This window comes from Triticum aestivum, chromosome 5D (genome assembly GCF_018294505.1).
Source record: "Triticum aestivum cultivar Chinese Spring chromosome 5D, IWGSC CS RefSeq v2.1, whole genome shotgun sequence".
Lineage (NCBI taxonomy): Eukaryota > Viridiplantae > Streptophyta > Magnoliopsida > Poales > Poaceae > Triticum > Triticum aestivum.
The window spans coordinates 560,717,953-560,790,041 of record NC_057808.1 but is presented as its reverse complement, the minus strand read 5'-3'; the positions used below and the strand labels follow the sequence as shown (position 1 = coordinate 560,790,041).

General features: G+C 44.6%; 3 protein-coding genes and 2 pseudogenes across 5 annotated transcripts; 4 read left to right on the top strand and 1 right to left on the bottom strand.

Annotated features, from left to right (window-relative positions):
• Positions 1-1,104, top strand: part of LOC123126232 (uncharacterized) — a 3,537-nt pseudogene extending 2,433 nt beyond the window's left edge.
• A 932-nt stretch (positions 1,105-2,036) lies between these two features.
• On the top strand, positions 2,037-5,371 carry LOC123121235 (uncharacterized; annotated as a pseudogene).
• Positions 5,372-32,061: 26,690 nt separating this feature from the next.
• On the bottom strand, positions 32,062-33,972 carry LOC123121234 (uncharacterized protein C6orf132). The gene is made up of 2 exons (XM_044541138.1): positions 33,515-33,972; positions 32,062-32,864 (listed from the first exon to the last, which is right to left on the bottom strand). Exons 1-2 carry the CDS (start codon positions 33,970-33,972, stop codon positions 32,663-32,665), a joined length of 660 nt encoding a protein of 219 aa, XP_044397073.1. The 3' UTR covers positions 32,062-32,662.
• Positions 33,973-45,481: 11,509 nt separating this feature from the next.
• On the top strand, positions 45,482-48,618 carry LOC123123898 (uncharacterized). The gene is made up of 2 exons (XM_044544545.1): positions 45,482-46,687; positions 47,224-48,618. Exons 1-2 carry the CDS (start codon positions 45,521-45,523, stop codon positions 48,367-48,369), a joined length of 2,313 nt encoding a protein of 770 aa, XP_044400480.1. The 5' UTR covers positions 45,482-45,520; the 3' UTR covers positions 48,370-48,618.
• A 5,333-nt stretch (positions 48,619-53,951) lies between these two features.
• LOC123123897 (uncharacterized) lies at positions 53,952-58,282 on the top strand. Of its 3 annotated transcripts, none has more exons than XM_044544543.1 (10): positions 53,953-54,518; positions 54,896-54,991; positions 55,226-55,339; positions 55,469-56,209; positions 56,285-56,700; positions 56,809-56,908; positions 57,023-57,082; positions 57,180-57,263; positions 57,348-57,467; positions 57,788-58,282. In XM_044544543.1, the coding sequence occupies exons 1-10, from the start codon at positions 54,390-54,392 to the stop codon at positions 58,097-58,099; spliced, it is 2,172 nt and encodes a 723-aa protein (XP_044400478.1). In that variant the 5' UTR covers positions 53,953-54,389; the 3' UTR covers positions 58,100-58,282. The 3 variants fall into 3 exon arrangements, with proteins under 3 accessions (XP_044400479.1, XP_044400478.1, XP_044400477.1); XM_044544542.1 differs by having other exon boundaries at positions 53,954-54,518; positions 54,890-54,991; XM_044544544.1 differs by lacking the exon at positions 55,226-55,339 and having other exon boundaries at positions 53,952-54,518; positions 54,890-54,991.
• The last annotated feature ends 13,807 nt before the right edge of the window (positions 58,283-72,089 follow it).

The following is a 72,089-nucleotide window of genomic DNA, read 5'->3' as shown; positions in this document are numbered from 1 at the left end:
ACACAGAGATACAGCTGAGTAGGTATGTATGCACTGACACTGCTGTGGACAATGATGCTGATCTGGTCCGGAGGATATCACACTATATGGTTTATCTTTTGGTGAATCTCCCTGAAGTGCTGCCAATCTACGATAGCGGCGAAAGTGGCCGTGATTCAATATTACAGCTGTATGAAACCTTGGCGGGTAGGCATGTTGATGAAAGTGGCAGTGAGTCAATAGCACAGCTCAATGAAACCTTGGAGGGTAGGCATGTTGATGCCCCCCTGCATCGGACAATTTTGTTTCTTACAAAAAATGAAATTCCGGAGCCCCCGGCCGAGTGCACAGAAGCGCAGCTGTCAGAGCTCCGAGAGGCGTGGGTAGGCCTGCTCCTCCACGCCGCCAGCAAGTCGCGGCCGGAGGAGCATGCGGCGCAGCTAGCCAGAGGGGGGGAGCTCCTTACCTTCATCTGGCTGCTCATGGCCCACTACGGACTTGGGGATGTGATAGACTGCCCCATCGAGATGACGGCTGAGGCACCTGTTGGTCAGCGCCGCTACGCCTTCTGACTTCCTCCCCGACGTCACGACGGCTGATCGGTATGCACCTGTTTTGCAATATATTTCTGTTAGATTTGGTTGCATGGAACATGAATATTTGAATAATAATATGAGAACTAATAAAACTATTTAGATATGGAATATTTCTTTCTACAAGCACGCTTGCTTACATCTATGAAATTTTTTTGTATGTATTTATTCACTTGATGCTAGCTACACTCGATCGATATCAATCTATGCCCATTAGTTCTAGCTAGTAGCTGCCATCAACCCTCCCATGCAAGTATAGATCGAGTTTCTTGTCCTTGTCAAAAATAAAAATAAACTAGAACATCTTGTCTAATGTGAACTCTTTTGTTTCTTTGCCAGGTTCTGTTGAAGCACTTGTTCCAATTTAGACCATTCCATGACATACATTTTCACGGATTGATAGGAGTTCTGACTCGTTCTATATATTGTGCCTGCTTGATCAAATAATTGTGCTTCAATGTGGTTTTCTTATCATCTTTAGTTTTCTCTCTCTTCATTTTTTGAGCAAAACCTGTAGGGGTTTCTTCCTAGAGTGCCAACGGAACCCAGAGGATTGTTGTTCATTCTATTTGTTGTTACATACAAACAACTATCATTATCTTCACTAATCGTCGTCAACCTGTGCTAGTTATTTGGACTTTTTTACAGACAGCCACTAGGTGGTTTCATTCTATTTTCTCCACATATGTGATGCACCTGTTTCGAATTTGCCATTTCAACCGTGAAGAATACCAAATTAAAGATAAAGTTATTCCTACTAGGCACATATTCAAGCCCTTAAAGCATCTACAACTGGACCCTCGTACCTCTCGTAAACGCCCGGAGGGGCTGCCTCGTCGCTGTCTAGACCAGAAAAGACAGCCAACCGGGTTAATCCTTATCTGGCCTAAACGTCCGGACTGACCGACACTCCTCATATCCGGTCCATATCTGGAATGGATATGTGCGAGGCCCGGAGGCGTCTGGGCACGCCCGCTATGTAGAACTGATGGATACAGCCCACAGGGGGACGTGAAGAGACTGTTTGTCTGTCGGGCGCCTCCTCCTCTCTGTGCCACGTGGCGCCGCTCCGGCAATGCTGCCCGAGGGAGGAAGCAGACTATTTAAGCTGGACGCCTGCAGCAGAACCCTAACCCACCCCACTTCTTCCCCTTTCTCCTATCCACCGTCGTCACTTCCACTTTCGTCCGCTGCTTGCGATGCCGAGGCGCCGGATCGCCACCTACCCATGCTCACACCCGAGTGGAGGGTGCAGCTATTGGAGCAGATCTAGGCGAGCCGACCTGCTTGTTTAGCCACCGGCCTTCCTCTGGATTCGCCGGAGCCGTTTGAGGAGGAGGAGGACGATGACGAGTAGGAGCTGCAAGAGGAGGGGACCAGCCGCCAGAAGCGGAACCCGTGGAGGAGGAGGCAACGGAGCCGGAGGAGGAGGCGTTGTCGGCTGCTGGCTTCACCATGACGGACATGGAGGCGGAGTACAAGGCCGCCCAAGTGATGAAGATGACGGAGCATATCACCATCCTCGAGTTCATCCAGGACGAGGCTGACGTGGAGTCCAACATGTAGTTCACCCGGCAAGAACAGGGGGCGAGCTTATTTTGGAACGGACTTGGTAGCCGCTTATGTCCTAGGCCTCATCTCGTGACAAGAGGTTTCCGCTCATCATTCTTGTTTTCTTTGGACGCCCTTCCGCCTCATACATCTCGGTGGACAAGACACCATCACTGCGTTTTCCATCGAGAACAACAGTCTCTAGCAGAGGCATTTGTTGAACCTTGTTGTCCAAGTATCCCTCACCCTGTATGCCTTTTGGAAATCATTCGGTGGCGCCCCTAACATGCAGCTTCTTGCTCCTATATAGCCTCCTTTTGTTTGTTACCGGCATTATCAAGTATGGGGAGAGAACTTGGGCTTTGTGGTGTGGCAGCCTGAGAAACATCAGGAACTTAGATCCAGGTCTTGTTGGAAGGTCAACAGACATTGATACCTCTTTGGACCCTATATTCTCTGCCTTGCCTTCAGCAATCGCTATGCGTAGGTTTTTTGTGGACACTGGTTTCCCCACTAGACACGTTTGGGCTATAGAGAATCTATGCCCAGAGCTTTCAACCAAGTTATTCGAGATGATGCAGATTCAACTCGTCCTGATGTTTGATGATATCTATACTAAGGCACTGGTGCTTCGGACGTGGGGTTGCGCCATTCTTCGGTGCATCTCACATATTTCCTTTCTGGCCGCGTTTGTGCTCTTCTATTGTGTAATGAGGAAAACGGCGGAAGAGAGGTGGCACTACACTTGTTTTTTCTGAAACGCGGTCCCTTAGGGCCCGATTCATTAAAAAAGGTCGAAGAGAGGTGCCCAGTTAATTAACGGAAAACCGGGCGAAAACCGTCACAACATGCCCGCAAAAACAAGGCACACAGGGCGACCTGGCAACCCACACAAGAACGCACACACGCCGTCAAAGAGAAACCACGAACAAGCGTCGAGGCCTACGTCGGTCGATGCCAAACAGTCCACCGCACACGCCGACGACCAGTCAGCTCCGACTCTGTCGACGAGCATTGTAGGGGGAAAGCGCTGGGCCTGCGTCGAGCCGGCACCGGGGCCGACCACCCGTCTCGTGTCATCGTCGCCGCGGAAGCACTCCTCTGCAGCTCTCATTCCCCATATCTAAAACCGGTGCCGTCATCGATCCATTCACATAACGTATCGGAACCCACGACCGGTGCAGCAGACCTAAAGCGCACACCATATGCACACGTATTAGACGCCGCCATCATCATCGAACCGCTGACCCGTCTTCAGGAGAGAGATCTGCATCATCCTTGCCAGACCGTCCACCCGTCGACGCCACCACAACGCCCAACGACGCCACCGCCCCGCACTCGTCCGCCTAGACGCGCAAATCCTGGAACATCTGTCGTGCGTAGCACCTGCCGACCAGGCATGACACAGCGTAGCACCTGTCGGCCAGGCATGCCTTGACATCTACACCGAAAGCTCTGTGCAAGACGAAGCCGCTCCACCTCCTGCCTCTGTTTTCCAGCTCTGCTCCACAAACGATGCTCCCAAGAGAGAAAACGACACCGCAATACTGCCATCGTCCGATCTGGAAGACCAGATCCTAGGGTTTCCCGCGGAGCGGTCGAGATCTGACCATCCAGCCTCAGGCCGACCACCTGGGATGCAGAACTAGCTCTTTGTTTACCTTTACAGAATCATGTGTCTTCATCTGGCAAGGTGACACGCTTTGACTCCCTTTTCTCTTTTATTTATTCCCTTCCCAGGTATGTCTTACCGAAAAAGGCTTTCGCCCCGCTTTATATATAAAGCAACGATCAACAACACGCGGTACAAATGCACGCCCCTAAAACAAGCGTCCAGCCCAAGGAAAGTGCAAACGGGATCCAATGCTCTTCAAGGCGACGCCCCAAAGGAGGAAGCGACGATGCCGACGCCGTCGCCCGACCCGACTGGGCCTTAGGCTTTCACCCGAAGAGCTGGAACCGAGGATGTGCAGGGGGTGGACTCCACGGCGGCACCTCCAAGGGGGTGACACAACATCCGCGGACGCCGACGCCGTCGGCCGGTAGAAACCCGGCAAGCCTTCGCCCGGAGCACCGCCCAACACCACACCCTCAAGCACTGCACCTCCGCTGACCCGCACACCTCCCATGAAGCCATCGCGCCATGACCAAGCAGAAGCCACCCCCACACCACTGGTCTCACCGACCGGAGACACGAGCAGGGCAGACAGCACACATCGACGACGTCTTCAAGAAGAGTGCGGCACCCGAGGGCGTCGCCGTCGCCGGCCCCGGCCAGAAGCCCGAGGCAGAGCTTTCGCCCGGCGCTGCCACACTGTCTGCCGAGCCGAAGCCCGGCCGGACCACCAAACAGCCTCTGGCCGCAACGAAGCAACCGGATCCGGAGAACCTAGGGCCGGCCAGAGCCAGCCACGCACGCCCGGAGCTGCCGCCCCCCGCCATCCGCCGGATCCACAGCGCCAGGAGCTGCCGGAGCACCACCAAGACGCCGCCGGGCCGAGCACTACCAGCCCGCGGGGACCGTGGCGCCGCACATCGCCACGCCAGATCCGCGCTTGGCCGCGCCCACCCACCGCCGGAGCCGCGCCAGCCCGCGCCGGAGCAAGACCACCACCGCGCCGCGTCACCCCACAGACCGCCGGAGCCACACCCGCCCGCTCCGGAGCCGCGCCCGCGCGCCCGACCTAGCTTGCCGCGCCCTCGCGCCTCGCAGAGAGCTTGTGTTGACACTGCAATCACCTATGGTCTGTTTTCCGGCGGTTTCTTTGAAGTTTCCTCCGTATGTATTATCATGATGTCACCTTGGACTTGGCATGGCCAGAGAAAAAGACTCGGAATTGCAGCTTCCTTGGTTCCGTTGTTACATGGTGTATACGTACTGGGTGTCCAAGGAAAAGAAGGGTGTGGTGGTCAAACTCCATGAGTCAGTACGTACAACATGCTAGACTATTTGGGGCAGTCAAGGAAATTGGTGAAAGTTTTTCTCAGGACGAGTACGTGAGCAAAAGGTGTGGAGCAGTAAACTGCTGGGCACCAAGTTTGTGCAGGTGGATGAGCAGACCATGAGATGCGTCGTCCAAAGGATTTCTCAGTATCGCCATCCCCAAGAAGAAGGATCAAATAGCCCCCACCCCCAGGCCGGGCAATTGCAAAATCTTGGTCCATTCCTACGGAAGATTGTGGAGCAGCATGATTCCGGTTTTGATTATGAGCCCCGCTTCGGTAGACCCCCTTCACAAAACGTATAAAGGGTAATATAGACTTTTGTCAAATCGTATCTAGTTTTATATGTATGATGGGTAACCCGTCCGTACGTACGTCATCGAAGTACTCCTCCGGCCTGGGCCGGTCCACTAACACCCTTTTGTTCTCTTGTATTAAAGTTCAAAAAATACGCAAAAACCTACCTTCGAACTCGAGACCTCTAGCCATCGTATGAAAGTGGTAACCAACAGGCCACCTCTTGACTCCTGTGATCATTATGATATGACACTACTCTTAGTTAAAAACGGGCTGCCCATCAGACTATAGAGGTTCAATATTTTAATATGGCCCACACATGGTTTGTTGGTTTGGATCCTCGATCCTTAATTCATTGCTCTAGTTGATCGTTCCGCTAAACACGTCCGCTACATATGCACCCTCTCGTTGCTTTCTAATTTAGTGCTTCCTGATTGAACGTACGCTTCAACATATGGTAGATTTATAGTACTTGAAAAAAGAAAGATTTATAGTATTTGACCATTAGCCGGAAATTGCTTCCCATAAATCACGCCAAATTTCATTTATTATAAAAAAATCTAGTAAGTTGTGATTGGCTTCACACATACAAATATAAGAGAATAATTATTATTTGAGGGACGTGGAGTAGCTGCTCCTAAGCTCAAATGCACCCTGATGAACAGTAAATCAAAAACAAAGTAAAAATGTTATGAATTTTCTTTCTAAACTTTGACAAATGTTCTATATGATTGCCATAGTTCAGCACAAAATGACAATACTGGAAACCATGGAAAAAAATCAATGCTCCAAAAATGCTAGTTTTATAAACATTTTGAAGTACTAATTTTGTTTTTTTGCCACGACTTCCACGAATGTCATTTCGTGCTCAAATTTTGCAGGCATGCAAAACTTTGTCAAAGTTTACAACCAAAAAAATCAGATTTTTTTATTATTTTGTTTACTAATTTTTTTAAGTTTTACAGTTCACAAGGGTGCATTTGGTCTCGGGGTCAGAATAGGAATTTCGTTATTCGAGATGTATTTTTGTGCAGCTCAACAAGCTTAAGTGGCATGGAAGCATTATTCTTTATCAGTAGAAGCATCCTTTTTATGGTGTGATGAGAACATATTTATTCCATATTTATCGACCGTATTGATAGAAATATTTTTCGCCTCGATAGAAGCATTATTTTTATGCTCTATGGTAGCATTTCAATGAATTGTAAGTATATTCTGATGTAGCAAAAACAATATTTCTGTTTGATGGAAACATTTACTGTTTGCAAAATAAATTGTACTGAAGCAAAACAAGAATATACACATACACAAATTTAATTGGGGTTTTGACAAGTTTTGCATATTCTGGAGTTTTCCCGGTGAAAAAAGGCCGATGAATGGCGGGACGTGTCGCAACTTGCATCGGTGTCTGGCATGAATTCCTACCATTGGCATGTCCACCTACTTGAAAAAAGTTGAGGTCATTTCAAAGATGTCGAAAAATAGACCATGTTGAACAAAGGGCCTTCGCATAGGTCAGAAAGCTCCATCTGAGAGCACGTTGTTTCTCGACATCCTTAAAATGGCTTCATTTTTTCATGGCATTATATGACCAATTTAAGCCACTATACCAAGTTGTTTCATTTTTCGATAACTTTTGCATTTTTTGAAGTTTTTCCGGTGAAAAAATGTTGATAAATGGCTGGACGTGTCGCAACTTGCATCGGTGTCGAAAATTGTTCAAACCTAACATGATGCCTATAATGGGCATTTGCACCTGCTTGCAAAAGTAGAGATCATTTCAAGGATTTCCAAAAAATACACCATGTTGAATGAAGGATGTTCGGGTTGGCCAGAATTCTCCGTTTGAGAGCACATTGTTTCTCGACATCCTTGAAATGGCCCCAGTTTTTTTCATGCCCTTTTATGACCAATTCAAGGCAGCATGCCAAGTTGTTTGAGTTTTTTTAACAAGTTTTGCATTTTATGGATTTTTTCCAGTGAAAAAAGGCCGATAAATGGCAGGACGTGTCACAACTTGCATACGGTATCGAAAATCGTTCAAACCTGGCATGGATTCCTACCATGGGCATGCCCACCTGCTTGCAAAAGTTAAGGTAATTAATTTCAAGAATGTCCAAAAAATAGACCATGTTGAATGGAGGATGTTCGAGTGCTAGAAAGCTCTGTCTTAGAGCACGTTGTTTCTCGACATCCTTGAAATGGTTCTTTTTTTGTTCATGCCATTGTATGACCAATTCAAGGCACCATGCCAAGTTGTTTGTATTTTTAATAAATTTTGCATTTTCTGACTTTTTGGGTGAAAAAAGGCTAATAAATAGTCAGATGTGTCACAACTAGCATACAGTGTTGGAAATAGTTCAAACCTTGCCTGGATTCCTATCATGGGCATACCCACCTTGCTGCAAAAGTTGGGTTCATTTCAAGGATGTACAAAACAAGACCTTGTTTAACAGAGGGTGTTCGGGTAGGCAAGAAGGCTCCATGTGAGAGCACATTATTTCTTGACATCTTTGAAATGACCCCATTTTTCCATGGCCTTGTGTGAACACATCAAGGTACCATGCCAAGTTGTTTGGGATTTTGACAATTTTTTCATTTTCTGAAGTTTTCCCGGTGAAAATGGTCCGAGCATGAAAAATGGCCCGATGTGTCACAACGTACATATGGTGTCGGAAGTCATTCAAACTAGGCACATATGCCTAACCTGGGCAAGTTCACCAGCTTGCAAAAGTTGAGGTCAGTCTTGAGATTTCCAAAAATACGATGTTTAACGAACGGTGTTGATCAGGTAGGCGAGAAGGGTCTGTTTGGGAGCACCTCATTTCTCGACATCCCTTAAATGGCCTCATTTTTTTTCCATGGCCTTGTATGGCCAATTCAAAGCACCATGCCAAAGTGTTTAGGTATTAGACAATTTTTGCATTTTCTAGATTTTTCTCCTTATAAAAGCCGATAAATGACCGGACATGTCGCATCTTGCATATGATGTAGAACGTTGTTCAAACCGGGCATGGATTCCTACCATGGGCATGCCCACCTGCTTGCAAAAGTTAGGGTCATTTGAAGGATGTCCAAAAATAGATCATATGCAGTGGATGGTGTTCTATCAAATTGACGCACTTTAGATCGAAGCAAAGTTCTGAACAAATAATAATAAACAAATAGTTACATTGGACATAAAACTTTATTCAATGGAAGCAAATTTAACATGTACGGGGAGCTAACTTTAGAAGGAAAGAAACAAAATTCTATCCGGTATAAAATAAAAGAATATGTCGTAGCTTGATTTGTGGGTCTGATTAGTTTGAGAAACAGAATGACAAGGAAAGCAAGCCGGACCTACGTTCCATTCCAACCAACCGCGATTTTTGGGATCAATTAATTCTAGGAAGCAGATAAACGGGACAAATTAATTCCTTGATGCAGATTCGAAGGAAACTACCTGAAGAAAGACCCGACCATGACTGATGCAACGCTACCTGAACCATAGCGATGCCTTATATGTTTCGTGCTTCCTAACCTTAGGAGTGGCGGAGTAGCTGAGTGGTAAGAAGCCTAATTAGTTGGACGAGGTTAGGGGTTCGATTCCTTGTGCATGCTTTCTCTCATTTTCTTAGGATTTTTATATCGCGCTTTTAAATAGTAAGTGGCCTTGCTTTTACAACGGGTGTACTTTTGAAAAAGGACCATCCTACCCTTTATTATGAAAGGGTATAGGGTAATATTAGCCATCGATGTGTTTATGAGGGTCTACTGAAGTAGAAGTGTTTGATTATCCCTCCATTATCGGGCTCCATTTATTCACAGAGGTACTGTTGAGTAGGTATGTACCCACTGGCACTGGCACTGCTATGGACAGTGAGTCTTCCGTACGTGTATGTGTATGCCGGATGATATCCCAGGAGGTAAAAGCACCCCAGGTACCCTAACTTGCAGAGAATGTGATGTTTTAGTCCCAAACTTGCAAAATGCAACTCCACCATACCCCAACTCCACCATATCCCATCAAAAGGATCGATGTTGAAATTTTCAGTCCAACCACTGAACACTGATCGTTCACCCTCTAGCGTGGGTTAATTAGACAAGATGGCAGGGTGTTTTTTTGCAAAAGTGCCGGCAAAGACCGGGCCACCCACCTGGCTGCCACTTGTCGTGCTGTGATAGGCCCAGAACCAAATCGTCACATCTAGTGCAAGTTGGGGTATGGTGAAGTTGCATTTTGCAAGTTTGGGACTAAATCATCATAATCTTTGCAAGTTAGGGTACCTGGGGTGCTTTTACCTCATATCCCAGTATATGCTTCATCATTTGGTCACGCATCCTGAAATGCTGCCAATCAGCAGCGATAGCGGTTAGTAGCACACATCTATGAAGCCGTGGGTACGGATAATGACATGACGCGTCAGGCACTTTTAGCATGGTGTCTTTACATTAATATATGCGGGAGCCCCAAGCAGGGGAGTGCAGAGAGGGACATCTGTTGGAGCTCCAAGAGGCATGGGTAGGCCTGCTCCTCCATGCCGCCAGCAAGTCGCGGCCAGAGATGCACGCGGCGCTGCTAGCCAAAGGAGGGGAGTTCCTTACCTTCATCTGGCTGCTCATGGCACACTACGGAATTGGAGATGTGCGGGGCCGCCCCATCGAGATGATTTCTGACCAAAAAAAACGATCTAGGAAAAAATTGCCATGTTATAACAAATAAAGTTGCACCTCGCATTAATTAAAAATGCCATGAATAAACATTTGAGATGACATGCTTAAAATCCAAACTTTCAGGATTTTTTGGGGTCGAAAATGTTTGGGTTTGCAGACCTAGTGTTGCGAGAGCCAACACGGCCCGTGCTGACGTTCATACCTCGGCCTCCTCCCGCAGTTCTACGACTCTGGCCATCGTTGTATTTCATGGATATGTGCGGTCACGTCGTACAAAAATCATAAGCAATTTCGTAGGGACCCTGGTAAGAAAAGGTGTAGAAACACCCTCGTAGTGTAGAAGAAGAGAACTACCAACACGGGCCGACCATTAATCACTGCTTTAGACGATTTGGGAATTTGCAATAACAGTCTGCTGCCGCACTAGTAGTGGATCCTATTCCTCTTTTTTTTTGCCCAACCAATTTTGGGAAGGTTTCAGAACCTTCCGTGATCGGTTTTTTTTCTCTGTTTATTTTTCCATCTGTTTCCTTTGGCTTTTTTGTTTTATTATCTTTTCCCTTTCCATTTTCTTTGGCTTTTGTTTAGAAAAAGAAAAGAAAAAAATCAAATTTTTGCTGGCGTTTTCTATATTATTACAAAAAAATATTTATTGTAAAACCAAATGCTATTTATAAAAGTGAACAACTTTGAACATATAAAATAATCTAAACATGTTTGAAACTTTTAAACATTTTAGAGAAAATGAGAATATTTTTTTGAAAACATGAACACTTTTTTTGTTTTTTGATGTTTTCTAATCATAAAAGCTTTTAAATTGCGAATAATCTTCAAACACAAGGATTTTTAATATTTTGAACATTTCTTTCTATGTGTTGAACATTTTTAAAACGCATGATTTTTTAAATTATTGACATTCTTGAAAAAGGGAAAAGAATTGTGAAAAGTGTAAGTAGAAAAAATAAAAAATAGGAAAAAAGGTAAAAGCGACAGAAAAAGATGAAAAAAGCTGAAACAGAAGTTTGGTCTTAAAACAGGAATCCTGTAGTACTAATTGGCCGGCCCATTCTGCCACAACGAGCGGCAAATAGGAAAAATACCTCACTTACTGTGAGGCCTACACGTGCGGACGGTGTAGCCCAGGTGGTCTGTTATTTTTCCTTGCGTTTGCTCTTTTTTTTGACAAAAAAGATCACTAAACCAGGAAAGAAGCGTTTGTAGGAGTATATTTATATTGACCGCACCTGTTTCGGGAGCTATCCAGTGACTTGGCGATGAATCAGGCAGTTCGCTGGGGATGGATTCAGTCAGAGACCAGGGGCTTTTACCTTTCTCTGATTCAGCTTCAGTTTGGCAGCTTCTATTCTCCTCATCGTACCTAATCAGGAATTGAACAGAGTTCGTTTCGGTACTGATTCTTTGCCATCTCCATGTATGCAGTTGTTCCTCATGTGCCATAAGATCAAAAGGACTCTGGATTTGGTGATGTTGTTGCATGTGCTTAGAAGGTTCTGAAACCAATCTTCGCCTGCCTACCAGAAGACCTTCTCGTCAGGTAAGGTCCGCATTTTCCTTAATGCATTCCGAAGTGCTTCGCTTTTCGTACGCAAAATATCGGCATGATACTCATTATCTTCTCCATTACCACAAAGTTGTAATAAGTTTGAGACACTTATTTTGGGACGGAGCGAGTATGTCGCAAGTGCCGTGGGTTGCCAACGTCCTTTTCAAACACAGTTTCTTTCGGTGGCTACAGTATTGAACGCCACTCTCCAACCATGAATCTTTATCTTTTCAGGAACATTTGCTTTCCAAATATAATCCCAAATCCTTCTTTCGTTCGCATCTGCCAAAGAACTTGACGCAGCAGAGTTCTCTCCTGAACGTTCTGCGGCAGCGAGTTTGCACGCTAAAGCACATGCGAACAACTGCCGAAAGTTCAGGACTGCTTTGCGTTGCATGTGCTTAGAGTTCTCTCGTGAACGTTCTGCGGCACCGTGAGCCGAGAAAACCTCATTATGTTCATAATGGCACGCTAAGCAGCCTCCATTTCCTTACGAGGCAGCCTGATCTTTTGGATTTCCTCCACATCAGAGTGATGGAAATCCTGGTTGATTAGAGGAACATTCCATTCCTTAGAATCGGAGAGGATGAGATGATTAACCCGTCTAATTCTCGATCTCCGAATAAGGTTTGCTTGTTGGGCCCGAACACTAGCTCTAGCTCTGTGTTGCACATACAGAGGAAGGAGGAGACGGAGGACATGTGGTTTCGGCGATGAACGCCCGCGGCACACACGGCGTAATTTTTTCTGCAGCTGAAACTGCTGGCTCATACCACACTGCTGCATACACAGGCACTTATACGCGTACGCACAGACACGCCACGCTGCGCCCCCACTCACACACCCCGGTGATCCACACGCCCCGGCTCGCACCCACGTCGCGCACAGACGCGATCAACGCGGCCGGGCTGCAGTGCTTTGCCATGGTCAACTCCCCGCCTAGCACTTAGACTACCAGGTTTCAAAGTGAGCCCCCAAACCTGCCGGGCAAATAATGCTTGGCTAAAAAGATGCATATCCCTGAACCCAATGCCTCCCGCTCTTTTCGGTTTCGTAATGCAGTCCCATGGCATCCAATGAACTTTCTTGTGACCTTCTTCATCTCCCCACCAAAAATCACAGATCAGTTTCTCATACTTCTCGCAGAAACCTTGAAATAGTTAAAAAAATCCCATGACCAAGGTGGGGAGGGCTTGGACAAGGGATGTGATATGTACTTATTTCAGTCGTTGCATCTCTTCCCATACTTATCCATAATTGGCTCGAAGCTGTCGTCTTTCATTCTGCCTTCAGGAGTGGGAATACCCGGATATTTGCTCTCAGAGATGGCAGTCTCCACTTCCAAAAACCCCTTGATCTCATCCCTAGTTTAGATTGGGCAGATCCCACGGAAGAACAAGGAGCACTTGTTTGAGCTCAACAACTGCTCTGTCCCTCTCTGTAGTGCCTCCAAAGCATTCCTAACTGATATAGGTTGATCAGTGGTCGCCTTGAAGAAAAGAAGGCTATCATTAGCAAATAGGAGATTTGAGATTCCGTGGCTGTTATGGGCCACTTTAATAGGTGTCAGGATGCCATTTTCAATTCCTCTCTTCAACAACTCCACAAGGCCATCCGCCACAAATAGGAAGAGATAGGGACTGAGCCGGTCAGCTTGTCTCAATCCACGTAAGGGTACAAAGATCTCAAGAAGTGACCCATTGCACCTGACAGAATATCTAACCGAACTCACACACTTCATAACCCAACTGACCAACTCCTGACCGAAGCCTACCATATTCAGTGCACCTTCTAGGAATCGCCAAGCAACCCGGTCGTAGCTTTAGCTAGGTCAAGTTTGTAGGCATAATACATATCCCTTTCATTTCTGCCATGTTGAAACTTATGGAAGCACCCGAAGGCAATTGTTGCATTGTCCGTAATCATTCTTCCAGATACAAAAGCACTATGTTTCCCCCCATTCTTCTGGTCGCGCACGAGGTGGCTTACCCAGCCTCCTCCGACGACGCCAATACACGATGTAGTCGCCACTCCACGCTTCCTATCGGCAACTCACCAGCCACACCCTCCCCCAACTTCCAATCCACCGCCGTCGCACGATCCCGAAAGACGCCTCGCTGGCTGCTGCCTCCCCGATCCTCCTCTCCACGAGCCACCGCCTCGCCTGCAACACCGCCACCCCAGGGTGTCCGCGGACGTCACCACCATGCCTGTATCCTGGATTGACGCCGACAGGGCAGCAGCTCAATATCATGGTGCTGCCCCACGATTTTGGTTCTGGCCAGAATATAAAAATCGCATATGACACTTTAAGGTTCAATTTTAGTGCACCTTTAGATTTATGACTATTTTCATATCAGTTCTAGCATTTGCCATTGCTTCTAGGAAGCAACAGTACATTATTGCACTTCTGCTTCGGTACACCCCCGTTAAACACATAAATGGCTCAGATTATCTGATACCCATTCATTAGCAAGGGCATGATGGTCATATTTGTAAAAGTGGGCCTTCTGCCCACCCTGGGACACACACTACATACATGTATTCGTACGTCTGGCGCCAGTTTTTTAACTTGTCACCACCTGCTTAGGGGCACATTAGCAAATTAGTGCTAGCCACTACGACAGCCGACGAGGTTACGACAAATTGTAGGCATTTTTCTTTTCACCCGCGGGGCAGCCGTGATCTATTTTTTATTTTAGTTCGCGCCGGGTACTAATGGCGCTTTACAGGTGCGCCACTAGCATCACGCCATTAGAATTTTTTACTAATGGCGCATCAGGCAGTGCGCCATTAGTACATCACACGGTGCGTCATTACTAACTTTTTTTTTCAAATTTTTTTCAGAAATATTTTTTTCAATTTTTTTCGTTTTTTCTTAATCTCGGATCACTATGGCTTAATCTTGGGTCAATATGCTTAATATCAAGTCAAATCGCACTCCGTGGTCAAACTTCCCAAAAGGTAACCCATCTAGTACATCACACGGTGCGTCATTACTAACTTTTTTTTCAAAAAATTTCAGAAATATTTTTTTCAATTTTTTCATTTTTTCTTAATCTCGGATCACTATGGCTTAATCTTGGGTCAATATGCTTAATATCAAGTCAAATCGCACTCCGTGGTCAAACTTCCCAAAAGGTAACCCATCCTCACACTACTCCAGCCCAAGCACGCTTACTCCAGCACCAGCTCACTTAACAGGCACTTGTTGATATATCTAGCATATCAATCCTATTAAACCTTGTTAATGTCTAGGACTTTGTTCATGTTCATGAGTGTGATGAAATTTTGAAAAAATATTTCAAACTTCCCGGTCATATTACGTATCATATTTTGAAAAAAATTCCAAAAAAAAGTTTCTTTGAATCAATTTTTTTTTTCTGTTACTAGTGGCGCACGTAGCAAATGATGCTCCACTAGTAAGTTTGAATTTTTTTTCTATTTTCCCCCTCTAGATCTTAAAAGCTCCGTATCTTTCGTTCTGTTAGGTTTTTGGGGATTTTGAAGATGTTGAACGGGGTTCCCACGGCTCAACTCAACCGGAGTTCTCACGGTTCAGAGTTTATTTCCTGTGTGCCCTCGTAGCACCGTGGTAAAGAACAACACAAGTACGCAGCAATATGAAATTGGGGTCACGTACAACTTTCCTTTTCTTTTACTTGCTCTGCCGGACAACCAAGCAGGAAAGAAATAGCAGATAGATGTCTGACTCCCGTCATCGAGGCCAAGGAACATGAGACGTGTAGGAGCACTTACGGGGCACACACGCACTGCTCCATCTTTTCTTGGCTTGCTTTATCATGGGTACATGTGCACGTATCTCGTTATTAGCACAAGGAAGAGAGATACCCATGCCGTGCAGCGCCCCCTCTAACAAGGGTAAGACGCGGACCGTGCGATCTTGGCGGCCACCATGGCGATGGCCCCCGAGCGCGGCCGCGTGTACTGGTGATCCTGATGCTCTTCAGCGTTTAGAACGCATGGGAGGTACACCAAACATTAGTCGAAGAGGTTGATCTTCCAGTTTTGAGAAGAGATCATCTTGAAGTCGTGTGTGGAGAATAAGGCAAGCTAATTCATCCACACATGCATTTGATGAGGAAGCTTGTTGCGACCATGTAATAGCTATGGTGCCAGCCAACAAGACAACCTTACGGCATCTCCATTCGACGGCGAAATACCATGCTGTGCCTTGAAGAAAATTTATCAGTCTAGTCGCGACCACTGAGACCGTGGTGCCAGCCGACTAAACTGAAGGGTTTCACAGATTCACGCTGGCCGCACTGACGCGTTGCACTGCTCCCGTGAAGTTGAAGCATCGATGTAGATGAGCCATCAGAAAGCCATTGGTGTGTCACCTCGTAATTGTTGAGGCAACCCAAAATGTTGGGCCGATAGCAAAAAAAAAAAAAAACAGAATCTACACCGGAAGGCCATTGGTGCGGTTATAAATGAGAATGCCAGAATAGACGGCGGCTCCCGTCGTTGTTGTTGGAGATAAGGGTGCCTGTAGTGCCGCGGCGGTGTTGTAGGAGTACTGGTGCTGCTGCTACCAGTGCTAAGAACACATGTTGATGTAGACCAATAATATGCCGGAATATCATCAGCGACATAATAGACGCACTGGGGTTGCTGCCCCCCCCAGTGTTGGTGAAGTTTGTTGGTGTCGATGATTCGAGGTCGAGATGTCGTCGGCGATGTCACGGACACACGGGTTCGCTGCCCCCGGTGCTGATGGCATGTGTTGGTGTAGAAAGCTCTATGTAGGGATGTCGTTGACGACCCTGTGAACACATGAGTGTTTACCCCTAATGTCGATGGAGCAGGTTGGTGAAGCCAGGACGCCGTCGGCGACGTCGTGGATGAACTGATGCAATTGCCCCCAATGTTGATGGAGTATGTTGTCGACGACATTGTGGACACACGGGTTCACTGCCCTGATACGTCTCCGTCATATCTACTTTTCCAAACACTTTTGCCCTTGTTTTGAACTCTAACTTGCATGATTTGAATGGAACTAACCCGGACTGATGTTGTTTTCAGCAGAATTGCCATGGTGTTATTTATGTGCAGACACACAAGTTCTCGGAATGACCTGAAACTTCACGGAACTTATTTATTAAAAATACTGGCGAAAGAATCAAGGCTAGGGGGCCCACACCCTTGCCACGAGGGTGGAGGGCGCGCCCCCTACCTCGTGGGCCCCCTGGAGCTCCACCGACTTCAGCTCCAACTCCATATATTCATGTTCGGTAAGAAAAAAATCAGAGAGAAGAATTCATCGCGTTTTACGATACGGAGCCGCCGCCAAGCCCTAAACTCTCTCGGGAGGGCTGATCTGGAGTCCGTTCGGGGCTCCGGAGAGGGGAATCCGTCGCCGTCGTCATCATCAACCATCCTCCATCACCAATTTCATGATGCTCACCACCGTGCGTGAGTAATTCCATCATAGGCTTGCTGGGCGGTGATGGTTTGGATGTGATTTATCATGTAATCGAGTTAGTTTTGTTAGGGTTTGATCCCTGGTATCCACTATGTTCTGAGATTGATGTTGCTATGACTTTGCTATGCTTAATGCTTGTCACTAGGTCCCGGGTGCCATGATTTCAGATCTGAACCTATTATGTTTTCATGAATATATGTGAGTTCTTGATCCTATCTTGCAAGTCTATAGTCACCTAATATGTGTTATGATCCGGCAACCCCGAAGTGACAATAATCGGGACAACTCCCGGTGATGACCATAGTTTGAGGAGTTCATGTATTCACTATGTGTAATGCTTTGGTCCGGTACTCTATTAAAAGGAGGCCTTAATATCCCTTAGTTTCCATTAGGATCCCGCTGCCACGGGAGGGTAGGACAAAAGATGTCATGCAACTTCTTTTCCATAAGCACGTATGACTATATTCGGAATACATGCCTACATTACATTAATGAATAGGAGCTAGTTGTGTGTCACCCTATGTTATGATTGTTACATGATGAACCGCATCCGGCATAATTCTCCATCACCGATCCAATGCCTACGAGCTTTTCACATATTGTTCTTCGCTCATTTACTTTTCCGTTGCTACTGTTACAATTACTACAAAACCCCAAAATATTACTTTTGCTACCTTTACCGTTACTTCCATACTACTTTGCTACTAAATACTTTGCTGCAGATATTAAGTTATCCAGGTGTGGTTGAATTGACAACTCAACTACTAATACTTGAGAATATTCTTTGGCTCCCCTTGTGTCGAATCAATAAATTTGGGTTGAATACTCTACCCTCAAAAACTGTTGCGATCCCCTATACTTGAGGGTTATCAAGACTATTTTCTGGCGCCGTTGCCGGGGAGCATAGCTCTATTCTTTGAGTCACTTGGGATTTATATCTGCTGGTCACTACGAAGAACTTGAAAGATGAGAAAACAAAAATTTATCCCTCAACTACGAGGGGAGGTAAGGAACTGCCATCTAGCTCTGCACTTGATTCACCTTCTGTTTTGAGTAAGCTTCCGACACCTGAAGCTGCTTCTGCTATCAATTCTGATATGTCGCATCTTATTGATGATGCCACTTCTGCTATGCATGATACTTATGATGAAACTACTTCTATGCTTGATACTAATGTGCCACTTGGTGAATTTCTTGATGAACAACTTTCTAGGGCTAGAGAGAATAAAATTATTGAAACTGATAATATTGATGAAAGTGATGATGAAGGCTCTCCCAATAAATATGAATTGCCTATTGTGCCTGAGGGCTATGTTATGGATGAAGAAACTAAAAGAGACTTTCTTGCTTGCAATGATAGAAGTGATCTTAAGAAATTATTAGCTAAGCATAAACAAAAAACTCTGAATGCTAGAATGAAATATGATCCTGCCTATGCTACTTCACATATCTTTGTTACCGATAAGGATTATGAATTCTCTGTTGATCATGATATAATTACTATGGTTGAATCTGATCCTTTCTATGGCTATGAATCTGAAACTGTTGTGGCACATCTTACTAAATTAAATGATATAGCCACCGTGTTCACTAATGATGAGAGAACTAGCTACTTTTATATCCTTAAAATCTTTCCGTTCTCATTAAAGGGTGATGCTAAGATATGGTTTAATTCTCTTGATCCTGGTTATCTGCGTAGTCCCCAGGATATGATTTATTACTTCTCTGCTAAATATTTCCCCGCTCATAAGAAACAAGCCGCTTTAAGGGAAATATATAATTTTGTGCAAATTGAAGAAGAGAGTCTCCCACAAGCTTGGGGGAGGCTTCTCCAATTACTTAATGCTTTGCCTGATCATCCTCTAAAGAAAAATGAAATACTTGATATCTTTTATAATGGACTAACCGATGCTTCTAGAGACCACCTGGATAGTTGTGCTGGTTCTGTTTTCAGGGAAAGGACACCAGATGAAGCTGAAATTCTATTGAATAATATATTGACTAATGAAAATAATTGGACACTTCCTAAGCCAACTCCTGAGCCTATTCCTAAACCAACTCCGAAGAAGAGGGGTGTTCTATTTCTCAGCCCCGAAGATATGCAAGAGGCAAAGAAATCTATGAAAGAAGAGGGTATTAAAGTTGAAGATGTTAAGAATTTACCCCCTATTGAATAAATACATGGTCTTAATTTACCGCCTGTTGAAGAAACATATGATCTTAATTCATCACCTATTGAAGAAACACATGGTCTTGATAACCCGACACAGGTAGTAAAGGTAAATTCTCTCTATAGATATGATAAAGCTGAAATCCCTCCTAATAAGTTTGCTAGACAATGTTTGGATGAGTTCAATAACTTTATGGTTAAGAAAGAAGACTTCAATGCTTATTTTGGCAGACAATTGAAACAAAATTCTTATATGCTTGAACACTTGGGTGATTATATGTCTAGAGTTAAAGGTGAACTTATACTCATTAGTAAACATGCTTCTATGGTTACCACTCAAGTAGAACAAGTACTTAAAGCTCAGAATGATTTGCTCAACGAATTGAATAGTAAGAATAATGATTTTGCTGTTAGAGCGGCTGCTAGAACTGGTAAAATGACTCAGGAACCTTTGTATCCTGAAGGCCATCCTAAGATAATTGAGCAGGATTCTCAGAGGAATAATATTGATACACCTAGTCCTCCTAAAAAGAAGAAAAAGAAAAATGATAGGACTTTGCATGCTCCTAGTGAACCTGTTGTTGACACACCTGATAATCCAAACGATATTTCTATTTCTGATGCTGAAACACAATCTGGTAATGAACATGAAACTAGTGTTAATGTTAATGATGATGTTCATGTTGATGCTCAACCTAGCAATGACAATGATGTAGAAATTGAACCTTCTGTTGATCATGATAACCCACAATCAAAGAATCAATGTTATGATAAGAGAGACTTTGTTGCTAGGAAACATGGTAAAGAAAGAGAACCATGGGTTCAGAAACCCATGCCTTTTCCTCCCAAACCATCCAAGAAAAAGGATGATGAGGATTTTGAGCACTTTGCTGAAATGATTAGACCTATCTTTTTGCGTATGCGATTAACTGATATGCTCAAAATGAATCCTTATGCTAAGTACATGAAAGATATTGTTACTAATAAAAGAAAGATACCGGAAGATGAAATTTCCACCATGCTTGCTAATTATACTTTCAAGGGTGGAATACCAAAGAAGTTAGGAGATCCAGGAGTACCCACTATACCATGCTCTATTAAAAGAAATTATGTTAGAACTGCTTTATGTGATCTTGGAGCCGGTGTTAGTGTTATGCCTCTCTCTTTATATCGTAGACTTGATTTGAATAAGTTGACACTACCGAAATATCTTTGCAAATGGCTGATAAATCAACTGCTATACCTGTCGGTATTTGTGAGGATGTGCCTGTTGTAGTTGCAAACGTTACTATTTTAACGGACTTTGTTATTCTTGATATTCCCGAGGACGATAGTATGTCTATTATTCTTGTAAGACCTTTTTTGAATACTGCACGGGCTGTTATTGATTGCAACAAAGGCAATGTCACTTTTCATGTTAATGGTAATGAGCATACAATACACTTTCCGAGGAAACAACCTCAGGTCCACAATATCAATTCTATTGGAAAATTCCATCGATTATATTTGGAGGTTTTGAATTTCCTCTTCCTACTGCCAAAAAAAATGATATTCTTATTATTGGGGATGTGCATATCCCCGTTGAGGTAACATAGTGTTATTCGAAATTTCTCCGGTTCCATGTTATTCGGAATGAGTTTGTTAACAAGACTTGATCAACCTTGTTAGTGGATTACTTTTAATGAGCATGAGATGGATGAAGTTAGAAAGCACAACCTTCTGTACCCTTCTTTTACTTTCTGTTATTTAGTTCAAATAAAGCAAAGATAGTATTTTCTGTCTGTTTTCTGATTTATCCGTGCAATATAAAAATACCCCAAAAATAAAAGTTCTCCAAATGCCCTGAAATTGAAATATGATTTTTTCTGGAATATTTGAGAATATCTGACACTGAGAACACAGCAGGGGGAGCAAGCACCTGGCCACGAGGGTCTAGGGCGCGCATACCCCCCTGGGCGCACCCCCGCCTCGTGGGCCCATGATGGCTCCCCTCCACTTATTCCTGCACCCGCACACTTCTTCTTCCTCCCAAAAAAATCACCATCCAGCTCAAGCACGAGTTCTAGCTCATTTTGCTGCGATTTTCCATCTCCTTGCTCAAAGCACCTCTCACAAAACTGCTTTGGGGGATTGTTCCTTGGTATGTGACTCCTCCATTGGTCCAATTAGTTTTTGTTCTAGTGCTTTATTCAATGCAAATTTGTGCTGCCTAGGTGACCATGTTCTTGAGCTTGCATGTCAAATTTATATGGTTCCAAGTAGTTCTAAGGCATGATATAGGCTCTAGGCACTTGTAGGAATAGTTGCTATCAATTTTGTTGAGTTTGGTTCACTTTTATTTGAAGTTACTAAAAATTTCAGAAATTTTGCGGAGAAAGAAATATGTTTAGGAAAATGTACCAAGGTGGTTCTTCAAGGAAGCAAGGACCCAGGCTTGCAATGCGTGATGCTGATGATGAACCACCAAGGGACGCTCAAGTGCGGCCTTGTGAATGGCCTTCAGAAGACTTTATGGATCGAACGGGAATCAAGGAAGAATTTAACGCATATTTGCGTAACGCTGATCTTGTGAGCTTCGAGGTAGAAAAGTATCGTCAGTACCACTATCTCACTAGTTCCTTTGTGAGGAGGTTTGAATTTTCATCTTCACGCAATTCTCAAACTGTCCTGTTTGATCTTTATGAAAATTCTTATACCATGGACTTAAAAGATTTTACCACTGCTTGCAAACTTCCACAATAGGGTAGTACTAGTGAACCTCGCAAATCTGAATTTAGAGATTTTCTTGCTAGTATAACTGTGGGGGAATTTAGAGACATAGCACAAGCTACCATAGGGAGCATTCATTTTCCTGCTATACACTATTTTGCTCTCTTCATAGGTAGGTGCATAAATGGTAAGGATGAAGTATGTCACATGTGTGTCCCTGACCTCAGTATTCTTAGGAGTGTTGTGTTAGGAGATAAATCTTATAATTTGTGAGCCATTGTTGCACGTAGGTTGCATAATAATAGATTTAATAGAGATTTCTTTGCTGGAATTTATGCAACCCGTATTGCTAACTTTCTTGGTGTAGACATACGTGAGGATGATATTGAGTTGCCTCCTGCTTATTTAGATTATGAGGCTATGGTTCGTCATCATTTTGTTGAGAGGAACGATCAGTTTCTCCAGTACCGACTAATCTTTGAGAGACGACGCACCTATCACGTCGCTCTCCCTGCTTCTACTTTCTTTGACTTTCAGGCAAAAGGGAGATATTTTATAACCAGAGAGGAGGCAGAAGAGTATAAGAGGAGGGCTGAGATAGCTCGCCTCCAAGCTGCAGCCCATGATGCAATGACTGCTGCATCTCAGTACGACCCCAACTATAACTTTGCATATCCGCCAGGCCAGCCGTGGCAATAGACCAATTTAGGCCAAAAGCCTAAGCTTGGGGAAATACGTATTTCTCACCGACATTACATTTATGTTCACACACTCATTGCTAGATGTCGGTGTTCATACTTTTTCTTTGTATCATCCATGCTAGTTTATTTTTCTTTTTATGCTTTCTTCTTGTGCTTTTGAAAAACCTTAAGAAAAACAAAAAAAAAGTTAGTTGTAGCTATAAGATAGTTTACTTTCTTGCTGTAGTAGTAATAATTAAAAAGAAAACCTAAAAAGATTTCCCTTTCTTCTTTTATTTGTTGGGAGCTTTCCCGTGTAAATAGTTTTATTTCTTTTCTTTTCTTTGGGGGTCGATAGGAGAAGACCATGATTAAATTGTTGAAGTGGCTCTTATATGCATTATTGTTAATTTAACCAAGAGCCCATATTGCCTTGTCTTCTCCTGTTTATTGAATGCTCGCAGATTCCAGCTTAGTCCAATGCACGTGCACTCTTATTATTATTCACGTCGTTCGGTCGTGCAAGTGAAAGGCAATTATGACGATATATGATGGACTGATTGAGATGAGAGAAGCTGGCATGAACTCGACCTCTCTTGTTTTTGTAAATATGATTAGTTCATCATTCCTGATTCAGCCTATTATGAATAAACATGTTTGCAATGACAATTAGAGATTATAGTTACTTATGCCATGCTTAATTAGATAGAAGTTTATAATGGTTTACCTTGCATGCCAACATGCTATTAAAATGGTTGTGATGTGGTATGATGGGGTGCTATTAAAAATATGGGTACGTTTGGTGGAGGTGAAGCAAAAAGTGCTTCGAGACTTGCCCTACTGGCCGACCTGGACGCCCCGGTTGAACATGGTGTATTTGTTGATTTGAAAAAAACACAAGTTTTAAAAACGTTCGTTGATTTGAAAAAGTAAGCTAATGTGACAAAAAAGTTCATGAATTTGACAAAAATGTTCAGCAATTTGAAAAAAGTTCATGAAATTGGAAAAAGTTCATCGGTTTGAAAAAAACTTCACGAAATTGATTAAAGTTTACAAAATAAAAAATTCTTCATTTGAAAAAAATCATGGATTCAAAAAATAAGTTCATGATTTGTAAAATGTTCATGAATTTAAGAAAATGTTCACGAATTTAAGCAAATGAAAAAGAAAAGAGTGTATGTAGTTTTTCTTTGAATTATTATTAAAAAAAGAGTGTAGGTAGCTAGGCATTGAAACCATGCGTGGACCAGTCAGCGTACGTTTCGTCCGTTCCTTGAAACACGACTCATTTTTTGTTTTGCGTTTAATTTAATTTTTTTGAGGACCAACATGGCGACTCATGTGACAAGAACCTGTACGTCATGTAGATTCTGACCAATACTGTACCATTGTTTTCCTCGAAGTGACTGTAGACTCAGCATGCACCTTAAAATGCGAGTCTATACTGCAGGTCATGTTATAGGCACTCTGTTGCCATATTGGTTGTGCATCTCCCTGGCATGAATAGAGTCATTTTTCATCAAGATTCATTTACCGGACACAGTTGAGGCTATCACATGTTGGCTTATGGATCGTATCGAGAGGTTGTAGGCACGAGATCAAACAACAAGAACAAACACAGATGAGTTTTGGGCTGCTCCAACGCAACTTTTCTGAGTTTTGTTCGCATCATATAGGGCTCAAAGAGACGACCCCGCGACCAACACGGCCTACTAAACTTGCCCAACAAATCGCGACCTTGACCAGATGTCGGTCAACATTAAAATCCAACTTATCTTGAAGAGATTGATGCTAAAACGTCTCCTAACAAGTTCCAAACTTGCCCTATGTGATACAGACTTGTGATATAAATTTATGTTCCTATACATGGAACATAGAAGTACGCTCTATTTATAGACTCGGACATAAGACGTAAACGAACGTTCTCCTTTTAGACTTTATTAGCACATATGTCCGTCCGTTGCAACGGGAGATAAAATAGTATGTATTCAAAGTCAGTGACAATTATATGTGCAAGCAAAATCATGTGTGCGCATGAAAAATGAACATTTAGCTTCTCGGTTTCGCCGTGTGTGAAGGAATCAATCGGCTATTTTTCCATTAATTGATTGAGGGCATTTAAAAGTTTTATTACGTCATCGTACTTCAGAGAAGACCAATGAGTTATTCAATCTACTCTTCCTTTCAATCCCTTCATTCGAGGGGATTTTAAGGTATGAACTTTCTGAATATTTTAGAAATAATGAACAATTTTTAAATCCTGAATAGTTTCCTAAAAATTATGTACACTTTGGAAAAACGCGAACAAAATATGAAAGGGAACATCTTTTAAAATTCACAAACATTTTCTAAAAACACCACTATTTTATTAAACATGTATATTATTTGAATTTGTGAACATCTTTTTAAAACTGGTTCATATGTTGAAAATTCATAAGATTTTGAGAAAGTGTGTACTCTTTATACACGAACATTATTTTAAATTTTAAAATTTCACTAAAATAAGAATATTTCTCGAATTTAGAACATTTTTAAAAATGCCATTTTCTTTTCAGAAATCTCTAACAATTTTGAAAAACAATATTGTTTTTTGAAAAAATGGGAAACTTTTTGCAAGTTCCGAATATTTTTCAAAATAGCAACACAATTTTGGAATTCCGGAAATTTTCCAAAAATTGTTTTTTTAATTTTGAATTTTTTTACAAATTTTTTAATTTAAGAAATAAATTATAAAATAACTTGGAAGTGAAGAAAGAGATTTTTTAGGGGTATGAAAAAAGATATAGGGAAGGAGAGTAACAATAGAAGTAAAACACAGAAAAAGATAAAAACAGGTCAACCCATTATTGGTTGTCATGTGTGAAATTTCTACTATTTATCACCCTGTGCGGAAAATAGAATTTTCAGTCGGTATGGGCAGAAAAGTAAGTGGGCTTGCTTGGCTGGGCCACAATGCGCGGCCCATGTATGAAAATTCTTTTCTAGCAGACAAACGCGGGGGCAACTACTTAACGAGCGCTCCTTCGGGAGCCTCACAACGATCAGCCCCACTTGGCGCGCTCTCAGTCGTTCACCACGTGTCGCGCTCTGGGCACTTCCTCCGGATTTTGTTTTCCTTTTCGCACGCGTTTTCGGCTTTTTAAACGTTTCAGTTTTCCATCGGTCTTCCTTAGCTTTTGGATCAACAAAAATCGAAAAAATTGCACGAAAAAACACGTTTTTTCTGTTTCGCAAGAGTCACGGTTTTGCTTTCAAGAAAGGCACGGTTTTGGTTTCGCGAGAGTCACGGCCGTGCCTCTCGGAAACGAAAAAAAACATGTTTTTTTCCTTTCGCGAGAGACACGGTTTTTATTCCGCGAGAGGTACGGTTGTGCTTTTGCAAGAGTCACGGCCGTGCCTCTCGGAACGGAAAAAAACGCATATTTTATTTTTTTTCTTTCGTGAGAGACACGACTTTGCTTCCGCGAGAGGCACAGTTGTGCTTTCGCGAGAGTCACAGCCGTGCCATCCGTTGAGGGTGGAAATTTAAGAATAAATAAGTTTTAAGCAAACTTGTTTAGTCGTCTTTTTCAAACTATGTTTCATTCATATGATAGAATTTTAATATGACTTTAAATAAATTGGATCTTGGCGGAGGCTTCCCGGATAAATACTTACTTTCTTTTATCCATATTGCTCCATAGATAGCAAGTTTTAATTAGTATAAAAAAGTAAACCAATGACTATTCATGATTCCATCCATATTGTATCAATTCTCTATACCACCTTTACTACATGCACGCCTCTTCACCAAACTTGGTCTCACGTACTCCTCCTGATTTTTAGTAGATAGTATTTTACTAGTAGGTTTAGGAAATTACGAGCAAACTAAGAGGGATGGAGCGCATCCTGCATGCTTTACTACTTTTACGTAGAGAAGCAGTGTATTACGATCAAGACATGGGAAGTTATGACATGCGGCTGGCTTTGTGCAGGCGCACCCGTGGCCGGATCGTAGGATAAGGGATTATGCACTCACGCTCAGATGTTCTGCTATTCGCCCCCCCCCCCCCCCCCCCCCCCAAAAAAAACACAATACCATAGCTACTTAAAGCATCTCCAACGGTTGCATAAAAAATTCATGCCCAATAAAAGTTTTAGCGCGCCACTATAGCACTTTTAATGCGCCGGGACCAACATTGCTTTAGCGGATGCCTAAAAACGCACGTCCAAAAAGCAGACAGTGCAAATTGTTAAGCGCGCGCAATCCGGAGCTCAAAATATGCTGCGCGCGATAGTGTTTTTCAGCGCGCGCCCTAAATCTTTTAGCGCTACAGCATCTGCTAGAGTTGTTCGGTGCCCAAAAAAATAAATTTTTAATGCGCGAAGCTCTTTTTGAGTGCCCGTTGGAGATGCTCTTAACTGCCTTTACTCCAATACTCCCGCACATCTCCTGGAACTTCACCCTTCTAGGTGACTTGGTCAAAATATCTGTGAGCTGATCGTTCGTGTTGACATAGTGAACATCCACCTTTCCTTCTTCCACACAATCTCTGATGTATTGGTATTTTTGTTGGGAAACGTAGTAGAAAAAAAATCATGCCTACAATCATCCAAGATTAATATGAAGATGCATAACGGGTTGGGATCACGATCATTACCGTCACCAAGTTACAACAGAAGAAGAACGTGACGGTGTAGATCGTACTTGGAGCCCTCGAACCGTCGATGAAGCGGATGTTTGCCTCTCGTGTGTATAGCCTCTCTACGGATTTATATATGCATATGTATTTGTAGATTGCTTTTTAGTAGATGCACTATTCATCCTTAAAGTCCATGAATTTGTCTTTTCTGCACAGATCATATTTTAAGGTATTTTATTCTGAAATTTTACAAATATACACATAACATCTAGATAAAAGAAGTTACCATTCAATTTACTTCTTTGCACATGTCACAAATGACCATTTTTTTAGATAAAATTTTACAGGTATGCAAGGCACAACATAAACTATCTACTTGAATAGTATTTTTTAAGTTTGTAAGTGTACTAAGCTTAGCAGCTTTTCGACGGGAGGTGGTTTGAAGCATGGGAAACGGAAAACAGGGCAGCACCACCCAGATCGGTATCTTCTCCATCCACTAAGTCGTCAAGGTCGTCTTGGAGATTGTTTTCGGTCATGAATGCATGGCGGTCTTGATCGTCCACACACATGTTTTCAACCAGAAGGGCAAGAGTAGTTATGTCTTTTCTGAACACACTATAGACGCAAGCACTCGTACATACACGCATACACTCATCCCTATGAACATACACACGCACATTCTACCCCCTATGAACACCTTTGAAAGACTGAGCCGGTATATCATCTTAACATTTACGAAATCACCGTAGGCGCCTCGTCGTCGACGGGAATGTCTCCTCCCACTGAAAGCACATCGCCGGAAATTCTGAAATAAATCTAGAAAATGCTCATCGATATGCATGACCTAGTACATTGTATGTACGTGTTAGGACACATATTTTTTTTCAATGATTTGTTTATAAACATGGTAAGTGCCCCCATCCTACCCCGTGCGGAAGCGGATGTTTGGCTCTCGGGTGTTACACTAGTAGGAAAAAACTTATACACAGAGACTTATCAATTGTGCTGGTTAAAACACGGCGCTACTGCTATCTAACAGTAGCGCGGCCTAAAAAAGAACTTTACTGCTACAGAAATAGCAGTAGCGCGTCCTTCATAAAAAGCGCTACTACTATAACTGTTACACTGTTGCCGCCAGGCATGTTATAGTAGTAGCGCTCTTCTAAGGACCGTGCTACTGCTAACAAAATAGTAGTGGCGCGTTTTAAGGCGATAGTGCTGCAACTAAGAAAAGAAAAAGGAAAGAAAAAAAGAAAAGAAAAAAAGAAAAGGAAAATTAAAGAAAAAGAAAAAATGTAAGCAATAGCAGCAGCCCGTTTTCACGGAAGCGCCATAGCTACTTTAGCTATAGTGCGTTTTCAAGAACAAGCGCTATAGCTAACTTATCTATAGTAGTAGCGCGTTTCGTCAGAAAGCGCTATAGCTAAGTAGCTATAGCGCTTGTCGAAAAAAGCGCTGCTACTAAGTTTGACTTGCCCCTGCGCAGACGTTCCTCCTTCCCCCTACCTCTCCCTCCCCGCCCCTGCTCCACTCGCCGCCCCTGCTCCCTCGCCGTCCCTGCCTCCGTCGTCGTCACCGGAGCCGCCACCGGAGGCGTGCCATCGCCGCCACCGGAGCCGCACACCCTCGACGCCCCCAGAGTCACCCTCGTCCGCTCCTCGCCGCCCCTGCCTCCCTTGACGCCCCTGCCTCCCTCGTCGTTACCGGAGCCGCCGTAGACGCCACCAGAGCCACCCTTGACGCCCTCCGCGCCACCATCTCCCCCAAGCACCTCCCCGCAACCGTTCCCCCGAGCACCCTCTCTGTGAGCCCCCACCCCTCCTCTCTAGCTTACTTTACTTAGGTGAATTTAGTTATGAACCCTAGGAATTAGCTAGGGTAAGAAGGTTAACTAGGTAGGTTAAGTAACTAAGTGAACTAGCTAGGTTAATTCGGTTCATTAGGTTAACTAGTTAGGTAAACTAGGTTGGCTAGGTTAGAGCAAAATTTAGTTTAGAGCAAAAATATAGTTAGGGTAGTAGGGTTTAACTAGGGCAGTAGGGTTTAGAGCAAAAATTAGTTAGGGAAGTAGGGTTTAATTATGGTTTTTGTTTTCATAGATGTTTTTTGAAAAGAACGAAATGAAGAAAATGTTGCAGCAGTGTTGCTAGTAGTATATATAGTGGTACTAGTAGATGTTAATTAGGTTAGGGCAACAGTGGTACTAGTAGATGTTAATTAGCTGTTTTTTAGTTAGGGCAGTAGGGTTTTACTAGGTTAATTAGGTTAGTAGTGCTGGACGGAGGGAATGATTCCGAGTGGCCTATGTTTTGCCGGAATGTTGATTCATTTCCGTTCAGGCAAATTTCAGGCGCTCTATTTGTCCAGTTTGTAGCAAAGGTCATGCCGAAATCTTCCGTGAATTTCGGCATGACTTGTGCTACAAACTAGGACATATCGAGTGCCCCGGATTTGCCGCAACGGGAATGAATCAACATTTCTGCAAAACATTGGCCTTTTTATGTCATTATTTATTTTATTAGGTCTAAAATTAATTGAATAGATTTAATCATAGGAAACATGGCTAGCAACGATGAAGGACAGGGTTCTGGTGATTGCAACGTCTACACGATGGCAGACGTCTATTTGAACCTTCTCGATGAGCAACGGTTGTTGCAGGGCCCACATGTCACATCCGAGACTGAGACCGACATCGAGACCGGCAGTGAGACGGGCACCGGCGTCGAGACGGGCACCGAGACTGGCGAAGCCGGTATAGAACCGATACCAAAGAGGCAACGGCGCCCAAACCAGCTCATCACTAATAGACTGGTGGTCACGGAGGCGGACGACGGCAATTTTGAGACAAAAGAGCCTGCAGAAGCAAGCGCGTGCTACGACAATCAAATAGGCTGCATCCTATGGGCAACCGCCACCATCAACGATGAGAAACTAAAGAAGATACCAGATATGAAGCATTCCCTCCTAACTAAGCTGCACCAGGTATTCTTGTTCCCGCGCCGGGATGAAATCAAATATACTGATCCAGATAAAGACCCGGCAATGAAGAAGATAAACAAACGCACCACAAGTTTAGCAGTGTGTTGTCCGCCTGGAAAGTAAGGGTGAAACATAGGATCATCGACAAAAAGGAACCCTACTCCAAGATTGTAAAGGATAATCCGACAATTACAGAAGAGCATTTTGAAATATTCAAGGCGGTTTGCGTTGCCGAAGCTGCCAAAGAAAAGTCAAAGTACATGAAGGGGCTCCAAGAGAGGAACATGGGGTGCCACCACCTCGGAAGCTGTGGTTACGCGGGGAGATTTTGCTTCTATTTTTGCCAAGTCTGTCTCTTTCTGTTGCTCAACTATAAATGTTGCATATTATCGACTCATGTGACGATGCAGGTACATAGATCATCGATGGAGAAGAAGTGCTACGCCAGGAGTATACGACGAGTGGCCGGAGTGTCAGGCCCAGGTGTACCGGTTTTCGAGCGACAGCCAGAGACGGTTAGATAGCAGAGCCGAAGCAGAAAGTAGTTAGTTTAGGTTCACGCTAGTGCGAGAGAGGGATACGAACCGGTGCCTATAAAAGTACAACATTATATATGATGAGACATGCCATGTAACTTGTATAGCTATATCATGATTATGATGTGACGACATGATTTGTGTTGGATGATATGATGAGACTATTATGTGTATGATATGATGAGCATATTACAAGTTTATGATATGATTAAAATACTATATAAAATATGTACAAAAACATCGCAAATACGTAGCAAAAAAATATATGTGAAAATATAGTAGTAGTGCTCTTTAGCGCTGAATAAGAAAACGCTACTGCTAAACCACTTAGCAGTAGCGCTGGTGTGGACAGCGCTACTGCTAAGTAGATATAGCAGTACCGCGGGCAAAAGCGCGCTACTGCTAAATGTTAGCTGTAGCGCCATATCAGTAGCGCGGTGCCCCGCGCTACTGATAGCCTTTAGACCCGCGCTACTGCTAGGCTTTTCCCTAGTAGTGTTAGGACAATGAGGCTGCCTCCAATGCACGGGTGCTTAGATGAGGTGCTAAGCATATTAAATAGCTTAGCAACCAAACTCCCCAATGCATAGGTGCTTAGCTTCCTGTAGCTAAGCTCTCTTCATTTAATTAGCCGTAGGATCTTTTGTGGTATGTACACTTTGTGGCCTATTTCTGCCACGTATTAAGCAAATATATTTAGTAATGCATAATATATTTATTCAATTTAATGGCAGCACAAATGATGCAAGAACAAAAACACAAGTAAACAAAAGCTTTGCCGTAAGCAGCGAAATATGCAGTAGTTTTATCTACTAAACTTACGGAATATAGGTCGTTTCCAACTGTTGTTGACCCGCAAGAGATTCTTGTTAATATCTTTTCAGGAATACAGAGACCAGCATGCCCTTCTCAGCTAGGAATTCATTAATCTTCAGCAAGCTGTTTAGTTCTTATGGCACAGTTTAGTTCTAGCTAGCTGGCGAAGTGCAAAAGAGATCATGGACTGTAGTTTGCATGACAAAGTTGCAAGAATCTGGGACTAGGCGATGGCGTTCAGATCACATACTACTATTTATATCAGAGTCTCCATTGCCCATAGTTCAGACTTCAGACTATGAATTATCTATGGTTCAGATCACATGCTATGCAGAATAGACTCTCCATCTTATGGTTCAGTCTACCAATTACATACTGTTCAAACTATCAATTAGCAAGAAGCAGAGAAAAAACTCATATAAGCATGGACGGGAGAGAGACAAGCACGGGGTGAAATTGAAACAGAACACGGACACGTTTTGAATGAAATCTGGAAAATAAGTACTGAAAATATCACAAAACACATCAACTTGTTCTCATGAGGGTAACCGTTCACAGGAATGAGGAAATAGCATAGATCTTACTTTGCTTGAGAAAATAGAAATAACATAGGTTTACATCTCACTTGATATATCCAACACAAGGTAGAGACATGCTTACACCACATGCATATAGTTCATCTAATAGATTCGATCAATGAGTTCTATCACACTACAGAGTTAACATGAATAAGGAAATAGCATAAACCTCACATTTCTTCTGGAAATAGTATAGACCTCAGACTTGCCATTGCCTTGGCACGTTCAACTTTCGCGTCGTCATCCATGGCACTTGTATCAGCAAACAATAACTTCTGCTAGAGCTCAATCAATTTTGTCTCCTTGGCAAGTTTAGCGGTTTCAAGCTGCTGACTTGAGAGTTGATGTTGGCTATCTATAACCTTCTGCCGCTCCAGCCTAGACGTTTTCTGGGTCTCAATAAAAGTGTCAATTTTTTCTCCAAGCAAAGTAACCGACTCCTTCGGTTTGCGTTTACCATCACGCTCATCCTTAGATGTATCACGACCCGGAGGGCGCTCCTCATCTTCCACATCAATAGCACCAGATGTTATATCTATTTTATCTTGCTCCCCATTCATTTTTTTTCATTGCTGCAAGCCACTTTCCGTTGTCCTTCAGATCTCTCCACATTGTCAAATGTTGGAAAGCTGATTGTTGGTTGGCTTCATATTTCTCCAAGGCGAAGGCCTGTAGCTGCTCCTCACCATAACCACATGCGATCGATAGTGCATTGGCTGGAATGGTGGGGTTCGTGGACTGCCTGATAAACTAAGAAAACAATCAGGTGGATGGGTATACATTGGCCTGAAACAAGCAACAACAAAGTAAAGAAGACAACATCACTTGCTTAGATTCCTGAACAGGAGAACAATGTCATGGAGGTTAAGTAACACACTTTTCGTACTAACAACTTTTGACAATTCTAAACTGTAGTTTGTATAACTAGGTAACTATTTCACAAAACTTAACTGACAATTTGTATGACTAGATAGCAAAACTTTGAAATTTCTTGTTGATTCTGAACTAGACTGAACCTAGTCTGTATAACAATGGAATCAGCAGCAGACCCCCATTCTTTGATCATCTCCACAGGGTTACTAGACCAGCAAGAAAACAATGGGAGGTGCCCTCCAATTGCTGCCTAGATCAGGAACGGAAGTGTTTTATCTTGGTAAGATGAAATTAAAACCCTCACTAATTGGATGATGGGGATTCAATCTCCTTGCTTGTACCACGTACGCACACAATCCTTTGCTTCAATCAGTAGACTCTTAGGAGATTAACATCCATTGGGATTGAATGGGTCCAGAGAAAACTGAATTCAGTAATCCTTTGCTACAGATTTACATATACATATGCAGTAGTTTTTCAGTTAGTGATACTACAGATTTTGCAATGTAGGCTCCTTACCAAAGACCAGGTGCTGACTGGCCGGAGGAGCTGTTGGCAGCTGCGAACATAGGAGGAGCCGGTGGTGCAGCGGCGAACAGAGGCGGAGCCGGTGGTGCCCCGGCGAACAGAGGCGGAGCCGGTGGTGCCCCGGCGAACTTCTCCCGGCGACGGTCCATGCGGCCGGCTGAAACTGAGGATGGTATGGCGGCGCTGTAGGCGACGATCAGCGGCGGGGCGGGGCTGCTGGTGGAGGATGGAGCGGCTGCATCGGGGCGACCGCGCTGGGCGAGGAAGAAGAAGCGGCGGCAGGGGTTGCGCGTGGGGGAGTTGGGGAGGAACGAGAAAAAAGGAGGCGACTGCTCGGTACCCAGCCGCACGGGATCGATTAATAACTCCACCTTTTGCCTAGGTATCTGCGTCTGGCACCGTTTCCTTGTGGGGTTACTGAACGAGACTCTCTCCTCATTAATTAACATGACACATCAGCATTTTGCTCAGCTGGCAGGCTTAGCACCGATCCAGGCTGGAGCACTGGGACTAGCCTGAATGCATGCCCATTTAGATCGTTCACACACAAACACTGTAAAACTCAATGATGCGCATGAAGCCACATTTGTTTTTAAACATGGTATGTGTGCCCCTCCCCTCATCCTTGCTGAAGCGGATGTTTGGCTCTCGCGTGTGTAGCCTCTCCACAAATTTATAAATGCATTTGTATTTGTAGATTGCTTTTTAGTAGATGAACTATTCATTCTTAAAGTTCATGAAGTTTTCTTTTTTTGCATAGATCACATTTCAAGGTATTTCATCCTGAAATTTTACACACATACACATAAAATCCAAATAAAAGAAGTTACCATGCAATTGTACTTCTCTATTTACTTCTTTGCACATGTCACAAATGATCAAACTTATAGATGAAATTGTACATGGATGTAAGGCACAACATAAACTATTTGCTCGAATAGTATTTTTCAAGTTTGTAAGTTTATGTTGTGCCTTGCGGATCTGGATGGTTCTTTGCACATGGGAAATGGGAAATCCAGATCACGGAAGAACCATCCAGATATGGATCCTCTCCATCCATCAAGTCATCAATGTCGTCTTAGGGGTTGTTTTCGGTCATGAATGCATTGTGGTCTTGATCGTCCACACACATATTTACGACCGGCAGGGCAAGAGTAGTTATGTCACAACGCTCATTGATATGCATAACCCAGTACATTGTACGTAGGTGTTAGGACAAATTTTTTTCAATGATTTGTTTATAAACATGGTATGTGCCCCCACCCCACCCCGTGCGGTAGCGGACGTTTGGCTCTCGGGTGTTAGGACAATGAATGCATGCCCATCTTGATCGTTCACACACACACATCGTAACACTCTCTTATGTGCAGGAAGTCAGATTTATTTTAAAACATGGTATGTGCGCCCCCTCCCTCTTCCATGCTGACGCGAATGTTTGGCTCTTGCGTGTGTAGCCTCTTCACCAATTTATATATGCATATGTATTTATGGATTGCTTTTTAGTAGATTCACTATTCATCCTCAAAGTCCACGAATTTGTCCTTTTTTCACACATCGCATTTCAAGGTATTTCATCCTGAGATTTTACACATATAGACGTAACATCTGAATAAAAGAAGTTACCGTTCAACTGCACTTCTCTATTTACTTCTTTGCACATGTCACAAATTATCGTATTTTTAGATGAAATTTTACAGCTATGCAAGGCATAACATAAACTATTTGCTTGAATAGTATTTTCAAGTTTGTAAGTGTACTACTCCCTTCTTCCCAAAATATCATACGCGCTTGACTTTGCACGGTCATTGATGCACGGCTTTGACCACTACTATATATCAAGGTACATTGTTTGAAAATGTATAAATGGCATGGGTGTATTTGCCTTACGAAACAATTTTATTTAATATGAACATATATTAATTTTATAGACATACAATACGTGAAAATTATAGTAAAAGTTATACAATAAAGACCAGAAAAGTCAATTAGCGCGTTATATTTTGGAAAGATGGGAGTAGCTTAGTAGCTTTTTTCACGGGAGGCGGTGTGAAGCATGGGAAACGGGAAATAGCATACCACCATCCAGATCACGGAACAACTATCCAGATATGTATCTTCTCCATCCATCAAGTAATCAATGTCCTCTTGGGGGTAGTTTCCGGCCATGAATGCATGGCGGTCTTGATCGTTCACACACATATTTTCAACCAGCAAGGCAAGAGTAGTTATGTCAGAACGCTCATTGATATGCATGACCTGGTACATTGTACATACATGTTAGGACAGATATTTTTTTTCAAAGATTTGTTTGTAAACATGGTACATGTCCCCACCCCATCACGTGCGGATGCGGACACTTGGCTCTCGGGTGTTAGGACAATGAATGCATGCCATCTTGATTCTTCACACACAGACATCGTAACACTCAATGATGTGCCTGAAGTCAGGTTTGTTTTTAAACATGGTATGTACGCCCCCTCCCCTTCCTTCCTGAAACGGATGATTGGCTCTCGCGTGTCTAGCCTCTCCACCAATTCTGACATTCATATGGATTTGTAGATCACTATCTTCTCCATTCATCAAATTGTTCTTATCACAGTGGTTGTTCCCAGTCATGAATTCATGCACGTCTTGATCGCTCACACACCAACATCATGTTTATTAACCAGCGGGCCAAGAGTAGTTATCTCACAACACCCATTATGATATGCACCAACCCCGATAGTACGCACATGTTTGCATAATGAATTGTTTTCAAACATGCATAGTATGTCCCCCCCCCCCCCCCCCCCCCCCCCCCGCGTCCTCCTCCGAAACGGCCGTTTGGCTCTCTTGTATGTGGCCTCCACACCAAATTTATATGGATTTGTAGATTGCTATGTTCACCGTTAAAAAATGCATGGTCCATTACTCAAAATTTGCCATGAACCAGAAACTATAATTGCCATGGTGAATAACTTAAATTGCCATGATACATGCACAAAAAAATTGCCATGGTTCATATATATAAAATAAATAATTTTCATGGTCAAAATACTAAAATTGCCATGATCCATGAATTAAGTTTGCTGTTGTTAGTTACTAAAAATTGCCATGGTCCATTAATAAAATTTGTCGTGAGAAGTAGTTGAAATAAAATTGTAGTCTCTAGAAGAAAAATAACTGAAATATATCATGGCAACTTTAGTGTAAACACTATGGCAACTTCAGTGTAATATGATGGAAACTTTTGGCCAAAAAAAAGTCGTTGAAACATATTAATATGGAATCTAGTTTTGAAGATCTAGTCAAGACGGATTTAATGATGAAAACGGGTTTTAAATCAGAAATTTTATTTAAGAGATGAACATTTTTAAGTCTAGAACACACAAAAAAATCCGCTAATGTCATACTGTTTGATGTGGCAAAATAGATGATAATGGAGGCGTTTGGACCATGTTATTTCATGCTACACATGTGGCACTTATCATTTGGGTTTAACTTTTCCCCTGAACTAGTATAAGGAAATTTTTAGTTTTGTAAGAGATACAAAATTAGTACAATGAATTTCTCGAATTTCTCAAAAGTTGTATCGGGAATTCACATTTTACCACTTAAGCATTGACTTTAAAACCATTGGCTGAATATTTTTCTAATACTTGACACAGGAAAAAAAGTATGCAACCCTCATGCGTATATGGAGAAAAAAACTAGTAGTACACGGTTACACCAGAAAAGTTTATTTTTTTTAACACAGTATAAATCGTAAATTCCCACATACACACCATACACTCACCCTAGTATGAACGCGCGCATGCACACTCTACCCCTATGAGCACCTCGAATGTACAACATCTCGAGGTTGACAAAGTTACCACAACCGTCTCAATGGAAACGTCTCCTCCCACTAAACGAACATCTTTGAAAAGCCTAAAATAAATTTTAAAAATGCGAGCAGCAGTGCCAAGTCCAAGACTTAAACCCTGATGGGCTAGTTTCACTACAAATAACCTAACCATCTGAGTTATGCAGAGATACGAAGAAAAAAAGAGGTCAAACCAAATGTTCACTTTTTTCGTGAAAAGGGAGGATTGCAAACTTTCCTGTGTTCCACGGTTGCTTTTTCCTTTGTTCAAAACACATAAAAGACATTTAATCCTATGAAACGGTCTCTTTCCATTTCTCTTGCAGATTTCCTTTGGCCCGAAAGATGCATAAAATTGGACCAAGTTGTTTTGTGAATAGGGCCCAGACTTATATTGAAATTAAGCTATGGTACAACTCACTCCAGAAAGAAACGAACCGACTCACCACACATACCAGATCGAGATGAGGGCGTGCTGCCATCGCGCCGCTCCCTTCCAGAGCAGGAAGGGAACCATGGATGAGCTCATGGATTAATGACAGATGGGAAGTATTCACCTTCGATCCAAACAGACCAGCACACAGGAATGATGGATCAACAACGCATCACCACATGCGCCGGTTTGATAGGTCTCGCCGTTCAGACACTACCGACGGCGAAATCCAATAGATCTGAAGATCAGCAGCAAGCCGGAATAACCAGTAACCCATATCCACCAACAAAGACAACAAGTACCTCACCTTCATGTAGAAATTTGGTGCATTATTGTTTGCCCCCATCGCCACCACTGGAGTCAAAGAGATGGATGGCAGAAACTACACAACTAGGCTAGAAGAAACTACCCTATCGTACACAGGTCCACCTGGCCAGACCAGTTTCCTCTCCTCCCATGTCGACGGTGAGGCCGTCCGGAGAAGAGAACGATGCGGATCTAGCCGGTAGAAATGGATCGCCTTTCGTGTTCGCCTGGGCAACCAAAGCGAGACCAACACATCAACATTTGGGCTTTGTCAAATTGGACCAAGTTTCTTGAGGAGATCTCAAGCGCGTCCATCCAACCACTTCACTCTCTTCACCTGGCGGTAGAGAGGCGGCAGTTCTTGTCTTGTTTGGACGCCAACGAGCGCGGTGATCTCCACCCCTCTCTGTCCGCTGCTCCGACGGCTGGAAGAGGGGGGTGGGCTCCCGTTTCTCTCCCTATTGGTCCATAGGTATTAGTGTTTCATCTTTGTCTAGTAGTGCAAGTGGTGAGGTTGGTGCTGTGTCAAATAAGGTGCTATCTTCTCCATCCATCAAGTCCGCGTCATCTCAGTGGTTGTACCTGATCTTGAAAGCATGCCCGTCTTGATCGTTCACACACAGACATTGTATTTGTTAACCGGCTGGCCAAGAGTTATTATGTCACAGTATTCATTGGTATGCATGAACCTAGATTGTACGTGTATGTTTGGAAAACTAGATGACCCAGACGTTCCAATGGATATTTGTAGAAACTTCTATCGTCGTCGTATATTTCTGCAATGGATGTTTGACAAGCTTTATGCCACATGAAGTAAACGATTGCATGATAGGCATTCAATCCTTCGTCGTAGATGTTTGAAACTTTGATCTACAAAGCGACAATATTCCTTAACCCGGATGCTAGAGTACAATACAAATTGTTATTTTAGGTGGACCAAACAACTGCGGCACTCCTAAATACAAACTATCTAAATTCATCATATGTGCCCTCAGTTGCCGGTTGAAATGGACTTATAAAAAATAATCTCATAGTAGCGCATGAGAAGGCAAAAGTTATATTTTGATCCCTAGCACAAATGCACCCAGATGATCAACAAAATCGAAAAAAATAGTTAAAAAATTCAAAAAAACTGAAATTTTTTCGTGTTAAACTTTGACAATTTTTTTGTATGCTTGCGAATTTTCAGAACGAAATGACATTCGTGGAAGTCATGGCAGAAAAAGTAAAATCAGCACTGAAAATGTTTTCAAAACTAGCAATTTTTGGAACAATTTTGTTTTGTTTTACCACCACTTCCACGAATGTCACTTCGTGCTGAAATTGTGCCAGCAGGAAAACATTTGTCAAAGTTTGACAAAAAAACAAATTTAGAATTTTATACCTTTTTACTATTTGTTTCGATTTTACTGCTCATTATGGAGCATTTGAGCTCAGGAGCAAATACTCTACGTTCATGAGAAGGGAACTATTGATGGACTGAAGGTGGCATGCATGTAATTACTCCGGTGATGCGGCATACCTACATGTGCTCTAAAAGAAACTATCTCTCGTTTGGTTTGCACTGGAGAGAAATGCATGGAATTTGGATTTGCATATCGCTAGCTTGTCCATCCAGCAAGTCATCATCGTGTCGGTGGTTGTTTGCGGTCATGAATGCATGCATGTCTTGAGCGTTCACACACAACCGCCCTAATATATTCAACCGCTAGGTCAAGAGTAGTTAATATCATCACAACACCCACGATATGCATGACCCCAGATTGTATGTACGTGCTCGAACAATTAGATTAGATCGTGGTTGGCATGACTTAGAGCATCTACGGCCGTACTCTCCAAATTGATCAGACAGACACACGACCATTGATCCAATAAGAGGAAGAAGAAAAAAATAACTCAACGGGACCCCTCAAAGCCTTCTTAAACACCCAGGCTGTTCGGCACTTCTCATATATGGAGCAATATGAGAAATGCCCGGACGACTCCCGTCAATGGACCTGCGTCCGTCACATAGAATTTGGCCCACCAATGATCATCTTTTCTCATATTCTTTTTAAGTTTTTCTCTTCTTTCTCTTTTTTCATCTCCATCAATCACATGCATATGACCGGACGTAAAGGGGGAAAGTAGGGACTTGGCTGTGGAAATAATAATTGAAGGCATGACCGGTCACTGTCCGTGGACACCCATGGCGCGTCCACAGACGTTTGAGGGGCCGGATTAGGTGTATCCGGTTTTAGATGTTCTTACCTTCTATCTTCATCAACACTTTCCAGCTAAACATCCAACTGAAAAACTTCCCCTCCGATGCAACATAGAGACCCATGTTGAAGCTAGGGGATATTATAGGCTACGGAGAAAAATCAAGGGGAAGAAATAGGAGGGAAATAGATCCATATATAGTGCTATAGCAAAACTCCATGAAATTACTCTTTCTCGGCTGTCACGGAATTGAAAGAGAAACCTAACCAAGGTCACTAACTTTTAGCTAGCTAGCAGGGGCAATGCTAGACCCACGAATTATGTGTTACATGCCTTACGTAAATAGCAACGTGGAGCATCATTAGTGGATCATTAGGGGGACAGGGCCCACCCCCTGAAAATCAGGGGGGTGAGAAGACTAGATAGGCAGTTTACGTAGGTTTTCGTAGCTGGTTATGTAGATGTAGGATTATCGAGCTAGCAAAACTAGTCAAGTGTACTTTTTCTCTCTCGATAAAGGGCGCTTTTATTAACTCAGAATGTAGCATCAAGTGAATACAAATCATGATGAATAATACCCGACCTCTGCATAGTTATGATGCACACTGCCAAACACAGTCTGAAAAAAAGATAAAAGCTTGCATATCGGCACCAGTAGAGTAAAAAAGGACATTCAATGTGCCTATATCAAAAGAGGGGAAGGAGGATCTCTGCCGGAGTACCGGCGGCGGCATACTTCTTCATGGCGAGGCTCGCGCGGTTCCAGCCAGCTGCAAGATCGGGACGACGCGGCTTCCAGTGAAAATCGTGCCTGATTGAGGTCTTGGCGGACGATGGTGGAATCTCCGAAGTCGTTTTCTTCTCGAGGCATCGCCGTTGCAGGTCACGTCAACTCAATCAGGATGTTCCGGGGGAAACCCAAGATCTGGGTCTACCGGATCGGATGATGACGACGCCTTCGGTCTCCCTCTTAGGGTATAGCTTTGGAGCAAGTGCTGGCTGGAGGGGACAAGAGCAGGAGCGGTGTTACATCTACCGCAAGGTCGAAGGCGGAACTCGGCGGCATGGCGCGGCGGAGATTCGACGACGGGCGCGTGTGGATGGACACGTGCATGATGGTTGTATCATGTGGCGTCACAGTGACATCGATGGCAGTATTGCCCGATGAGGTTGATACGTTCATCACTCCTGAAGGTGGGACAATGAAAGATGGTGGTTGTTGATCCTAGAGTTGCGCACAGAGGGTCTAGCTAGTAAACCAGACGGAGGTAGTAACATCGATGGATGACCCATCTTAAGTCTTGACCATCCCCTGCCTTGTGATGACGTACAGTCGGTGACGTCGACGATGCTGCAATGAAAATCTTTTGTGACAATACTGCTGCAATTGCCTTGGCAAAGGAATCCAAATTTCACAAGAGGACCAAGCACATCAAGAGACGCTTCAATTCCATCCGAGATCAAGTCCAGGTGGGAGACATAGAGATTTGCAAGATACATACGGATCTGAATGTTGCAGACCCGTTGACTAAGCCTCTTTCACGAGCAAAACATGATCAGCACCAAGACTCCATGGGTGTTAAAATTATTACTGTGTAATCTAGATTATTGACTCTAGTGCAAGTGGGAGACTGAAGGAAATATGCCCTAGAGGCAATAATAAAGTTATTATTTATTTCCTCATATCATGATAAATGTTTATTATTCATGCTATAATTGTATTAACCGGAAACATAATACATGTGTGAATATATAGACAAACATAGTGTCACTAGTATGCCTCTACTTGACTAGCTCGTTGATCAAAGATGGTTGAGTTTCCTAGCCATAGACATGAGTTGTCATTTGATTAACGGGTCACATCATTAGGAGAATGATGTGATTGACTGGACCCATTTCGTTAGCTTAGCACTTGATCGTTTAGTTTACTGCTATTGCTATCTCCATGACTTATACACGCTCCTATGACTATGAGATTATGCAACTCCCGAATACCGGAGGAACACTTCGTGTGCTACCAAACGTCACAACGTAACTGGGTGATTATAAAGGTGCTCTACAGGTGTCTCCGGTGGTGTTCGTAGAGTTGGCATAGATCGAGATTAGGATTTGTCACTCCGATTGTCGGACAGGTATCTCTGGGCCCTCTCGGTAATGCACATCACTATAAGCCTTGCAAGCAATGTGACTAATGAGTTAGTTGCGGGATGATGCATTACGAAACGAGTAAAGAGACTTGCCGGTAACGAGATTGAGCTAGGTATTGAGATACCGACGATCGAATCTCGGGCAAGTAACATACCGATGACAAAGGGAACAACGTATGCTATTATGCGGTTTGACCGATAAAGATCTTCGTAGAATATGTAGGAACCAATATGAGCATCCAGGTTCCGCTATTGGTTATTGACCGGAGACATGTCTCGGTCATGTGTACATAGTTCTCGAACCCGTAGGGTCCGCACGCTTAAAGTTCTGTGACGATCGGTATTATGAGTTTTTGTGTTTTGATGTACTGAAGGTAGTTCGGAGTCCCGGATATGATCACGGACATGACGAGGAGTCTCGAAATGGCCGAGACGTAAAGATCGATATATTGGACGACTATGTTTGGACACCGGAGTGTTTCGGGAGGTTTCGGACATATACCGGAGTACCGGGGGTGTCGGGGATATACCCCGCGGCGTAACCCGGCCGGAAGTATAACCTGGCCGGACTTGGCGACTCACTAAGTGACCCGCCCGAGCCTGGCGACTCATGGGTGACCCGGCGAGCGGGTCAGAGGAACGACAAGACCCGGTGGCCCAGAAGGCGGTTTATGGAAGGTCGGTTCATGTTATGGTGGGCCGGTTTATGAGCAAAGCACAAGGAATATTCTCCTACAAAGGAAGCAAGACTAGGACTCCACTTGTAATAGAGTAATCGTAATCCAACTAGGACTGGTCATGTAAACCGCCTCTCTAACTTATATAAGGAGGGGCAGGGCTCCCCAAAGTGGGACAAGCAAGAAGAAATAATCTCTAGGGCTAGACACAAAGAGCCGGTTCACCGGCGACTCTCACATGATCATAATGAGACCTAGCCACAAACATCATGTAGGGTTGTTACCGGATGATGTTTCCCGGGGCCCGAAGTTGTCTAAATATTTGTCTTGCGTGTTGCGTCTCTCGATTCCGCTCAACCCCTCTCAAGCTACCACATAGATGCGTTGGCCTCACGACTAAGTCCTCACTAGGACATCTGCCGTGACAAAACCACGACAGGGGGGTTACCGGAACCCCCCGGGAGTGTAATGGGCCTATTGGGACTTAGTGGAGAAGAGGAGGGGTGGCCAGGGCAGGCCGCGCGCCCCCTCCGCCTCTAGTCCGAATTGGACAAGGAGGGGGGGGGGGCGACGCCGCCCTTTCCTTCCCCCTCTCTCCTTCCCTTCCCCCTTCTCCTACTCCTACTAGGAAAGGAGTCCTACTCTCGGTGGGAGTAGGACCCCCCCCCTTGGCGCACCCTCCTCCTTGACCGGCCGCCTCCCCCCTAGCTCCTTTATATACGGGGGCAGGGGGCACCCCAAGACACAACAATTGATCATTGATCTCTTAGCCGTGTGCGGTGCCCCCCTCCACCATAATCCACCTCGATCATATCGTAGCGGTGCTTAGGCGAAGCCCTGCGTCGGTAACTTCATCAACACCGTCACCACGCCGTCGTGCTGACGAAGCTCTTCCCGGAAGCTCTACTGGATAGCGAGTTCGCGGGATGTCACCGAGCTGAACGTGTGCTGAACGCGGAGGTGTCGTCCGTTCGGTACTGAGGATCGGTCGATCGTGAAGACGTACGACTACATCAACCGCGTTGTCATAACGCTTCCGTTTACGGTCTACGAGGGTACGTAGACGACACTCTCCCCTCTCGTTGCTATGCATCACCATGATCTTGCGTGTTCATAGGATTTTTTTTTGAAATTACTACGTTCCCCAACAAAGAGGAGGAGCGGTGTTACATCTACCGCAAGGTCGAAGGCGGAACTCAGCGGCATGGCGCAGCGGAGATTCGACGACGGGCGCATGTGGGTGGACACGTGCATGATTGTTGTATGGTGTGGCGTCGCGGTGACATCGATGGCAGTATGGTCCGACGAGGTGGATACATTGATCACTCCTGAAGGTGGGACAACGAAAGATGGTGGTTGTTGATCCTAGAGTGGCGCGCAGAGGGTCTAGCTAGAACCGTTGATTCTCTCGACCGGTTTGCCAGTGGGTGGCTTGTTTTTTTAAGAATCAACGGGGGTGGGGGAGGGTTCCCCCACCTGAATTGCGGGCAGCTTGTTGAGGCCACTGGAATAGATGTAGTGTGCTGATATGCGGTTAGGGCACATCATCAAGATTGTTGTTGTAGCGACAGTAGTTGCTAGGAAGGTGGCTTCGGATTGATCCATGCATTTGTTTTGTTGGGTTCTGTGCAATAATATAGTAAATTATTGTATGCATCACTTTGTTGCAGAGGCAGGGATATTCCTCCTCGAAAAAATGGGGTCCAAATTGCATGCAATTTGTTGACACATGCCCTTGGATATTGAGTGCTCATCAGTGAGAGAAGAACCATCACCGAAGACGGGGTGGCGGCTGCTACGTCGAAGGGGATTGGCCAATATGAGCCAAAGGTGTCTCCAGGCGGACGGCCGGTGTCGATGAAGACGGAGACCGCAGGGATAGCGAACCACATGTGGACGACGGTGCCTCAGCTGTCACTGTAGTCACTGTAGTCCTATGTATGTAAAATGCTACTATCTCCGTCCTGGTTTACTAGTTCTTATCGTATACGGGGTCATGTTTTAACCATAATTTTAACTAACAAAATAAATGTTATACATAGCACAAATAATACCGATGAAAACTACATTGAAATACGAATCCAACATTATAAGTTTCGATGACATGCATTAATATTTTACTAGTTAAATATGTGGTTAAATTTGAACCTAAAATACGATGGGGAATAGTAAACCAGACGGAGGTAATAGTAACATCGATGGATCACCCATCTTAAGTCTTGAAACCATCCCCTGCCTTGTGATGACGTACAGTCGGTGACGTCGACGATGCTGTAATGAAACGATCAGTGGATCCAACTATAAATAAATCAGGCATCCGAGGGGAGGGACTATATCATCCAACCACACTTTTCCGTTTCTTCCATTACACAGCATAATAATATAATAATGGGGGAGAGCCGCGGCAGCATCTTCTTCTTCGGGACCTACAGGCCACCTGTGCCCCTGGACATCTTCTCCTGCCCGGCTGATCCGCCGCCGTCATCTGCCGAGGACGAGCTTCTCCTCACCGACGACGCGTCGTACAACCAGAACGGCCGGCCCGTCCCGCCGGCGGCGCTCAAGGAGATCCTGGGTTTCCTGCGCAAGACGAACCCCGAGCTGGCCTCCGACTGCGGCGCCACCCTGGAGGACGTGGACGCGGGCCACGTCACCGGCATGGTTTTCGTCTCCGAGAGGGACCGCGGCCTTGAGACGCTGCACCTAGCCCTGCGCCGCTCCACCGGCGGCGAGGTGAAGGTGCTGAGCCTGCTGGGCGACATCTATGGCTTGGACGATTTAGGCGTGCGCATGGAGGACAGCGGCTGCATCGCCGGCGGCTACATGGTGGATGGCGTCACCGTGGGCCACTCACTCGTCTACGTGTCCACGAAGGAGGAGGTGAAAGCCCGGCGCACCCCGTGGACCGTGGTCTACAGGACCGACCTTGCCGATGGCAAGACCGAGCGCCTCACTCCACAAGGCCAGTACGATCTGAGCCCGGCCGTGTCGCCGTCCGGGAAGATGGTGGCGGTGGCCAACTTCCAGAAGAGCGAGTGGAACGGCGAGATCGAGAACCTCAAGACCGACATCGTGATCATGGAGGTGCACTGGCGAGGGCTGGGGGGCGATGGCCGCAGGCGTGTGATCAAGGACGCCGGCTGGCCGACCTGGGGCAGCGATAACGTCATCTTCTTCCACCGAGGGTTCGACAAGACGCCGCCCACCAACACCGCAGACTGGGCCGTGTTCCGATACGACCTCGCGGCTCACAGGGAAGAGCGGGTCACCCCGGTGGGCATCGACGCCATGACTCCGGCGGCCATCAGCGAGACCAGAGTGGCCGTGGCGACCGTCCGACAGAAATCCAAGCAAGTCGAAATGATGGTGGAGCGCGTGATGGATCAGTACCGGCACGTGGAGATCTTCGACACGACAACCCCTTCGTGCAAGCCGCCCTCTGTACAGATCACCCAGAGGATGAGGCCGTTGGGAGACCACTACAACCCCTTCGTGCTCGATGGCGGCAGACGCATCGGCTATCACCGATGCAGAACTGACAAGCTCACTCCGCACGTACGTCCTATATATACTCATTATTTAGTAGTACTCCCTTCGGTTTTTTAGTCTGCATATAAGATTTAGTCAAAATCAAAATTTACAAAGTTTGACTAACTTTATAGAAATAAAATCAACATCTACAATACTAAAGTTATATTTATGAAAATTAATTTGATCATACATCTAATAATATTGATTTCATAGTGTGAATGTTAATATCTTTTTTTTACAAAGCTAGTCAAACTTTATAAAGTTTGACTTTAAACAAATCTCATATGCAAACTAAAAAGAAACGGAGGGAGTAGTGTATTTACTTCACTCCTAATTGCTTGCTTGATTATATTGTGTCAATCGATCTCTATATATGTCGTCTATCTATCTCTCGAAACAGGCTTTTGCCCCGCTTTATATATGCCGTCTATCTATCTAATCAATTAACGTAATTAACTCTCTATTATTAATTATCTGTGCATGCATTACTGAAGCTGGCTAGTATTTCAAAAAAGTAAACAAAACAAAATTAGCTAACCGAACACGATCTGTATGTATAGGGTGAGCAGAAAAGCATCGAGAAGAGGTTTGACAAGGTGCAGTCGGGCGAATCGGAGGTCGGGCTGTATAGGGTGACGGGCGTGTTCCCGTCCATCTCCAAGAACGGCAAGAAGCTGGCCTTCGTGGACAACGAGTTCCAGGCCGTGTGGCTGGTGGAGGCCGACAGCGAAGCCGCCCCGCGCATCGTCTACAAGGCCAAGTCCAACAAGAGCGTCTTCTCCACGTCGTGGAACCAGAACGACGAGCTGGACACGCTCTACGTCTGCGAAGGCCCGGCTTTCAGCATCGAGAAGCCGGTGCAGATCATCAGGATCCCCAACGTGTCCACCCACGACCCCGAGGAGCACAAGTTGAAGTCGTTCGCCCTCACCGACCACAAGTACAACTGCGCCTTCCCGTCCACCAACCCGGAGGGGACCAAGCTCGTGTTCCGCTCCAGCAGGGACAGGGTCCAGGGAGGGAAGAGGGAGGACAAGAACCTCTTCATCATAGACGCGGAGAAGGGGGAGTACGCTGGCGTGGACCAGCTCACCAATGGGCCATGGACAGACACCCACTGCAGCTGGTCACCCAGGGAAGGCTGCGACTGGATCGTCTTCTCCTCGAGCCGCGGTAAGCCGGGTGGCGCGCCGGCGTCCGACCACGGCTTGGACTCGGGCTACTTCTCCGTCTACCTGGTGAACGCCAAGGACATGGCCGAGGGCGTGGTGCCGGTGCGGGTGATCCACAGCGCGCCCACCATCGCAGGGCACGTGAACCACCCCGTGTTCAGCCCGGACATGATGAGCATCGTCTTCACCGCCGACCTCGCTGCCGTCTCCGTCGACCCCATCTCTATGCCGCACTTCATGCACTCGGTCAGGCCCTACGGCGACATCTTCTCCGTCGAGCTCCTCGACAGGGAGGACATGGCCAAGAACAAGGACATCCACAAGTACCACCGGATCACGCACAGCCGCTACGAGTACTCCACGCCTACGTGGTCGCCCCACACCGACGGCGAGCAAGATCCCAACACCAGGTGGAAGATGCTGGAGAGAGTCCCGTACATCACGCCACGGTGCCCGTACGCGCGCGGCCAACATGGCGAGAAGGAGGGCTGGCACATGACCGGCCACCTCATCATAGACAAGAGGTCCTGCTGATTCTGAATCACCAGCCCCAGTCCATCACTCTCCGGCCGTTTCGTTTCCATCTGCCTACAAAATCACGCGCGCTTGTTCTTCTGGCCATACTTTCATTTGTACTACTCCACGTCCAACTCTCTTCTCTTGTCGTAGCTTCATGCATGCACGCATGCATCCAGCTAGCAGTTTTCTTTCCCATGCACGTACGCACGCATGCAATTAATAAATGGCTGTGTCTACTAGTAAGTGTGACATTGTTATGTTACATGGAAGTTTGTTTTCCGTGTGCCTTCTCGGTACAGCCCGCTCCGCTAACAGTTTTTCTTTTCATCCAGCATGCTAGCTCCCGCACGCACGCATCTACTTTCTTTTTATCCGACTTTTTTTTAGACAATCTCGCGAAGTTTTTATTTAACTCGTCACAATGTTTACAGGGACGAAAGAAAGGTCATCCGGATTGCCTAACCACATACGGCGGCCAACCCCAAGTGATAAAGTATGCTTGGCTAAATTGTGAGCCTCGGTATTCGAGCTCCTAAACTCATGGCTGAAAGAGCAAACTAAGAAAGAACTAGAACGGTCTGTTATCTCTCGGATTATAGCTCCATAGCTAGCCGCACTCTTGTGCTTGATATCATCAATGACGATCTTGCAATCAGAAGCTACAAGAATCCTACGCTCATATAGGTCGTCTGCCAATGCAAGTGCTTCCCGCACGGCAAGAGCTTCTAGTGCTATAGGATCATTAGTTCCGATGAAGGTGACAGTGGAAGCGCCTATGAACAGTCCGTCGCGGCCTCTGCAGACTGTTGCGACAGTTCCACCGGAACTGTTTCCCAGAAGTGCAGCGTCCACGTTTATTTTAACCAGGTTCTCAGGTGGAGCTATCCAACGGGTCGGCCTTGCCTGGGCAGCCACTTGCTCACCTCGTGGCTTCTTCAACATCTGCAGCTCGTTGACGAAAGAGTTTACAAATGCATTGGTCGCAAAAGGAGTCTGGTATATATCCTCATATATCACTTTCCTTCTCGAACTCCAAATCTCCCAAAGAGTGACGTCCAGCCGAGTGAACTCAGTGTGGTTTAGCAAGATTTGCATATTAAACAACCATCTCCTTGCATTTGGGTTAGTGTCGATGCTCATATGTTCAACCAGCGACTCAGGTGGTAAAGCCCAAACGCTCCTCGCCATGGTGCACTCCCGAAGTGCGTGTGTCGCCACGAGTCAGCCGCGCCACACAGCCGGCATGCCAGCGAGTCAGCCATGTGGCGATGATGGAGGAGATCATTTGTAGGAATTGATTACCTCGCTAGACGCCAAAGGAAAACTCGAATTTTACTTGGCACCTGGGTGCACCACAAAGAAGACCAGCCATTGCTCTCAACAGTACTAGATGGCCCCTCCGTTTGATGCAGCCAATTTTCCCGTGTTAGCTTGGTGTTTTGAATCATCCTCTAGGCTGATCGCACAGTGATGTTTCCCGGATCCTCCTTGCTCCATGCCCAGAAATCATCAACTCTTCTTGTACACAAAGGTATTTTGAGAATTGCTTCGGCGCCAATTGGTATGAAAACTGTTATCTAGTCCCTCCTTCCAAGAAGAGGTGGCTTGCTCAATCAACTCATGCACCCGTGTCGGTGGATCAGCTACCAGTGAAGTTATAGGCCGAAGTATGTCCTGCCTCGGGATCCAGTTATGTTCCCATATAAGGGCGTCTTCTCCGGTCCCTATCCTCCGGATCACACCCTGTTTCATCATGTCCCTCCATAACTCTGCTGTAAAATAGGTGCGTACCTGGGCCGAAAAGTCCTTTTTGGTCAGCAGTAGGCCGAAAAGTCCTTTTTGGTCACCAGTAGGCCGAAAAGTCCCTGGGGCCCACCTTTTTACATGAACGGGTGGACGAAACTGCATGGCTCCGCTCTTCGGCTTATGTTAGGCCGAAAAGGTTTTTTTTACTTGTGAATGTTGTGCAACCATTGCCCATCCCGCCATATGTTCCCGCCACCCGTTTCCCGCCAACCCCTTCCCGCCATAAGTTCCCACCAACCCTTTCCCTTCATACCGAAGTCGTTCTTTCCCGCCATTTTCTCCATCCATAGATACTGACTCAGAGATGCGAATAGTCTAAAACTAACATAGATAACCATATCACTGTGGGGGGCGACGACGAATCTGGGTCTTCCTCGGGCGAGGACCGGAAGGCGATAAGCGCTGAGGCGGTGCACGATGCTCACGATAACCACGACCATAGATAACCTCGTCTGTCACTGTCTGTGTTCCCTGCGACGGTGGTGGTGGTGGAGTGTTTAACACTGTCTGCGAGAAGTCATAAGTGTTTGCATCTTGGTCATCATTATCCCCGTCGCCCTCTAAGAACGAAGCACCACCACTAAGCATCGGTGACTGCATTGAATGCATGAACGGTTGCGACTGGTTGCCGCCTGCGGTAAAGTAAAACATGTAAAATTGATACAAATGCATGAACAATGCATGAACGAAGCACCACCACTAAGCATCAGTGACTACACAGAATGCATGAACGGTTACTACAACGTTGAAAAGAATGTAGTAAGTAGTGTTACCTACTTCCATCTGCTGATGCCAGTAAGCGCTCCCTGGTTGTGAAGGAGGTGTCTGATGCCAGGAAGAGCTCCCTGGTTGTGAAGGATGAGGTTCTGAACGGTGCACAGAGGGTCGTGGTTCTGACTGGTGCACAGAGGGTCGTGGTTCTAACTGGTGCACAGAGGGTCGTGGTTGCAATATGACGAAGTACGGGAGTAAAACTGAGGTTGCAATATGACGAAGTACGTAGAGTAAAACCTAAAATTCTGTCATTTTCTGAAACATATGGAACGATACTAACATATCCTCGCATGCAGGCGTACATCGACAAATTCAGAAGAGAGCTACCTGTTGTGCTTGTCGATTCACCCTACAACAAAATGAAATACAGGAGTAGGTTCAAGCAGTACCATGCTAGGCAATCGGATGCAGCTGCGGTTGAAGACGACGAGGATGCCAGCAGTTAGTCCAGCATTGTGGTCCATTCTTACATGTGGAGTGTACACTTGGCCATAAAGCGATAGAGTAGGGTGTGGTTGGGTTTTAGTCCCGAAGAAGGTTTCCTAGCCGTGTTCTTAGTCCATTGCACATGAGTCAAGTTGTAAAACTTCAATAATATTGGTTACTATATTTTGCTTGAAATAAATTTGGTCTCTACGGGATCTCGTAGAAATCTATATTTGCTTTTTACTACCATGTGACAGTAATGGTGCCTGGGGCAACCCTAGAAGAATAATGGATTATGATATGTCTATTTTCATACGAGAGAAAAAATTATTAAAGCATGAGCATAGCCTCACAACAGAAGTCAAAAATACTGCCTGATTCAACACGCCATCCCAGCTATGTCTCGTAGGCAGGCCACAAAGCCAAAAAAATAGAGCATAGGATAACAAGAGTAAAAGCACGTACCATAGGGGGCCTCTGCAGGTGCTGCAACGCTGAATTGAAGCGATCACCTTCAGGAGCACAGTGGTGTGGCCATGGTACATCCATCCTGCCTCAGGGAATCACATAGCATGTTCTGTCATAGCCCTGCAAAACAGAGGGAAAATTACTACTTGTACTAACCTTGTCAAGTGTGTGCATGTAACAAATGTTGGACATAACTAAACACGGAAGAATGAAATGCAACATATGGAAGAATCGAATGCTCATTCCTTTCTCTCTGCCTTTTGCGAGGACCATTACTCTCCCTTTAACAAGGCTAAAACATCATAATAAGACTTAACAGCAATCTTGAAAAGGTGGATATCCCATGTGAATCTAATTTTTCATATAAAGCACATGCCAAGTCTGTTGATCCCAGTCCAGCAATTGCACAAGAAGAAGCGAGCATCATAAATATTGAGCAACATAAGCTATGAATTGTTTATAGTACATTCCAAAATTAATAGCTTGTCATCTCTATTGATCTCCAAATCTCACCTATCAGCCAAATTGAAAGAATACATGTTGAATGCAACGATTGAACGTTCGTAGATCAAGCAGTCGGGGCTGGACGAATGGGGCTGGCCGTCGAGGCCGGCGGCCGGCTTCATCTAGTCCCGCAGAACATGATCCATACCCAACCACCTTGCCATCGGACGAGATGCATGGCCAGATCAAAGCTGCAGCCATGGCTGAGAAATGATATGTAGAGGACGCAGACAACCAATTGGGGTGTGGGAAAGAGGTTGCCTATAACCTTGTGGCTATAGGCACCCGCATGGAGGACCGGGAGGTGGGATGGCGCCGACTCTTCGCCGGCGGCCGCCGCGGGGAGGGCAGTGGGCCTCCTCTCGTGTTCGTTGAAAAGGTCGTGCGAGATCGCGAGGGAATTGGGATGGAGGAAGGGAGGGGCCGCGACGCGCGGCTAGATCCTGCCGGCGACGAGGGAGGGAGGGGCCGCGACGAGCGGCTAGATCCTGCCGGCGAGGATTAAAACCGTAGTTGCGGCGAGGAATAAACCCTAGCGAACGGGATAAATATCGAACCGAAAATAGCCCTGAAATTCGTACCGAGAATACCCTCGAAATATTTGGGAGGGAAAATCAGATCAGTTCGAAATATTTTTTTCTCCCGAAAATGCCCCTCGGGGTCTGATATAATACACGTGACATCAGCGTATTGCATCGGATCTGGACCGTCAAATTCGCTCCGACGGACGGTCCATATCGTCCGGATGCACTATAAAATGACTCAATAAAAATTACATCAACGCTCCTAAACCACGGATGCTGCCAAAACAAGACGACGCAACGATGAGGCCACTCACATACCGGAGCCGGCCCGACCTTACCGATGACACTAAGGAAGTCTATGTGCGTGTGCCCTTAAGGACCAGCGCCATAGAGTTGTAGTCATCGCCTTGAACCCTTGAATCAATCTGAAGAATCTGACACCAAATGTTTCCATCACATATGCACGACGAGAAACCCCAACGTCGCTGCTCCGAGGCGCTGGCACAAATATACTCCGAAGCGCTGTCTAATCCAGCCCAGCAGAAATGCTCGAAGAAAAAATGCCACCATACATCCGAGCACCGCCTCCACGAGGACTAAACTTAGAACTATATGCTAGCTAGCCAGAGCCGAGATACCAGAATTTCACTCCCGTTACTGGCAGCTGGAGCGGCAGGTAGAAGGGAGGTGAATCCATCTGCTCGTTGACGGAGTTCGATGGCAGGAAGACTTTGCCCTAGTCGCATTGCGATTATGCCGTATAAGTTGCTACTTTACAAGGAGGAAAATAGTGTCATCTTAATTATATCATAATTTTTTGTTGTGATTTATCTACATCAAAAACACAGAAATCATAATTTATTAATGGGAAATAAGTAGTCACAACAAGAGTGGGGGGAAAGGTTCATATGTAACCATCTAGACTAGTTTACGAGAAAGGTAACATATCAAGAGGGTGGGCCACTGATAAGTCGTAAAAATGGCGAGGCGTCGCCCTCGTCGAACCGACTGGCCCGGCCACCAACCAATGCACTACAAACCCTTGCTAAACCTTCACTCACACTACTACTCATCCAGTCCAACCCTCCATCCATGTGGGTGTGGCGTTGTTGTTGTTGTATGTCGGACAGCAGGCCATTCTTCTTCTTCTTCTTCTTCTTTATTGGATTACAAGGCAAGATAAGCACAAGAGCAGACCGTCTCCATCCATCCATCCACCGCCACCTGACCAACCAACTCACTCCCTCGCTCACCAATGGCAATGGAGAGTGAAAGCGACCATGGCACCGCCGTGCGTGCGTGTTGCGGTTACATACCATACGTACGTGGACCCGCCGCCGACACCAACAACATCCCAGCCCACTTCCTGACCCTCTCCCTCCTCCTTGCTCATTTCTTCTTCTTCGTCGCCGGCCTCTCTCTTCACGCGCATGCACTCCAACAGTGACGAAATACTTGCACCCTACCTACGTGCCTAGCTGCTGCGACGAGGCCGGCCGGACGTCCGTCGTGGTGCGGTGATCGGATTCGGTGATGGAGTACGTGGCCGCGGCGCGGTCTCTGACTCCGATGAGCCGCAGGACTCGCCATGCTCACCGCCTCCAGCTCGCCGCCGATCCTCCTCTGCAGGCTCCTCCTCCTCCTCCTCCTCTTCCTCCTCCGGTGAGTGCACTACTATGCTCAGTCACCTTATAGGATCATACAGCAATTAATTCACTTCACAGATAGCTAGTGTGTCAGTCAGGTGGTTTCGTTTCCTTTTCTGTTCCATCCACTGCATTCACTCAATTCAATTCAATTGGATCAAGCAAGTTCAGTTCCTCTTTTAATGGACGAATGCCTTGCAAATAAACTCGTGGGGACCAGCTAGCGGCCCATAGACGGCAAATATTATATTAGCATGGGCCAGACCCATTCACATTAGCCCATCAATGCATCAATGCGGCCCAAATTACCGTGTCCTCTTTTTCAAAAAAGAGAAACAACTTTTACCATGCCCGCTCTGCTTCTTCTGATGCTGATCCAATGTAAAGGTTCAGTTGCAGCCGACGACGGCAGGCATTGGCATTGGCAACGGCAACGGCATACAGGTGCAACAACAACACAGCCATAGGCGCATGGATCTTGAGCAAGAGGTACTACCGGTTATTCTTTCTTGTATAAAATATACTCCCTCCGTCCCATAATATAAGAACGTTTTTAACACTACACTAGTGTTAAAAACGTTCTTATATTATGAGACAGAGGGAGTAAATTATAACAACTTTTCTGAATTTACCATGTCCTTTTTTCAAAGACAAAAAACAACTTTTACCATGCGTCTATGCCCGCTCTGCTTCTTCTGACGCTGAACCAATGTAAACGTTCAGTTGCAGCCGACGACGGCAGGCATAGTCAATGGCAACGGCGCGCAGATGCAACAACAACAACAACAACAACAACAACAACAACAAAGCCAGAGGCGCATGGATCTTGAGCAAGAGGTACTGCCGATTATTCTTTCTTGTATGAAATATAAACTACAACATGCAATTTATTTTCTGCAATGCACTTCCATGAACAAATTGAAGTTTGGAGACTGAAAGTGTAAGGGAGTACGTGGGGGGGTGCAGGTGGCGGAGCTGAAGCAGCAGCTGGGCAACGAGCAGATGGTGCACCACATCCTCGAGCGCGCCCTGCACGCCCCGACCAATTCATCAAACTCGGCGCGCTCCGTGCTCCTCAACATCCCGGCCTTCATCCCGGCCAAGGCCAAGCAGCTGCTCGCCGAGCTCGTGCTCGTCGAGGAGGAGATCACGCGCCTCGAGTCCCAGATACACACCATGAAGGGCGGTCTGACCCTCTCGCAGCAGCAGCGAGCATCAATTTCAATGGCGTCCAACACGTACTCGTACCCGGCAAGTGTCCAAACCAATAATAATGGCAACGGCAACGGTAACCCGCCAAGTATCTACACTAACGAGAGCAGTGGCAATGGTCGTGTCAGCAATGGAGGAACAGCTAAAACACCGGGTAACACCCCGACGGCACACTCGGCTCAGGCGTCGGCTCGTCATGGCAGCAACAATGTCAATGGAGGAGCTACGATAGGTAACCGCACGCCCACGCACACGGCGCCGACGTTGGCTCGTCAAGCCTCGAATGAGGTGGCGCCGGAGATAAAGTCCATGTTCTTCATCAGCCAGGCCATGAACGCCGAGTACCTCCAGCGACACCTCGCCGCCACGGCCACCGACGACAAGCCGGCCAAGAGCCCCAGAGACCAGGCCAGAGGGTCATCGGGAGCCGCCGCCGTCAGCCCGAAGCTCAACGGTAACATCTTCGGCCTCCCGCCAAGAAACTCCCTTGAAAAGGTAACCACCAACCCAAACTGAACGAAGAACCATTTGTCGATGGGTTGCTCTGCTCATGCTCTGTTTTTCCAAAAGCAATCGGAGCGAGCACCAGAAAAACCCACCAGAGTCTCCCGAGAACCTTCGCCGCCGGCGAAGAGGGACGAGCAGAGCAAGACCCAGCTGCCGAACAAGCTGTCGGAGAGGATCGTGAAGTGCCTGGCGGTGATCTTCATCAGGCTCCTCCGGTCGTCGCGGGTGGCGGAGATGGAGAAGTCCGGCAACCTCGCCAGGTCGGGGAACCTGCAGGGAAGCTTCCGGATCGACACGGTTCTGAACGTGGCGGCTGCCAAGGAGAAGGACCAGAGGGGCCAACAGGACCACTACGGCATCTTCGGGTTGCCGGACTCGGTGATCCGGGACATCGGCCCATACAAGAACCTCGTGAGGTTCACATCGAGTGCCTTCGATCTCCGAGGGTTCTCCAGCTCCCCTCTGCTCACCAAGCTGAGGTAAATAATAATAGTACTACATTTAAATGTTCATCCAAATTTACTGCTTGTGTTAATTCTAGATTTTAGTGGTTATATATAATTCTTGGATGAAATGTGTGACGGTAGGGAGATGTTGGAGGCCTTGCAGCAGGTGGATTTGAGGTTTCTGACGCACCAGCAGAAGCTAGCGTTTTGGTTGAACATTTACAACACCTGCATCATGCACGTATGTACATTTTTTACCTTCGGCGCATTTCTTCGAGGTAGAGGTTTTGGTATCTACCGTTTAGTTATGGAAATTGTGTGTGTGTGTGTGCGTGTGTTTTGAATAAATGTGCAGGGAATCCTGCAGCATGGTTTGCCCTCAAACTCTGAAAAGTTGCTGGCACTGAAGAACAAGGTAGAATAGTCTGTTTCGACAAACATTATGTTTCTTCTTAATTTTTCTAGTGGTGTAAAGAAAGTGTAACTTTTATGGTTTGTTTCCTTCCTTTCAGGCAACCATCAATGTTTCAGGGCAGAAGTTCAATGCACTGGTGATTGAAAATTTCGTCTTGAGGCAACCATCCAGTGTGAAAGAAGTGAGCATTTTGTGCATTTTATTTTGCTTTAAGTTGCAACTGCACAACAAGAATGTGTCATTCTCATGAGAACAAACACCGCAGGAATTCTGGAAGTGCAATGTCGATGTCGAAGAACAGCAGGTGAGGGGTCTCTATGGATTGAATAGTTCGGAGCCAAACATTCTTTTCGCGATGTGCTGCGGCACCAGATCTTCGCCAGCGGTAAGTCCATGCAGTCCTAAACATCTGGTCCTAAACCTCCTAATGAACGAATGACTACTCCTGAATTACCACGCATGTTTACCCTCCTTGAATGCTTGAAATTTCTACTAGATTTACCACCAGTGACAACTGAATTTTGTATTGTACATGCCATAGTTTTAAATAGCCGGCTATAGCCTTTTCACCAAGGTGCCGCTAAATGGTCGCCTTCACAAATAACCCGCTATAGGCCGCTTTAGCCCGCTATAACTCCGCTATAGCTGATTTGGAGGCCCGCCGCTATTTAAAACATTAGTACATGCAAATATTGTGAGTTGCAGCTGAGGATATACAAGGCGGACCGCGTGATGATGGATCTGGAGAAGGCGAAGCTGGATTACCTACAGGCTTCGCTGGTGGTGACCTCGACGAGGAGGCTAATGATCCCAGGCCTGATACACTCCAACATGCACGACTTTGCCAAAAACATGGAGTCGCTGCTTCGGTGGATCTGTGACCAGCTCCCGACATCTTGGTCGCTCAGGAAATCCATGGTAGACTGTCTGAGGGGACACCAGGGCCACCTCAAGGTTGAAGACGTCGTGGAGGTGATCCCATATGATTATGAGTTTCAGTACCTGTTGCCCATGTGAACATGGATGCTATTGTTGTAACTTTAGTGGTACTGCACAAATGGCATACAGATTTCCATGTATATATTGTTGTCTTAGAGGTGAAAAGGGTGGTTTGACAAATACAGTTTTTTGTGATTACAATCTTTATTTTTTGTATCAAAATTAATAAAAATAGTTATTGGTGCGTCTTTTCTTGTGCAATGAATGGAGTATTGGAGAGCACATGAAAAACATAGGCCATTATAAATCTAGGAGGCGGATCGACGGTCTGCTTCGATTGTGTTGATGAAGTTCGTTGTTGGTGTCTGAGTTGAGATGAATACAATTTTTTTGAAACGGTTGGATTTGAGGTGATTGGCCCCTAGGGTCTGCCTTGGGCCGGCTTTGAAGTTATCTTATGCAATGCAGCTTCGAAACCAATTCTGAACGGCTACACATATCATGTGAAGGCCATGTGCATCAATAGATGCAAAGGCATGAGGTATGCCCTCCTCGAGAAAAAGGACGTCATGTGTTCGGTATGGTAACCGTGATGCACAGATTGAATATACTTTATGGGGTGACTTGTTGTTTGTACGTGTTTATTTATACTGTTGGTTTTGCTTGCCATAAAATTGTTGATGGCTGGTCATACAGAATAAATGGATGAGGAAGCAAGGAGGCATAGGAGTGCAACCACAAAAGAGCTCGGAGTCATGGGGAATTTTGAGAATTCACATCTCCGTCACTCGACACTGAGTTCTAGGATTCTTGAAATGTTGCTCTCTTTTCGAAATACTGAGAGTGGTTTTTCTACAACGTAACTTGATGCACCCACGCAAGAAAACATAGCAAAAAATTTCGAATAAATCTGAAACTTGGTGGGAATGATTATGAACAAGAGTTATAGGTGCCCGCAAAGTTTGGTGGTCAAATGATATTTGAGGAGCTCTGTACAAAAAAAATGCTCAAAATTAGTCAAAATGTATGTGCACTGTATGAGCAGAATTTGTATTTTTTTTTTGTATAGAGCTCTTCGGATGACATTTGACCACCAAACTTTGTGAGCACCTATAACATTTGTTCATAATCATCCCCACAAAGTTTCAGATTTTTCAACATATTTTGCTATGTTTTCTTGCATGGGTGCACCGAGCTTGGGTTCAACCACTACTTTCCCTTATGTTTTCCCTCAAGAAGAACCTTATTATGTTTCTCTAATTTTGCGCAAAAATTTACACTGTACACATTGATTTGCTTTTGGTTTGCGTGAATGTGTGTACTAGTAATAGTTTTGGTCCAAAATACTTGCCTCTGATTTGAGCTGACTTCTCTTCCAACACATATCTTTGATTTCAGTCCTCATCTGAAAGAAGGCCCAATGGAACGTCTCCTCTACAGTCAAGCTGCTGAAGCTCAGAGAGTAACTGCTGTTTTTGTCAGCGGAACTCGCCACATAAACTCGCGGGAATTCGGAAGAGGACATTGCTGATTGTGCCAGTAAATCAAATAAAGCGCCCCACCTACTGTGCACACAGGGTCAGCCACTTGTCATACCGAATCAGATCAGAATCTCCTCACATCAATACCGGTCGGCGCCTTTGCCCCTAAAAGTTGGTGATTTCCCACATGAAATCAGAGTTTCTTGTCACGCACCGCCATGCCTGCAGAGTGGTAATCCTCTTGCTTTTGATTCGAGCATCGGTCCAAAAGGATCCTCCCCTGCCTCACTCCCTCGCTAATTTGGAGGCCATATGCTGCTCCCCTGCCGTCTTCCCCTGTCACCGTCAACTGATGATTCTCACCCTCGAGGGCCGTGGGCTGTGGTGTGCAGGGCCAGCCTTGAGGAGTAGACGACGGGCGAGGGCGACGCGAACCAGCGAGGAATAGTTTTTTCACTATTTACATATGCCAACTGGATCGAGATTATGTCAAGGAACCCAAGCCACTACAGTAAATAACCAGTTTCACTAGACCGGAAAAAAGAGTGTTGCAGCGCCTCCGTTCAAATACTACAAGGGTTTGCTTTTCCTGTTAAATTGTGATCAAATTCTAGTACCATGTTGGACTAGACGTAGTACACGCAGTGTGGGCCTTGACATTGGTACCAACGTGTACGAGTACAACTCGTTTACTTGTCCTCCAAAGACTTTTATGTGTTGCCCCTCATATATACCCCGTGTAGTCGCACCTAAAACGGTCTATCGAGGTCTATCGTCTCGTGCTTATAATACTTCTCTATTATAGTGATTGCGCCTTCGCGCGTCCGTGGTTTTCTCCCGCAAGGGTTTCCACGTAAAAATCCGTGTATCTCGTGTCTCTTTTATTCTTCTTTTATCTTTTTTTATGGTAATACGTGTCTCATTCATATCATAAAGAACAAAGTACAAGTCATGTAAAAACCAACATGACAAAACTGAAAAGATAGCAGAACATCTCTGAGCTTGACACCAACACCCGTCACCTGCCTCCGGCACCACCACAGCAGTCACCGAAGAAAAGAATGACGAATCACCTCCTCACCCGAGCTCGACGCGGCTCCATCGCTGATATGCAGCTTTGCGGCCTCCAAGGTGGCACACCAAAAGTGAAGCCCTTACCATTGAACGAATCAGACCGGGACAACACCTCGGACATGCCATCGAACTCCAGATCTGGCACCCCACCACGACTAAAACGCCGAAGGAGGAAACCAAACCTGCCATCCACGAACCACGAGCCTAGCACATGCTCCGTTTTTCAGATGTCGTCGATGCAGGCCATAATCTACATCCGCTTCTGAACTACCTCCCAAGCTCCGCGCCGACGCTGGAGCAAACGCCGTCGCAACGGCGGAGCCCAAGGACACAGGTCCACCACGAGGATGCCGCCGCCGCCACACCATCCTTGCTTGAACAGACTGGTTTCAAGATTCATTCCCAACCATAGGACCGATGGCCTTGTCAGGGAAGGATCCGAAGAATCTTTATTCAACGCTGTCATCATCACCACTGAAGCAAAGACGATGAACAACCTAAAAACGTAGACTACGAGGGAGTAAAAGCGATCCACATGGATCCGACCCCCGCATCACCAACGACCGAGGTCGCCGGCGGAAGATCGGCCTCCCCTGACGGGGGCTAGGGTTCCAGCCGCCAGGGACACGAGAGGAAAACAGGGACTCGTATATCTCTCTTGAAGCGCGGCCGTGGGGAATCTATTCTCATTTTATCTAACAAGTGATATACGGAGCGAGGTTTGAATACGAGACGAGACAGGTACGGAAGGATTAGGGTTGGCGTCCTGTGCGCCGCCGACGCGACCTGGCGATCCGCCGGATCGCTTTCTATCGCCGCCGCATGTCACCGAGTCTGGCAAGCTCCAAGTACCGAGGCGATCGATAACCGCTGCCCTCGCGTACACGCAGCATCGCTGGTGCGTGAGCTGCCGCTGCTACTACATCGATCGAGTCGTCCCTGGCCGTTCCGCCGAGCTGCAGCCGGTGGTCGCTTCAAGTCCCGAGGTAAACAACGATCAGCCGCCACTTAACTCCACGGGAAGACAAAAAAAGCAATCATCAAGTACTACTACTCCAGCAGTACTAGTTCTCACGTGAAGGCTGCTAGTTCAGTTTTTTCGTTCTGTGTTCGTCTGCCGCTACGTCCCCTGCCTAACTATTTACTCTGTTCTATTTGTTTCACATATTAAATTCTGTCAAGAATTTTTCTACCGGCTTGCACTACTTGTGTATACAGATTTAATCGACTCATGGGATCCATGAAGTACGATCTTCCGCTGCTTGACCGTGACTATATACCTGGCCAAACCTCGGGCCGGGCTTAGCCAAGCCCGAGGCAAAAAACCTAGGCCCGGGCCCGACCCGGCCCGTCCATCAGGCCTGTTTTTTGGCCCAAGCCCGGCTCAAACGCGTAAAAGCTTGCCGGGCCTCAGGCCTCGGGCCGGGCCCTTCAGAAAAGCGCAAAAGCGACGGGCCTGGGCCCGGCCCTGCCATCGGGCTCAAAATCTAGGCCTGAGCCCGGCCCGGGAGCAGCATCGGGCCGGGCCGGGTCGGGCTTTTTTGGGCCGGGCTGCCCATGGCCAGGACTAACCGTGACACAAGGTTTACCCTATGGCAAGTCAAGATGCGGGCGTTGTTGGCACAAGCCGACTATGATGATGCACTGAATAGTTTTGGGAAGAATCGAATTCAGAATTGGACCGATGAGGAGAAAAGAAGGGATCGTAAGGCTTTGTCACAAATTCAACTCCATTTGAATGTTTTGAATCATATTTTAGAATATAAGGAGATTATATCCGATCTTGCTGCAATGGATGTTAAGTATGAAGAGGAAGATACTGCTTTAATGTTACTTTGTTCACTGCCAAGTACTTCTACCAATTTTAGAGATACCATATTATACAGTCGTGATACTCTCAGACTTAATGAAGTTTATGAAACTTTGAACTCTAAGGAGAAGATGAAACTAATGGTGCCTCATGATGGTTCGAGTTCATCCCAAGCCGAGGGATTATCTGTTCGTGGCAGGACAAAGGAGAAGAACTCACATAAAGAAAACAGAGGCAAAAGTAAGAATGGCTACAGGGGCCGGTCGCAATCCAGAGACAAGAAATATTGTCGATATTGCAAGAGAGACGGGCATGACATCTCTGAGTGTTTCAAGTTGCAGAACAAAGAAAAGAGGAAAGGTAACAAACAAGGTGAAAATTCTGCTAATGTTGCTCATGATGATAATTCCGATGATGCTCTTGTTGTTATTGCTGGATGTGCTGAGACCAATGATGAGTGGGTACTTGACACTGTATGTACTTTTCATATGTTCCCGCATAGAGATTGGTTTAATACTTTTGATTCTACTACTGCTGCTGGTTCCGTTTTGGGTTTTGATAATTCACCATGCAAGATTGAAGGCATAGGTTCCGTTCGAATCAAGATGATTGATGGCACAATCAAAACTTTGACAGATGTTCGGTATATCCGAAGATGAAGAGAAATCTTATTTCTATGAGTGCCCTTGATGCAAAGGGGTACAAGTATTCAGGTGGAGATACGTTTTGGAGGTCACCAAAGGTTCCCTTATTGTGATGAAAGGTGACTTAAGTTCGACCAATGGTCTTTATTACCTTCGAGGTTCTACCATTTCAGGTAATGCTACTCCAGTTATTTCAAAGAATTCTGATTGTGATGCTGCTAACCTTTGGCATATGCGTCTTGGACATATGAGTGAACTTGGTTTAGCAGAGTTAAATAAGAGAGGTTTTCTTGATGGATATGAACCTGGTAAATTAAAATTTTGTGAGCATTGTATCTTCGGCAAGCACAAGAGGGTGAAGTTCAACACTTCGACTCATACAACTGAAGGTATTCTTGATTATGTCCATTCTGATTTATGGGGACCATCTCGCAAGAAGTCATTAGGTGGTGTTGGTTACATGCTGACTATTATTGATGGTTATTCGAGAAAAGTTTGGCCTTATTTCTTGAAGCATAAATATGAAGCATTCTCAGCATTTAAGGAGTGGAAGATTATGATTGAGAGGCAAACTGAAAAGAAGGTAAAATACTTCACACTGATAATGGTATGGAATTCTATTCTAAGCAATTTAAGAATTATTGCAAGTCTGAAGGCATTGTCAGACACTACACCGTTCCTTATACTTCTCAACAAAACGGTGTTGCTGAGCGTATGAACAGGACCATTATTTCCAGAGCCCGTTGCATGTTGTCCAATGCAGGTTTGCATAGGCGTTTTTGGGCTGAGGCTGCTTCCACTGCTTGTTATCTCATCAACTGTTCACCATCTATTGCTCTTAATAAGAAAACTCCAATTGATGTATTTTAGTTCTAGATACATCCCTTTTTATCAATTTTGATGACAAGTATTTTCGGACGGAGAGGGTACATGTCTAGAGTTCCCTATTCGAGTGCAGTTGGTTCACTTATGTATGCCATGGTTTGTTCTCGCCCTGACTTATCATATGCATTGAGTGTTGTCAGTAGATACATGGCTAATCCTGAAAAAGAGCATTGAAAAGCAGTTCAGTGGATTTTCAGATACCTGCGAGGTACTTCTAATGCTTATTTACAGTTTGGAAAGCCTAGAGATGGACTTGTTGGTTTTTTGATTCTGATTTTGCTGGTGATTTGGATAAGAGAAGATCACTCACAGGTTATGTTTTCACCATTGGTGGTTGTGCTATGAGTTGGAGAGCAACTTTGCAGTTTATTGTGACTTTTTCCACTACTGATGTCGAGTATATGGCTATTTCTGAGGCATGCAAATAAGTTATCTGGTTGAAAGGTTTATACACTGAGCTTTGTGGAGATTCATCTTGCCCTACCATATTTTCTGATAGTCAAAGTGCCATATATCTTACAAAGAATCCAATGTATCATGAGAGAACAAAGCACATTGATGTCAGGTATCATTATATTCGAGATGTTGTTGCTGAAGGCAATTTTTGAAGGTATGCAAGATAAGTATTCATGCTCCTGCTGAAGGGAATTTGCCTCAAGGTGGAGATTGCTGAATTGTGATCCAAATTCTAGTATCGTGTTGGACTAGACGTAGTACACACGGTGTGGGCCTTTGCGTTGGTACCAATACATACGAGTACAACTCATTTACTTGTCCTCAAAGGACTCTTATGTGTTGCCCCTCATATATACCCCATGTAGTCGCACATAAGACGGTCTGTCGTCTCGTGCTTGTAATACTCCTCTATCATAGTGATTGCGCCTTCGTGCGTCCGTGGTTTTCTCCCGCAAGGGTTTCCACGTAAAAAACCGTGTCTCTCGTGTCTCGATTATTCTCGTTTTATCTAACATTTCCTGTTGTTTATGGATGGATTTACCGCCTTTGTTTTGACCATAGCATGTTAATTAGCACCACAGTGCACGCATACCCCTGATATTACTATTGGAGATAGATAGTTGCCGATGATCCCAAGCCGAATGACAACCGACGCAGGCTTGAGTATTAATTTGAGACGAGTGGTGATATCATCTCGGTGCTCATGATGGCGGTCGCCGATGTTGTCGAGCTCTCCAAACTAGTTGGGCTCGGGAAGACGCTGATCATCCGGCACTGGCGAAGAGCCTCATGTAGCGGTCCACCGAATAGTGTGCCGTGCCTGACAAACCTACGAGGTGCAACTCGTGGCTCACCGTGAACACCCCAAAAATAAAAGAGAAGGAAATGGAAGCCAAAGATCGTTAAAAACCAGAAGAAAAAATAAATGAAAAAAATTAAAACAAAAAAACCCAACTGCGAAAAAACTAAAACGAACAAACACAAAGGTGCATATTGTGTTTGACGTAAAAAAGGAGCATATTGTGTGTGTTTTTGCGAAACGGATGCATATTGTGTATTCCCACAAAAAAGAGGTGTATATTGTGTTTAAATATACACATCAAACAATTTTTAAATACATGGTGAATATTTTTTAAACAAATACTGGCAAAACGGCCCGTACGTTGCAACGGAAGAAAAAAAACCATATTCTTAAATGGCCATGACCATATTTTGCTGCATCTTAGAGATACACTATCAGTCTCATTTTCGTGAAATCGTGAACAATTTTTAAAAATCATGAACATTTTTTAAACTAGTGAACATATCTAAAATAATGAACATTTTTTAAGTTCTTAATTTTTTTACACATTTCAAACATTCTCTAAAATCCTGAACTTTTTTGAATTCCTGAACCTTTTATACTATTTGCAAAAAGCAAATGTGAACATTTTTTCAAAAAACAATTCTTGAATAAGAGAATATTTCAAGAATTGACGGACATTTTTTTATTTAACGAACATTTTTTAAATGCTTGATCATTTTTTTAATCAGTGAATATTTTATGAATTCATAAACTATTTTGTAAGTCACGAACAGTTTTTGAAAGTTTAGATTATTTTTCAATTCATGAACATTTTTGTATTGGCGAAATTATGTTCAAATTCAATAACATTTTGTAATAGAGGAACTTTTTAAAAAAAAGGTTGAACATTTTTCAATTTCCCTAATATTTATTTTCAAAATTTCGAACATTTTGTAAGTAAGCAAAAAAAGGCGGACATTTGCTGAATCCACAAGCATTGATGAATTATTAAACATTTTATTTTAGAATTCACATTTTTTATATTTTTCAAAAGTTTTTTTGTTCCAAATTATTTAAAGTAAAAAAAATGAAGATGGAAAAGGAAAACAAAAAATAAAACAGGAAATTAAAAAACAGGCGGTCGAGAGATGGGCCGGTCTAAAGCAGAGCGCAGTATAGAAGGTTCCCACTACATGGGTCGGCCCGCGCTGGGATTCCCCTGTGTGAAACGTTTTCTATCACTTATAGCACTAGTGCAGAAAAACCTAGGTATGGCGTGCCAAAAATAGCCTTGCTGGCATGGAAGCCCGACGCTACCAATATAGCGTCATTGTTAAGAAATAGTGGTGGCGTTGGAGACTACGTCAATAGTATTATACGTGTTGCTGGCGTGCCACGTCTGCAAGGTCACCACAACATTCACTCACCTAGCTGTGCACAATGTAATTTGCACGCTATGAACGTTCCGTGCAACCAAAAAAATTATTTTGACATCATGTAACCTTTAGCATTTCACATTAAAATTAAGCACACATATAACATTATGCAGTAGAACAGTACTAGATAATAAAACATTACGAGTTAATAATTAAGTGACAATCTCACAAACAGTACGTAGTACCTAGATCTCACAAACATTACCAGTTAATAGAACATTACGAGCTAAAACACTAGTAGATAGCGCTAATATATAAGCAGTTCATTTAGCATCTACGACCCGTCACATACATAGTTCTAAATGAGGTCGATGCCGATCATCATCCTTAAATTATGGCGCGGGGTGTTCCTGATGGTGACTAAGATGGCCTGTCCAACTTCGAGATTCTTGCCAGGAAGGAAGTTGTTCCACCCCGCTGCGCCGAAAATAGTGTGTCCGTCCGTGTCCATTGCGTAAGCACAGTTGATGTGGAGCCCCTTGCGGTAAGGCGTAGTCCAGCAATTCCTGCTTCATCTTACTCGATGCCACGACTGATAGAGGCGAGGGTCCCGATCTTTCAATGAGATGGTAACTATCGATTTGGTGGAGACGACTTTGACGATCCGACTACAAACATGCACCCACGTCGCGCCTTAACAATCGCTAAACCAATCTCCTGAGGTTACTGACGATGCCGGAAGCAACATCAGTCTGACCACGAAGGTCTATTCCTGCAAGCAATCGAAGAATAAGCAAGAATATGATAAAGCAATCTGATTATTGCGAATATAGATGAAGTATTGATAAAGATGGGGATCCGGAAGCGGTCTTGGTCTGGTCGTTGGACACAAACGAAGTACATGAAGTTGCAATGGCTAACTTTTAACTAAACAAATCCCAAGGAAAAAGCTACTAGATGGATCTACTTATATAGGAGCAAGGGAGGCGGCCAAGGAGGTGAGAGGACGTCCCAAGGCAGCCTAAGACTAACCCTAGGTCGTACAAGGCTCATGGGCCCAAGTGGAGGTGATGCAACACCTTTGGACTTGTAGTTTGACTCGGATTCTGCTGCAGCGCCATATTGTTTCGTCGATAACTCAATGCTCCGAACGAATTTTAAGGTGAATCCAATTGGGTTGGAAAGAGCACGAAATCTACTTTTGAACAAAAAAGAATCACCCAATCCGGAGTCCGTATGAAAGAGTTCTTGGCGTTTTGAGCCAGGTATGTCTGTGCAGTCCGAATCTAAATCCAGAACGTAAGAGACTTGGACTCTATCTTCTCTTGGCCCAAAAGTGACGTGAGTGGGCTTTTTGAACAACACCTAAACTTCTCTTTTTCCCTTATCTTCATATGTGGATTGTACAAATGTCCCATACACCTGCAATTAGACATGGCACAAAAGTTTGTGAAGTATTTTTGCCCTGCATGACATAAATAAATTATTGCATAGTTTGCATTAGAAATCACCTCACAAAAATACAAGTATGCAATATTTTAGGTCGAATCCAAGGTAGTCATGTCCTCATCAACAGCTCTCACTTAGCCTCTTAGGTAATTTTTGGAAAAAACATATATGATAAATCAACATGTCACATTACTACACTAAACACCTATCACATTACTAAGCATATCACATTCTACACTAAGTATATCATCAAATTCTACACTAAGCATATCACATCATTACTACACACTAATAAGCATATCACAGGATTTTACACACTAATTAAGCATATCATCAAATTCTACACTAAGCATATATCATCACATTCTACACTAAGCATATCACATTACTACACACTAAGCATATCCTCAAATTATACACTAAGCATATCACAACATTAGTACACTAAGCATATCACATTACTACACACTAAGCATATCAGAACATTACTACATTAAGCATATCACATTACTACACACTAAGCATATCATCAAATTCTACACTAAGCATATCACAACATTACTAATTAAGCATATCAAATATCTAAACTAAGTAACATACCATGACATGGTGGTTAACATTCGTCCTTGTCAGGCGGGTCACGATTGGCATCCCGTCGTAGTCATCACGTGGAGGAAGTATGTATCAGAGGTTGCCCGATTCGTCCTCGCTCAGCCTGATTCCTTGGTCTAGAGGGATTCATCAAGTGGGACCTCATCATCTTCGTCCTCCGAGTTGAGGTAGATAACAGCCAGCCTTGGAGTTTGTCTTCTGAAGGAGAAGCTGATCAGTTCGCCCTAGTGAGATGCATGTGGGCGATGAAACGATCTCATTCATCTCCTCCAATTTGGAATATCTTTCGTCCCTTATGGACCTCCATAGTGTAGGGCCCCCAAGGAGCGTCGAAGATCACAGTGTCTCCGGTAATGAGCTCATTGAACTCCAATCTCACATTGCAAGGGGCGATCTGTGTAAGAAAAAACAAAAAAATAAACACATGCATTACTCGAAATAGCAACAAAAACAAAAGAACTAACTGTTAGAATGTTCATATAATGCGTTACCGTTGCAGGAACAAAACACTGCTAAAAGTAGATGCCAAACAGCGTGCCACTTGCAAGCTTGGTTGCGCACCTTGACTTGTGCACTGGACATGGTGGTGGTTGCGCCATTCTACACCAAATATAATTGAAACTAAGTATATAACCAGTTTGTACACTAGTAAATCAATTTCTACTAAACATAATTGGAGTTCATTTTACATAAAACATATTGAAAACATATTAAAAATTAAGTATATAATTCTACACTGTTAATTGTATACACAAATAAACAAAGTCCACGGAGGGAGACACAAATAAACAAATTCTACAGTAGTAATTTATAGGAGTTCATTTTATTTATTCCTAATAATCTACACACTCAAAATATTTCTAATCAAAATGCATTATAAATATTGGATTCTACAGAATAACAATCGGATTATCACTAAAATTTCTACACAAAGCAATCCACGCAACTAACTTCGGATTCTACATCACACAAAGTAATCCATGATACATACTAAAATTTCTACACAAATTAAAGCAGTCCCCTAAATCAACTACATAATTCCAATGGATTCAGTGTGGCGTGTCCGTGGATGGAGGACGTGGGAGTGGAGAGGAAGGAGATGCGATGGGAGGAGGAGTGGATCGAACCTTGGTGGCTGCGATGGGGCGGCGATGGCCGCGGCGGTGGCTTTGGTCGAGGGGGAAGTGTATACGGACGGGGTGGGTGTGAAATGAGAGGAGGGTTGTGACTTAGCTCTTTTACTAAGTTGACTCAGGTGTGATATTGCTGGCGTGGGACTAAAGAGCAATGCCACAGCTAATAACAGCCCAAATAAAAGAAGTCTAAGATTAATGAATGACTTAACAAAATGTAAGACTCCAAATTAGAACTGGTAGTAAAGAAATAAAAGTCCTAAAATGATTAAAACACTAAATATAATGATGAAAAAATATAATATAAAATGTTCATTATTTTGTGACTAGTATAATCATTAAATAATTAAAGCACTTGATAAAATGGAAAAAAATATTTTTAGCGTGCATAGAAAACAAACGCCGGCACTAACAAATTAACTATGACGTGCATAGAAAACCAACGCCACCACTATATTCCAAACGGTGAGTACATACGGGCCAACAAATTTGTGACGTGTCTAGAAAAAGCTACGCCAACACTAAACATGTAAAGCTGATGTGCTAATTATGCCTATAGTGCTGGTGTTGATGGAAAATGACGCGCCACCAACTAAAGTTGTGGCTAGCCCTTTTTGCCCTAGTGTAGGTGGCACCGGTGGGTAATATTTTGCAATTTTGGGGGCAATTTCGATGACGTACACCAGAATTAATAGCCCTTTATTGTTAGCTATAGATTGAACATATTTCATAAATATAATTAACATTTTTGAAGTGGAACGAACATTTTCTTTAAATGTCATGAACGTTTTTTGAATGGTACGAAACATATTACCAAAATTACCAAACACATTTTTAAATTATATGAACGTTTTGATAAAATGTCATGAACATATTTTTAAATGCATGCATGAACAACTTTTAGATGTGATAAACAAATTTTTTTTTGGAAATTTGTTCATCTATTTATCTTTAATTATGGCAGTACAACGAACATCAGAAATAACAAAAATTACATCTAGATCCATAGACCACCTAGCGATGACTACAAGCACTGAAGTGAGCCAAAGATGCACGCCATCAGTGTCCGGTGTTGTAGTAGACACTCGGGAAAGTCTTCATACTAAAGCCCCATAGGATCAGTGCACCAGAATAGCAATCACCACCGTTGAAGAGTAGTGTAGATCGGAAAGGAACCAACATGAAGACACACGAATGTAGATGAACTATGACCAGATCTTAGCAAATCCACCAAGAACAAATCCGCCAAAGGCACACCTCCACACGCCCAACGACGATGCTAGACGCACCACTGGGATGGGGGCTAGGCGGGGAGAACATTATTCCACCTTCAGGGAGCCGCCACCATCTCGTCTTACTGAGTAGGACATAAACCCTAACAAACTTGAATGAATATCTAAAAATGGAGCTCTCACGCCGGCAAGAGGGGGGATCCACTGCGCCACCAAGGCGCAAGGCCATCGAAGACGAGGCGGATTAGCGGCGGCGCCGCCGATAGGCACAGAAACCCTAGCCTTTTTTGAGGGGAGGAGGCGACTGCGTCGTACTAAGTTTTTGAGTGATATGAGCATTTTTTTTGCAAATTAAGGAAACAAAAATTTACAATACATGAACACCTTTCCAATATACTGTAAACTATTTAAAAATTATTGAAGTGTATTTATATTAATATATATCTATATTTTTAGAATTTTGTAAAATAATTAGAAAAAGGAAAAAACAAACAAACAAGCGAACAACCAAACTAACCGAATTCCTACTTGGTCGGCCCACTACGGGACTCCCTTGAGGCAATGCAAACTTTAGGAGAGCAACTAACTGAGGAGCGCTCGTCAGGAGTCTCCCTAAGGGTCACCTAGGGTGGGCTGAGAGCGTACGCTCTCAGCCGCCGCCATGTGTCGTGCTCTAGACGCTCCCTCCGGTTATTTTTCGCACGCTTTTTTGACTTTTTAGGTGGGCTTTTTTCAGGTTTTCTTCGGCTTTTTGGATTTTCACTGGTCTTTCTTAGCTTTTCAAATCCGCGAAAAACGTGTTTTCTTTTTCTTCTTCCATGAGAAGCACGGTTTTGCTTTTGTAAGAGACATAATTTTGCTTCCATCAGAGGGACGGCGGTGGCTCTCGGAAATGAAAGAAAAATGTGTTTTTTTCTTTCGCGAGAGGCATGGTTTTTATTCCGCGAGAGGCACGGCCGTGCCTCTAAAAAAAACTTGTTTTGTCTTCTTTTTTTTCCTTCTGTGAGAGGCACGGTTTATCTTTCACGAGAGCCACGGATTTGCTTACACGACAGGCATGGCCGTGCCACTCGAAAATGAAAAAAAACATGTTTTCTCTTTTTTCCGCGAGAGGCACTGATTTGCTTCCACG

What these genes read in the sequence shown, in the direction of transcription:
- LOC123121234 (XM_044541138.1), bottom strand. Translation starts at nt 33,972, where the DNA reads ATGTTAATTAATGAGGAGAGAGTCTCGTTCAGTAACCCCACAAGGAAA. An exon ending in CAGTCAGCACCTGGTCTTTG is followed by an intron (nt 32,865 to 33,514) that starts GTAAGGAGCCTA and finishes TTAGTTTATCAG; the next exon opens with GCAGTCCACGAACCCCACCA.
- LOC123123898 (XM_044544545.1), top strand. Translation starts at nt 45,521, where the DNA reads ATGGGGGAGAGCCGCGGCAGCATCTTCTTCTTCGGGACCTACAGGCCA. An exon ending in CTGACAAGCTCACTCCGCAC is followed by an intron (nt 46,688 to 47,223) that starts GTACGTCCTATA and finishes CTGTATGTATAG; the next exon opens with GGTGAGCAGAAAAGCATCGA.
- LOC123123897 (XM_044544542.1), top strand. Translation starts at nt 54,390, where the DNA reads ATGGAGTACGTGGCCGCGGCGCGGTCTCTGACTCCGATGAGCCGCAGG. An exon ending in GCATGGATCTTGAGCAAGAG is followed by an intron (nt 54,992 to 55,225) that starts GTACTACCGGTT and finishes GTAAACGTTCAG; the next exon opens with TTGCAGCCGACGACGGCAGG. An exon ending in AACCATCCAGTGTGAAAGAA is followed by an intron (nt 57,264 to 57,347) that starts GTGAGCATTTTG and finishes CAAACACCGCAG; the next exon opens with GAATTCTGGAAGTGCAATGT.